Source organism: Corvus kubaryi, unplaced genomic scaffold, assembly GCF_017639235.1.
Source record: "Corvus kubaryi isolate FWS band 111438036 unplaced genomic scaffold, C.kubaryi_AGA036_p1.0 133, whole genome shotgun sequence".
Taxonomy (NCBI): Eukaryota; Metazoa; Chordata; class Aves; order Passeriformes; family Corvidae; genus Corvus; species Corvus kubaryi.
This window is the reverse complement of record NW_024580667.1, coordinates 24870605-24929561: the sequence shown is the minus strand read 5'-3', so window position 1 is coordinate 24929561 and position 58957 is coordinate 24870605. Positions and strand designations below refer to the sequence as shown.

Below are 58957 nucleotides of genomic sequence, written 5' to 3'. Positions count from 1 at the left end.
AACTCTGTTTAATTTCAGAGTTAAGCAAACAGGCAGATTATTTTTTTCTCTAAGTCGTGCTTCCAAGGCTGAAAGACTCATTTGTGATTCAAGTTGCGAAGATCTCTTAATGATTTTATTTGACTAAGGCAAAATGAGAAAGGAAAACGATATTTAGAAAATTTCATTAGAAAAACATTTGCTTATTTGTTTCTCTAACAGCCAGATTTCTGGGTGATCTCTGCCTTATTTCATCAGGGATAGCTGGTTGCATCAGGTGTGCTGATGGAGCTGATATCGATGGGCTGAGTGCACAAAGCATACACATTACCCTCTGGAAGACTCGTACCTCAGACCAGGAATGTGCAAAACAGCTGCCCCATGAAGATACTGCAAAGTATGGAAAAAAAAACTCGGCAGGGGGCAGAACAGCTCAGAGCAGCTATGGAGAGTCAGGGGCAACTGAACTTCCAAAGCACAAGGCCAACCCTGCCAGGTGCTGAAGTCGGTCAAAGCCCTAGGAGAGGAGCCACCTCAGGTGGTGAATTGCTGTTCAGTGTGGAAGCTGTGGCACTGACTGGTGCAGTGATGGTGTCTAGTGCTTCAACAGTTTGGGGTATCACCCTTCATTCATGAAGGATGGGGTTCCAGATCTCCCCCACCTGGCAGCTGGGCTGCTGTCAGGTTGGCAGGACAAGTTTGGGAAGGGTTTCACGACAGGAAGGAGGAACTGCTGGCTGGAACTCTCACACTGTGCGTGGGCAGAGGATGTACCCTTTCCCTACAGCAGTGCAGCTGATTTTATTTGCCAGTAAAAAGGGGACACTGGCTGTGTTTCATGATCCACTGTGAGCTTATTTTTATGTTAAGGAACTTCTCATTTAATATAGCATGTTATGTTAGCATAAAGTTTATCAGATGTTTAACATCAAAAGTCAAGACTTCATCCACTGCCTGAATTTGGCATAAATCTGATTGGTTTCTTTTGTAGAAAGCCAATTTAGGAATCAATTATATATTGTGATGGCTATGAAAACAGCTCTTCTTTGGTCATTGTAGTAGATTGCAGCTTGTAGTCTGACATCACTTAACTGCATAGCAAATTGTTTGAAAATGAAAACTCCGATTAGGACACTTACAAAATTTCTGTTTCAAAATGACTACTTAACAACCATTAAAGCGTCTTTATAGAAATGTCACTACCCTCGTTACATCTGTACCTTTGGTTAGTTTCTTTCCCCCTTTCTAATTTTCTCCCAGCATCTTGCAGCTTGCCTATTATTTGGATGTATAATTAGAAATCTATTATTATGTTTTATGGAGATGTAAAGAGTAGGAAGAAAGCTGCATAACTACATTTTACATACAGCATGCAAATTATCCACCTTGTGTATTTTGGCTCTGAATGTTCCGCAGATGTAGTTTCATTTCTCTTGGATCTCTGTTTACCCATTTTTATTGCTAGTCATCAAGTATAGAAGCAGAAAAATCAAAATAGGAAGGGAGGAGGGACCTTCCCAAAGAAGCAGCTTCGCATGCCCCCATCACAGAGCAGTATGAAAATTAATGTGCTTCACCTACACAGTTCTGTGCATGGCCATTATTTATAATAGCTGGTCATGGAAATGGTAGGGGTAATCAACATCTCATGAGGAAATGGTCACTGCCAAAGCTGAATAGCTGGGAAAGTGCTTTGAAGGATACAGTTTAAAATGTTCAATCCAGATGCTATGTGTACTGAGAAAGGACACAGGACAGGGCTTTGGATGTACCCCACAGCTCAGGATGTGCAACACCTCTTTCCTCAGCCTGGCTCTTCCAGGTGACAGTTGTTGTGGACTTGCCTAAGGATAATATCGCAGTGTGTGCTACACTCAGGACCTGATCTGAAGTCAGTGGAAACCTTTACATCAGGTTCTTATGTTTTTAAGGATTTAAGATCCCTCTGGTGAACTCCTGTCAATGCCTATGGCACAGTGTGGTTTATGGGCTGCACTCCTTCAGATTTTCCAGTTCACTGGAGAGTGAATGAGGTGGAGGTTTGTCCTTTCTCCTTCTGCATCCCAAGCCAAGAGGCTCCTCTGTGCTCTGCAGCTGTTGATCAGAAAAGTCTGGCGAGGCTCTGAAAGCTGGCAAAGCCTCTGAAGCTGTGACCACCCATTTGGATGTGGCATCGAGTACTGAATGCCTTGAGAGAGCTGCAAGCTTTGCTGTGCATTTTGGGGTCCCTTGCTGGATCCCTAACAGTGTTTCCTCAGGTGGGAGGATGCCTCTAAGGCAGGGAGGCTTCAGTGCAATGGCTTTAAAGCAAAGATTACTTTAAACTGGCATTGGACATTGGGTCTGATACCAGTGCATGAATGTGGCTCCTGGAGAGGGTATAAAAACACAGGATCTTTCTTTTTGGGGGGAAGGAGGAGGATGCCAGTGTTTGAGAAGGAGCCCCCTTCACGAGAGAAGGAGCCTCCTTAATGAGGGTCTGTCAGAGACCTGTGATGTGTGAATTAAGATTACACATAGCCTTGGTGTTGTATGTTTTAGTGGCTCAGTGTAACTTTTGAATATTAAATTAAAAAAAAAAGGGGGCAAAGTGCACCTAGTAGGTATGCAGTTTAAGAAATATATTTTGTTTTATTGAATATCATCTAGTTCATTTAGTCACTGGCTGGACAAAATGAGATATAACATCTTTACAATATACAGATTTTTCCCTCTTTTGAATAGCTGCTGGTGTTGCTTAGCTTTTAATTTGATATAACTGGCAAAATAATACATTGCCCAAGAGTATCAATCTCTTTAGTCGCAGTAAAAGCAGGAAAGAGATTGTGGCCAGCCAGATATTAACACCTAATAATAAAGTAGTGTTTGATCAGTGTATTATATGCATGTATACACAAACACGTTTGCATCCAGGTGTTACACACTTACATGTATTAGAACTAGGGAAGATACGTAATTCTTTCTGATTTAAATAAATAATTCATTGAGCTAATTTGGTAACTGTGCTGTAGTTATGACTTAGCTATAAAGACTGGAACAATTCAGAATAAAGTTGCAGTTAGGAAGCTCTCATGATGCTGGGTGAGCACATAGTTCAGCTCCTGCTCCTTTCCAGAGCTGCTATGTGACTGTACAGAAATAGCTTACTGCCTGGCCATGATCTGCAGGAATCTGGTAATACTCGAACAGAGGCAATGGCACAGGAGGTCTGTTTAGCTCATTACAGTATCCAAGCTTGCAGAAGAGAATCCAGATATGAGCATGCTAATGTCAGTCCCCTGGCTCTGTCTGTCCATCCTCATGGCTGCTCGCAGGCAGCCTGCAGCTTCTGCTGCAGCCCTCGTGCTGTGGCCTGAGCTAAGTCCTTGTGTCTGATGGCACCAGAGGTGCTGCTCTCAGAGAAGAGCAGCGCTACCTCCTTCCCTGCTCCAAGTCTGCCACAAGACCCCCGAGGGCTCAGTTCAACAGGCTTTTGGGACTTATTGAACCTAATATGGCTACACAGCTGTTAGCAGGTGCTCAAAACTGGCCTATGGCTTTTTGGAGCTGTAGATGAAACAGAATTGTGTTTCTAGGATGAGAGACTGAGCTACAGAAAGGAGGAAAGGTGGGGGCAGGAGGGCAGGTCAGACCTTTTGTTTCTGCTGCCATTAGCAATACTGGAGATGCCATAAATGACCACTGCTTTGGGGTGGCAGTGTATCATCCCTCAGAACTGAATTATATCATTTCTCTGTGTTTTCACCTCCTCCTTGATGTCAGCACTGGTGCCCGAGCTGGCTCTCGTGTGCATGAAAGAGGCACTGACCCTGCGGCCAGTTTGTAGCAGCGAGAAGTTTCCTCCCACAGGTAAGGCTGTGCCTAAGCCTCGGCTGTCCTCAGTCAGGAAAGATCAGCTTTGGCCAGCTGGAGGTCTGACACAGTTATTCCCAGGCATGACCAGAGAGCAACTGGGCTGCATTTGTGCAAACTTACATATGTTTTTTATTTTAGGGTTTCTGTAACATCCTTACTTGCAGGAGAGGGTAGGAGTGCAAGACATTGGGGCTGTTGCTTGCAGGGTCAGTGAAGTGATGAACCAGGTATGGACCAGGAAATCTCTAGCTCAATTCTGTCTCATTTATGGGTTGTGCCTTGCAGGTCCAACAGCTGTAGAAACTTTTTTAAATCACTAGTTTAAGAAGATATATCTCTGGATACACCCAGGGAGGAGATCTGTTGAGGAAGCAGGTGCCAGTTTTCCATAGTTACTTTTAAGAGCCAAATTGTGCCTTAGTGCTGATTTTTAGTTTTAAGGCAATATTGAGAATTTAAACACCCTTCTTTCTTTTTTATTATTTTTTATTTGATCCAGCTGGAGCTCATACTTCCTCTTTAACTTTTTCTTTTATTATTTAAAATCCTTAATTATCTGAGACAAAATTGGTAAGAAAATCTGCAGAATCTAGGGATTCCACAGAGCTCTCTCTATAAACACTCAGGCTATTCACTGTTGCCAAATAGACATGTGCCAACTCTGAAACACCCACCCACTCCCTCCTTCTGCCGCAGCAAACTAATAAGCACATTGATTACATTCATTTAAGGAAAAACACTGCTCTTTTAAACTTTACATCCCGCGTGCTTTAGATTTCTGATTACGAGAGATATCCTGTTTATCACACATCATGTGGTGAAAAAGCTACTTGACACACCTCAACGCATTAGATATTTTAAAAGAATATTTTATAGTGTACTAGCAAGTGGTAGTAGGAGATAATTATCATTTCCTGCAAGCTCTTGTACTATTTGCAAGATGAACGAGAGGTCTCTCAAATGTGATTTTTGTAAAGGTCCCTTAAATGCCTTCAATCCCCCCAAACAAAAATGTTCACATGCAGTTTCTCTCTTCCTTTCCTCTCCTCTCCCCCTTTTCCCCCTCCCCAAATCTGGAAAAACTTTTTACAATTATATCAGGCATCCACTCAATGCCTATTTTGCTTCTCTGTAGGAATCAGACATGAATAATAGTTATGTATAGGTTCATATGTATACATTTATATAAAAAAGCAAATACAAAATCATATGTATGTGTTGTACATGTACTGATAAAATACATAGTGCATATTTTGCTGAAGTTGAAACCCAGCTTTTTGAGATTTGAGGACTAGCAGGAATGTCCCAAGGTAGATGAAAATCCGTTCCGAAAGTCCCGGGCAGCTCTATGTAGTTATGTACATAGACAAGCTTGCTTTCCTCCAGTGGACCCTTGTGGGAGTCCCCCAGCAAGCCCCAGGGCCCTGGAACTGGCCAGCAGTGCTCCCTGGGTATGGCCCTGGCCAGGTTTCCTGAAAGTGCCAGTGCAGGGAAGGGAGACAAGTCCTCATTGGAGCAGCTGATGCTGGTTACCACGTCTGAGCAGCTCAGAAATGAGCAACAAACTCATTGCAAAGCTGTGGAAAACCTTGCTTGGAATCCTCCTCTGGGCCTGTTTGAGTTTACTGTGGTGAATTTTTGTCATGAGTGAGAGATTTGGCCACTTAAAGAAACACTGTCAAGGGTACTGGCAAAAGCAGGTTTAATATGAATTTGTGAAAATACAGAGTTTGATGGAAAGGTTCACTCTATTACTTGCTAAATAACTTAAAGCATTGATAGGATGATAAAGTTAGAAACAATTTGGAATAATTTACATGAAAGCTAGGAATGCAAAAGGGCTAAGAGTGCCAGGGATACGGATGCAAAGGTAAGGATGCAAAAGGGGTTAGCAGCACTTAATCACTGAGTACTTGAACATTTACAAAGCGATTCAATGCAGTTTGCTACAAATATAACAATGCCTTAACTATAGATCTGAGATAGTACCATTTATACCATAATCAGTTCACACATACACAGGGTGTTGGTTTATTAAATAGGGAAAATACCCAGACCCTAAGTAAGAACCAGAATTCTGATTCATTCTCCTCACTTGAAATACCCTGAATGAGGAGGGTCAGTGATAGGGCACCAGCCACACTAGCTGACCAGCAACATCCCACAGCGGTGGGACAGTGCTCTGCCGTGATAATGCTGTGTTCAATTTCCCAGCCTCAGTGTTTCACACCCTTGAAGCTCCTGACCAGGCTGGCAGTGCCCCCATGAGAGCTTGCAAGGGATTAATGATGCAGAGGAATGGGGTCTGTAGATTCCCTGGCATCCAACCCTGTAGTACCTCTCCAAGCAAGAACCATCTTGTGCTGGCTCTGACAGTACAGCTTTGCTTTTCTTTCTCCAGAAAGGAGAGGTTATCTGCAGGTAGTAGAGAAATCTGTTGGGATCCAATTTTTCTTTGCTACTGAACTTCAGTATTTGTGATTCTGAATTCAATGCCAGGTGCTATGGTAATAGGGAACAGAGACTTGTGCATTTGTAAAACCAGTGAACATAACCCAAATAACCACTGCATGAGGCAATGTGAGTTTTTAAAATTCACTGTGCTCATTTGTAACCTCGAGTAAAACATTTGTCTCAGGTCCTGTTTCCAGACCACACAATGGCTATGACTGGAGTTGGATTGATGTTTCCACAGCTTCTCATTATCAAGCTGGGGCCTGCTCATACTTCTCAGTGTAAGCATGTATCCTCAGTTACAATTTCATTTTTCTAGTTACCTTTAACCCTGTATATTATTGTCCAAATCCATAAATATTTCTAAAAAATGTACCTTTTCCTGTTTGCCTACACAGTACTAATGTAGATTGAATCTTTCAGTCAAACCCAGGTACTGTTTGGTTTTGGTTTTTTTTTTCATTCCATATGTGTGCAATCTCCATATCTATTCTAGTAGACTTTTAAAGGCGTCATTTACTAAGAATTCTTCCTAATATTTTGACTGCTAACCACGGATTTTTTCCCCTTAGAATAGCTTTTCTAATGGAACAATTCAGAAAAAGCGCTATCATCATATCACAGTACATATCACATAATGTACTGTGACAAGAACTGTTCAGCTTTATGTTTTGGCATTCAGTGTATTCTCAGTTTTTCACTGTCTGGCAAGATATTATAGAGAAGTAGTTGAGAAAAACCTTTGTAGTAACAAATACAGGACAAATTATAGCAGGTCTCTTGCTGTTTTTCAATTGTTTTGAACGTGCATGTTTCTGTCTGACCTCTTCCAGCAGAAGGACAAGACACCAGCTGAAAACTTCTATGGCTTGTAACTGCAAATTTTCTGTAGACTTTCCAAGATTCAGTGGAGCTTGTTTCTGTCCTTGGAAAGAAGGGAGCAAGTAACTCACACAGAAACCCTAAATATACAGAAATCATGGCTCACAGTAGAGGGATTTAGTGGTAAAACTTAGTTCACTTCCAGGAACTTAACTGAGTTGTTTGAATAAGAATTACTTTGTTATGGGTTTGGATATATGTCACAAAAAAGGAAAGTTGAAGAATCCTCCGTATTTTCAAGTCCTGATGAGAAGCCTTCTATAGAGGGATCAGTAGAAATTGTAAAAACATTTCTCTGACTCTAAAGTCTTGGAAATAATTGAAAATATAAATTTATGCTGTAGAAGCTTGTTCCTCTTGCTACATATTTTTGTCACTGTTCCTGTTGAGACTCTGCTGTAGTGATGCTTACAGGGAGGATTCCCAGGAGGCCTGAAACCTTTCAGATCTTATTGCTTATATGTTTTCTTTTCTTGACAGAACAATATGAAATATCTGACCTTGCCCAGAGCAATATCATTAAAGCTAAACAAGATGACACTTGTACTGTGTCTTGGTCAGGAGCTGTCTAAAGCATTTTCTGAGTTCTTGTGGAACAAGAAGGAAAATTTCAGGCAGTTGAAACACATGTGATGACAGACAACTAATATTTCTTATTTTAACACAAGTTATACTACTAGTAGTAGTAGTAGTACTACTACTACTACAACTACTAAAAATAATGAAATATATATTAATACACATGTTTAAAACAAAGAAATGGGGTGTTTTATAGCCCAGAAGCTCATCTTGAAATTTTTTTATCATGCAGTAAATGAAATTCAGACCTAGGTATTTTGAAGAACTTTCGTTTGAGGACCTACTAATGCGCTTTGGGCTAACATCAGGTGATCAGCAGAGCTCTGTCAGGATGGGTTTTTTTACCTCATATCAAGCATAGGAGAACATATGGAGCCCTGCTGACACTATCTATGAACTGGCAACTGCACGTCAGTCAAGGTGACTGGGGAGCCAGGAAGGGCTAAGGAAGTGAAAGCCGGTGGGTCAGGGGTACACAGCAATTTTCTGCATTGAACACAAGAGGACAAAAATTAATTTTTGACACACAGTAAATCTAGTCTTCCTTTTTCCCTTCACTTGGGGAAGAACTCAAAACACTTTATGTATAGGTCCCATTCAGGCAGCCTTTGTGTCCTTAACTGGGAAAATATTTTAAAGTCGTCATTCTCTTCCCCTTTTGTTCCCCAGCTTCAGGGGAAGTCAGTGCTTCAGGGACACATCATACCACTGATGCTTGTGCCATCCAGTGACCTGGGGAATGGCAGCTGCCAGTTTAAGTAGTGATATGATGTAGCCTGTTGGTGAAGCCCTGGGGAGAGTACGGGCAATGCCCTGCTTTGGGCAGAGCTTTCCTTGCTTGCCCAGAGGCTACATGGAGCTCCTTTTTTTCAGTTCTCCTTTGTGCTTGCACAGGATCAGTAGCACTGAGGAGGATGAATAACCTCATAAAGAGGATTATTCTCCTGTCTGGATCACCTTTTCCCCTGCTATACTGGCTGTTGTGTACTTTTTCCCCATACCAGAGTTTTACTAGGCTGGAGTGCCATTCACAGCACACTTCCCATCCTGGAGATTGTAGTCGACACAGATGGCTCTTTGTGGCTGAGTATATGTGAGAGCTAAATTGAATGTGAGCTCTTGTCTAATATTTAACAAAGCACATATTGAGTTAATGACTAATGTGTCATTATTGCAGGAAGCTTTTAGTTCCAAAAGGTTAAGTGGTTCATTTGAATATTGCCCAAGTATCTTTGCCCTGTCAGGGTGTTTTTTCCCCTAAAGTTAATTTGCTATTGTCGTGATCATGTCTGACAAGTGGTGGGTAAAAGCAAAGGCAGGTTATGGGGGTCTGTTTCCACGACATTATTTTACTGGTTGGATTTATTTAGCTGAGCATCTCATTTGCATGGGCCCTTATTCAGGGATGAAAAGCCAGCTTTGAGCATAGGGCATCTTCCTCTGGGAATTATTTGCATCAGAGGCAAAGGACTTGGGGAGGAGTGATAGAAGAGCAGGCAAAGTTAATGGATCTAGAAGAGGTTACCAGAGCTACAAGAAGAGACTTACTGTGCACTCATAGGTAGAGGAGTAGGCTTAGGAATTATTTTTAAATAAAAAATTGTTGTGGTTGTGTACTAGTAAAGCACCATAGAAACAAGTTCCTGCTACACTGATATTAATCATATGAACTGTTTATGACATATGGTCATGAAAATGCAAAAAATACTTCTCCATGTTGCTTTGCTTATGTTAAGCTCTCCATTATTTGAATGAATTTTTCAGTGAAGAGCAGATTCCTCTTAAATTGATTCAGCACACATTTTTGTGTTAGTTTGTTGAGAAGGGGAGCACACATCAAACCACTCTGTCCTACTTTGCTGCTTCCCAGCACAGGACCAGTGTGTGAATCTGTCCTCCGAACCTTTCAGGAAAACCCCAGCTCTTGCAGTTAATCAGCTGTTTTTCACCATGGTCACTGTAGGGACTTTGCCACCCTACAGGAGAGTGGAGCCCCAAAGGATCACCTTTGGCTTTGTAACACTGGCGTTTTTAGCATAGCTGCTTCACAGGTCTGTATGCTGCAGCTGTGTTTTGAATAGATTATGGAGATTTTTTTTTCTGAATCTTCAATTCAAAATATTTTTAAGCTATTAATTAATGATAACCTCCTATGGCTCCACCTCTCTGGAAAGGAAAGCCCCCTTAATACAGCATTGCTAACACAGAAGAAAAAACAATCTTGCTTTCAAGGTTGTGAGAGTTATTTTTTTTTATTAGTTCATTTATTAGAGCTTCTACATCAACTCCTTAAATTAGGCAGCTTCTTTGTTCTAAATCATCTAAACATTTTTTTTCTGAATCATTTTTCTAAAGCCATCTGAATTAAGATGGCTGTTTAATTAAGACTTCCTTGCAACTGAACATGAAATGTGGATAAATTGAGGTACCTCCTGGTAAGATAGAAATGAAGCTTCTTTTCAGCTGTCAATTCAATAATAAGATCTGCCTTAAGCATTGGTAGGGAGAATATCCAGGAGCTAGACTGAGAACAAATATGTCTGTGTGCTAGTAGAGGGATCTAAATTAGCAGTCATCAATTAATTTGACACATTTGCAGGCTTCTCAGTACAAACACCAAAAAACTTGGAGTTTAAAGTATCTTTTTAAAAGTATCTTTAAAACTTTTAAACAGACTTCTGTGGGCCTTTGAGTAGCCTGGTAGGTGTTCTTGCAGTGGAGTGGTTCTTCTGTCCCAGAGCATGTCTCTGCAGTGTTCGAATTAAGGGACAACTACTAAATTCCTTCTTCCTCAAGAAACAAACCCGTTTTCTCTTTGTTTACTTTATAGTCTAAGCTGAAAATGTTTCTTCAAATGGTTCTCAATGGCTTCCTGTGCATATTTTCAGCCCAATAACTAGCATGAAAATCAGCATCACGTTTTTCTTGTTTCAAGAGTCCAGAGAATTTGACGTAAAAAAAAATTTATTCTGTATTGCTTCAAGTACTTGAAGGAACTATTTTCTGCAGGAATAAAAACCTTGCCAAAGTGTGTTTTTGTGCCAAAGACCTTCACTTTCCAAGTCCAGATCTTTACCTCCCTTAGAGCAAAATCTCCATGACGGTTATCAAAGCACTGTAAAATCATGTCGCTTTTCCATGTAAGCAAGCTTTGCTAAACCAGGTTTCTCTGTGCATCTCAGCATCACAATTCTATGAAAGGATCAGCCTTCTTACTGAGTTTGAACCAAAATTAGATATGAGGAAGTATTTTTGTAAATGTGTTCTAATTCATTCTCTAAGACCTAGTGAGCAGTTATGGGACTGACCTGATTTCAGTCCTTGCTCAATATCATCCTTTTTTTCTTTTTGGTACCATTTTTTCCTGCCCTTTTGCATCAATAGATCCCTGCCTGTGGTGGTATCTCATCCCTTTTGATATCCAAAAGCGAAACCCATGATCTGCAAACCTCCTCAGAGCAAGTGTTTTGCAGTGGGTTGGGCAAAGCACCTGAACACAAAGCAAAGTGAGAGTCCCAGCCATTCCACACCCTGGGCCAAGACATGGAGTTATTCAAATGTCCAGGGAACAAATGCTCCTTCACAGCCTCAGGACCACTTCAGGAGAGGCACCAGGGAAGGGTGACCAAAAGGTATACTCACACTAGAACACACAACTCCTCTGCTTCAGAGCAGAGTAAGATGAAGAGGCTCATTTCAGTAAAGTGCTTCAACAGATGCACAGCCTTGGAGGTCATCACTCAGGGATGCGGCAATGTGGGTACCAGGGCAGCAGCTGTTCCCAGATGTGGGAAGGGAGGTGTGGGGGAGCTTCTCTTTTGTGCCCATCCCTGCCTGTGCTGTGGGGCCAGACAATGCTGTGCTGAGGCATGAAGCAGTGTGGAGTCTGTTTTACTTCACAGATCTGAAAATGTTTGCTCATTGGCACCGTTCTGCACAAGGTGTCAGGGGTCATTAATGGGTTTTACACACCTAAACCCCAAATGTATCCAAAGGAAATGCAGCAAACCGCTACGCTCAGTGAAAAGACAACACCCTTCTTTTTCATGCATGTCAGTGACCTGAAAGTTGTTTTTACAAGAAGGAAGCTGAAAAAGGTGAGTGGCAAAGTGAAGCTGCCATGTCCGTGGTTAAAGGCTGGCTAACACTCCTTTGCCTACAACTTTCTCCATTGCATCACGCTTGGTTTTCCACTGGCACCTGTCCAGCCGCAGCCTGCTGAGTTTTGCCTCTTACCATATGCTTCTCCCCTGTACGCGCAGCGTTTCCCACAGGAGCCGCTTCTCGTGGCTGCTCCTAATTACTGCGTTTCTTCCCTGCCAGCAGGCGATGGCCCCGGCTGCTGCAGGCCAAGGTGCCTCCCGGCGCTCCCGGAGCGGGGCTGGCTGCGCCCGCTGCTGCCGGGCACCGCCCCCGCTGCTCCGAGCCCGACCTGCATCCTGCTCGCTCCGTCGCTTCGGCAGATGTGCATGATTAATGGATTGTTTACCTTTTACTGCCTGATTATTATTTTTCTGCCTCTAACCTTTTCATTTTTACAAATATATTTTGACTTTGAAATTCTGGGGATTCCGCTTATAACCTTTATGTTTATTGGTGAAGTAGCTATTATTAGACTGTTTTTCCCCTTCTTTCTAATTCTGGAGTTTAATTATATTTTTCCTTCTGCCTTTTAGTACAGGTGCTGTAATTAAATGGCATTAAATCTGTTTCACAATCATTAAGTAGGCTTGTTATTGTCCTTTTTGTATATATTTTAAAGTTGTAAATAAGCCACCTTTCTATTGAATCTGTTTGGTATAACTTTGCCATTTCACTGACATAGTGACACTACGGTTGTACAAAAAAATGTCATGAGACAGGTAGAGTCCCTGTCCCTTCCCAGCCACCAGCACAGAGAGGTCAGAGTGACAAGAGGGCCACTGTGTTTGAGAGTACAGCCCAAGACTTGCACGTGGGATGAGCCAAGGGGAAGAGAAGAGACAAAAAGGGGAGAGATTTCACTTGGCTCTTAGGACCACCATTCTCAATGCCCCAGTGGCAGATGTGGGTGCCGCCAGCCAGGAAGGGAGTCCTAAAAGCTGAGTGGGCACTGAGGGAATCTTATTTGTCCTCTGCCTTTTCTTTTATTTCTCTTGTTCTGTTGTGGCTGTTCTCCTGCATTCTCTCTGTAAAAAAAACAACCTGAATTGTGCTAAACCTTAAATAATAAATGTAACTACTTAAAGCACTGACACTGGTCAGGTACAAATTTGTTTTTAAACTCAGGCTTGTAAGCTCAGGGCACTTGGACAAGACCCCTGACATTTTCTGTGGGCATAGGGTTTTTTTCAGAGTTTCTAAAGTACTGTTGATGGGAGAATGTAGTGTGACCTTTTTTTAAACACTATTTAAAGGGTGAAACACTAGATATATTGATGCAGTGTGCATAATTTAAGAAAGAGTGAATTAATCAGCTTTATGTGTTGGCTGTGCAAGAATGGAACTTGCATTATTACAGACCACACACTTTAATATATGGTACTGGAAGACAGCAAATGGAATAGAAATGTCCCAAAAGTGACTAGGGCAAGGAGCAGGGAGGAAGAAGAGGTGCTTCCTGGTAGCGTAATTCCACAGTGTTAGAGCTCTTTTCCAGCTAAGGCTGGAAATTTATTCTCCATGATTACATGAGAGGAGAAATGTACTCATCTTTTGGGGCACATACTCAGGTTTTAAAATTTTCTGGTAAGAATCCACATAGAGTGACAAGCATGACCTGAATAAACATCACCTCTGCATAGTATTTACCTCCTTATGCCATGAAAGATAAAGCTGCCAGTCTTTTTTATTGTGTGGATTTGTTCGGTGACCTTCACTGGTGCCACCAGCACATGTTGCTCCTGAGGCCAGGTTGGGTAATTTGGTGGAAGAAACAGCTCAAGTGCAAGAGTGGTTGTCTGGGGCATCACCAAGTTGGCTGAATGCTGTGAGTCAATCTTTCTCTCTTTTATATAATATTGTCATTGCTCTGCTGTAGGGTGTGTGAGACTGAAGCTGGTACCCCTCTTTGATGCATCTCTTTGTCACTGCACTTTAGGAAGAGCAGTGTAGGTACTGAACAGGTCTCCTCTTGGGTGCCCAGCCTCCCACCTGCTGCTGGGCTTGGCTCAAAGAAAGTCTCTGTCAAAAAGGCCAAGTGAAGGACAGCCTTGGCACCAGCAGGTTTTGCTGCACAGCTGAGCATGTGGTACATTTGCCTCTGACTTTTGTGCTCCACAGTGCTGGAGCTGCTTCTCTCTCTCCACAACATGGGGCATCTGCAGGGAGCAGAGTTATACTGGAGAGGACTGGTTATACTGGAGAGGACTGGCTATACTGGCAAGGACGGGTTACACTGGTGAGAACACACATGTTCTGGTGCTGCCTGCTTTCTTTACATTGTGGTTATATCACCTGCTGGAAAGTACAGTCAGCAAGAGCACAGTTTGAGAACCACCACTGTCACTTCACAAGTAAGGCATGACAATATTCCAGGAGAAATGAGGTCATTTTCTACCTGGGTACAGCTTTCTTCCCCTTAAATGTTACAAAGAACAGGAAAAAAGCTCTTTGTATGTCAGAGCATTCCCAGTGCTCTGACAGCAGGAGGACAGTTGTGTAAAACTGCAGCAGGTAATGATGCATAAAATAAGCATATCAAAGCTGCTAGGTTTTCTATGATTTTCATTGCTGGGACTACCAGAACAAGGCATTCTATGAGTTTTCTGGGATGGGTCTGACCCGATGCTGCAGGTAGCATACTACACTTAGGTGCTGGGTTATACAGCACTCAAGTATCTAGATAAGACATGATGGATAAATATGGATAGGGCTTATCTTTTCCTTCATGTCCCCCAGCTTACCCCCACCAGAGATACTTGCTATTTATTGTATGATGCAAGTCAACAGGCAGCAGGGCTGTGTCCTTGGCTTCCTCAGATCTCTGAAGAGCTGGACAGAATGTGACAGACCTGCTTACAAATGCCTTCAGACTCCTTTTGGTATTAAAACACTAAGTCGATGCATTAGATATTGCTTCCTTAGTAAAATCGTTAAAGACAACATTTCACCATAGAGACTTCATTAAAGTAGTGGGTGTATGAAAACATTTAAACACAAAAAGATATTGCTACCAAGTAAAGAGACCATGAATTGTTGTGTTAGAGCACAGCTTTGCTTTTATTTAATGCAACATTGTTTAATGAAGTCAGGAATCTCTGTTTAGTTTTACTTCATTTTTATCTTCTAGCATTTTACTAAAGTTTAATGTCAAACTGCATGAAGTTGATAGAAGACCGGAGGGAAAAAGTCATCAAACCCAGGCAAGGGAGCCCCTGAGGCAGGGCCCAGCCTGCACTGGTCCAAAAGCCACAGAGCTCTGCAGCCAGGAAGACATAGAAGAACAAGGTGTGGCCAAGTAAGGAAGGTGGCCAGGGACCAACAGAAGCCTGGGGACAGAGCAGACTGGCAGCCCCTGAGAGCTGGAGGAGCATGGTTCATTCCCAAGGGGGTGAGAAGTGGGTGAGTGGACTGAGCTCTGCAACTTAGGAAGTCATTGAAGTTTGTTCTGCTTTGACAGAAGTGAAAACCTGACTTGACAAGACGCAAGGTGGGGAATTTGCTTGCAAACCTCTAAAACTTTCTCCCTACTCAACTCCTGAGCTTTTTCCACTTTAAAATTGTTCTGGCTCATGATTTCATGAGGCCTGACTTTTGCATTCAGAGCCCTCTTGGTACTTTTAAGGGCACTTGTGTTGGAAAAAAGGCCCTGTCGTCTTTTTGGCTGCTTTCAAATTTTGTCATGGCATGGCTTCAATTAAGAAAATCTTCCCCTTTTCCCTTCCACAGGGAGGAAAGTTATCAGCACAAGTGATTATTTGTATGAAACCCTACACACTCTTGTGATTTGATATCAGGCAGATAGGAAAACTGAAAGTGTAGGGTATTGAGGCATTGATAATTAACAGCAGCTTAACAAGAGACTCCTCCCTCCTCTGGGACTGAGATTTCTTTGGTTTGTAGTTTTTAGTTTTGACCATCTGTGCTGGTTTTGGATGTGATAGAGTTAATTTTCTTCACAGTGGCTGGTATGGGGCTGTGGTTTGGATTTGTGCTGAACACAGGGTTGATAATACAGAGATGTTTTTGTTATTAGTGAGCAGGGCTTACACAGGGCTGTGTGGGGCTTGGCTGCTGGCTGGGGTTAAACCATGACACCAGCACAGTTGTATGGCCATTCACATTATAGAGTGAGCAACTGTGAGGAGAGGTACTGCTGACACACTGACTGGAGTATCTGGAGGGGATGTACTGAGTGGCTGCTATCCAGAACAAGAGACTTCAGGAAGGTTTTGAAGCAGGAACACTAAAACTTCTGCTTGACAAATCAGCATGTCACAAAAGGCCATAGAGATGCTTTGAAATGAGATATGACAAGCTAAAACCTAAAGATGGATCAAAAACGTACAGAAATGAAAACCTCCTTTCGCTTCGCAAATATAAATCCCCAGTGAATGACATCTTTTAAAAAAGCAGATACAAATCCATCCTGTACTCCTCCCTCCCCATCTTCAACTGCTTGTGATTCAAGTAGAAAAACCCCTACTTCTGTCACACTGAGATCTTTCTGGCATGGCACTGCAGAGTAACCTTGTATGTTAGAGGGACTAAAGGGATTGAAACATCTTTGCATGCTGTCTGTGACCTTCAAACAGATATCAAGAACTTGCATTTTATTTGAATATACTTCTCCAGGTTAGAGAGGCACCAAGTGCATAATCTTGAATCTGTCACCAGTAACTTGCTAATTTTTAGAAATTCCCTGTTTATTTAGTCATTCTGTAATATTTGAAAAAAAATAAAAACCAAAACAACAAAAACCCAAACCACAAAACAAACTGAACTATTTATTCAAGACAAATGTACCTTTTAGCCTTTTACCTTTCTTTACCAGAGAGTATTTTGGATGTTTAAGCAATATATTCCTCTGGCAAAGACATGACAAGAAGACACTTGGACCCTTCCCAATTTGGTTTCAAGCTTGTCAGCACTGGTCTAAAACAAGAGAAATAACCCGATACAGGGTGACCCTGCATCAAATTGGGCTTGGACAACACCACCTCTGAAGAACCCAGCCAGCCTAGATTTTTCTAGGATTTTAACATGCATTGGGATGATCAGACCCCGCTCAATGCAAATACCACGTTGACAAAGGTGGTTACGGCACAATATCTTCAGGGGGTTATTGGCAATTATAGGCACTGGTAATGATGTTCATGACTGCTATTGGATTTTTAGGCACTATAATCAGCCTTGTTATCTACTGAAAACCTGCCATGTGTTCAGCCGTCAGCTTTCTGCTGGCAGCCCTGGCCTCTGACCCTATGCTGTCCTGCAGCTACAGTTGTTGCAGTGAACTGGACCTTTGGGACTCATTTCTGCCTAAACTCAGCTGTACTCTATTGATTACTTGTCTTGGAAGGAGTTGCCATCTGGATGATTTGCATGGACCATCTTCTAACCACTGTCTAGAGGCAAAACTAGCTGAAATCCCACTGTACTGGAGTCACAACTGGGTTTTGGGCTTTTTTTAATGCTTTCTGCATTACCTTTCGATGGATGGATGGATGGATGGATGGATGGATGGATGGATGGATGGATGGGGAAAAGCAAACCGGGCCTCTCCAGGGTGTATTTCCTGCTGGCTGAGCTAATAAAGTCATGCTTGTAGCATTAGTTTTTCATTCCTTTCAGCATCATGCTGCACTAAGCATCTGCATCCCAAACACCCTCTGTAAGCGCATCCTGAGGACCCACCAATGTTCCCGCAGCCTTCGCTTCAGCCAAAGGAACAAACTTCACCTCATAGGCTGTAGAAACCTTGTCAAGTGACCACAGACCTAACTTCACAACAAGAGCCCTTCCCTGTAGCTCCCACTGTGTTGGATTTTTGCCCCTCTGGATCCCCAGTTATGCTGTGCACACAACCCGTCCTCAGCATCCAGGAGATGCCTGCAGCACTGCCAGTGCCTGCACTGCCTGGCAGAGTGGGGCTGGAGAGCAGCTGAATTAGGTCACACCTGCATGTCCTAAGCACTCCTTTAGCACTTCTCCTTTGCATTCCTCTCTCCCTCCCCTTGGAGATCACACGGGTTTCCTTGGCTTACCACAAACTCTTTACCAGCCCTTACCACCCTTCCTTTCCTGGGGTTTCCTTACCAGCAGGTCCTAGAGTGCCACTGTGGTGGCTCCTGCCCCTCTTGCTGGAACAGGGGAGCACTTGGTCCTTTGGCCCTGAAGCCAGGGCCATCAGTCCTGAGTGGTGAGGAGGAAGATAAGGAACACTGCTGCCTTCTGCAGGGTATGTAAGCACCAGCCTCACTTCCACATGTCAGGGATCTGACTCCTCTGTCAGCCACCCTGATGAATCCTCTATTTATCAGTAGATAATCTTTTCCCTTCACTTGGACATTCACATTCCAGGGTTTATTTATCTATGAATCCATGACAAATGTAATTAAAAGATTTTTTTTTATTAAAAATCAATATATTTATACATTTGTACATTCCACATACTGCTGTGTATGTTCACCAATATAACCACTAAGTCCAAAAGCCTTAACAGTACAGACTTCCATCTGAACAAATTTACTGCAGGGGAACTTCAGTTTTGAAATCAATCATACATTACAGAATGTTATTAACTTTTCTTCTTTTCCCTTAAAAAGTAGCAGCACATTTAATTACCAGTGTTCACAAGGCATAAGCCCCAAAGTGTTGTACAGCAAAATTAATTAGCAAATACAGGCAATAGGAAGAGAGCTCACAATGAAAACGTATTAGTTGCTGCCTGTTATGAACAGCAGGATGTTAATAAAACACTTAGAGCCACACTGAATAAGACTGCAGCAAACCGAGAAGAGTTATAAAATCAAAAATTCCTTCTTGATAGAACTGTATAAAACAAAATATTTTTAATAGGATTCAGGATAGGAGTCCTGTGAAGAACAGATGTTGTTATAAAGACTCAGCAGTCAGGATAATGCTTGTGTGTTTAAACATGTAATAAAGTTCTCAGAAAACATACACATATTCCATCCCTACCACCACCTTTCCACAGCTCACATTAGTAGGGCTTCATGTGGCTGAGTAATAAAGCGACGTTTTACTGAAAACAGATGTGGTCCCGAGTCCCTCAGACCTCTCAAGATTTGTACCCATGTCAGTTAAGTGCTAGAAGAGTGACATTAATCAGGTAACAAGGGCTGGAAATTTTCTGGAGATTGGGAGCAAGGGAACAAAGAGAGAAGTTCTCATTGTACGCTGGAATCTTGTGCACACCTGAGCCACCTCAGTACGGGCTGCCTGAACAAGTCAGTTCATAGGTACCTGTGGTGTGCTCTGTGTAACAAATCCCAAATGCTTATTTCCCCCTGGCTTAGACAATATTACAAGGATACTGATCTCAATGTGACAGTGTATCCGTTTAAATAAAAAACAGGAAGATGTAGCCGAATCCTTTCTCAGGAATATACAGCCATGAATCTTATTTTGAGCTGAGTGCCAGATTCTGAGCAATTTTTTTATTAGGGTTTTTCCTCTTTTTGACTTAAAGAGGCAAAACCTGCATATGATGATGTACACACGTCATAGGGAATTTTTATGTGAGGAAGCGTGGAGATATGAAAGTGTAGAAGAAGGTTCAACAAGTGCTTTTTGTATGTACCATCATATGTTACAGTGGATTACTAAAAAAAAAAAAAGTCAGAGCTGCAGTATTTCGATGACTGGAGGCTACATGTTAAACAAATGTGTTTTGGTATCTGCAGAGACATCAGTGTAAGAGACTAATCTCATTTATTATGTCCTGAATCACAGACACGGTGTCACATTAAAAAATAATCTGCACTTCTGTTTTGGTTTTCACACATACAAAGCTGGAGGAGACTCATTGGAAAAAGTGAGAGAGATGAATTACAAATAATTTAGCAACAGCTAAATTAAGGAGAAATATTCTGGCAGAATCTCCAGTCTCCAAGGGCAGGTCTAAGACACCACATTCCCTAACTGGAGACAAAAAGATCACATCAAGCTTAAACTTCCAGAAAGCATTTTATTTCCAAACTAGAAGAATGCTCAAAGAAATATTCCTCTTTCCTGCCTCTCCTCCTTCACAAATGCAGTCATGCAATTAATAACCAAATCTGGTTCCTTCCCTGTTCATTCCCTCCGTGCTGCTGCAGCCATACCAGAACTTACCACAGTAGCAATGCTGGCCCAGGATTGCAGGGACATAAACCAAGAATGATCAAACTGACAGTGCCAAAACAAAAGAAGGAATGAGCTCAGGTTCCCCAGAATGAAGCTCTCTTACCCAAGAGGTGTTCAGTTGTCCCACCTAAGGAAATCTGAATGCAGACCTTTCATAAATTTCCTGGTGACAAAGCACAGACCACCACACAACCACTCTGATGTGGGCCGACATCTCCTCTGGTCGAGAATTATCCCAGTTGCTCACATACTGGACACACACGGGAAGAGCATCGTCCACCTGCCACCTCCCTGCTGAGCTCTTGCTCTGCCTCAGCCTCACACTGGTTTCCTTTGCTTTTTCCTTTAATTACCATGGGATTTCCATATAAATTATTCAAATGAGTTCTAGTATAAAACTTAACAAAGCAACATATGAATACAATACCAATTTTTCCAGTCCACGCTTTGGGGGGACTGGGCTTAAAAGAACTAGATGCCCCCAACTTAAATATTAATCACACTTTCGATAGCAAAAATGCTACCTTGCATTATTCTGATTTCTGTATTTGTTCCATACATACAATTATTGGTTTTGCTGCATTTTAGCCAAAGTCCATATCTGCAAAAAGATATTGACTATTAATAAGGAATTGTTTAATCTTTTATGGGCATATCTTTTCATGCAATAGCAACTGAGAACTTTCCTGAGGTCTGGAATGATATGATCTTTATTCCATTGCAGCAGTAGTTCAACACTACTAAGTGGCTAGAATTACTCTAAATCATGGAGAGGGGTCTTTGTTTTAGTACCTCCTTACTAAATAGAAAAAAAAGAGAATACTGAGGATGCTGGCAGCAAAAGAAATTATTTCTTATGAAATGCAAGCTAGTGTACACGAAAGGTTTATAGGGTCTTTTTAAAAATTACTTCCACTCTTATCAGCAAGTATTTTGAGGACAGGGGACTACAGATTTTTCTACATCATCACTGTCAGTTGTATACACGATGTTCAAAACCCATGACTACAAGACAGTGAATCTGCTTATACCAGTGTCACAGCAGAATCACTCATGCCAGAATTGAGTCAGAAATGCCCACACTTGACTTCTTTCTAAGTGTCTCTCACTAAACTTGGCTTACACGTCTTAGTACAAAGCACTACAAAATTCCTTAGTCAGGCTTTTAAAAATAAAAAAAATTCAACACAACAGTTATACCTTCCTAATTTCAAAATCAGGAAAAAGAAAGACGCAAAGGTCTTTTGCTTTAAAGCAAAGTACTCCCCACCTTGAGTACAGCTCTGCAACCCACAATACAAGAAGGATGTTGAGCTGTTGGAATGAGTTGAGAGTAAGGCCACAATGATGATCACAGGGCTGGAGCACCTCTCCTATGACGACAGGCTGAGAGAGCTGGGGCTGTTCAGCCTGGAGAGAAGGCTCTGGGAAGACCTTACAGCACCTTCCAGAACCTGAAGAGTGCCAGCAAGGGAGCTGGAGAGGGACTTTGTACAGATGCATGCAGTGATAGGGCAAAGGGGAATGGCATTAAGCTGAAGGAGGGCAGGTTTAGATCAGCTATCAGGAAGAAATTCTTTACTGTGAGGGTGGTGAGGCACAGGCACAGGTTGCTCAGGGAAGTTGTGGACACCCCATCCCAAAGTGTTCAAGGCCAGGTTGGATGAGGCTTTGAAGAACCTGGTCTAGTGGAAGGTGCCTATGGAAGGGGGGGTTGGAATAGATGATCCTTAAGGTCCCTTTCATCCCAAACCATTGTATGTTTCTGTGAAAAAGAGATGGATTTCTTTTTCCCCTGGATGAGGTCTGGTTGCCCCCCTCCTTGGAGGCAGCACTGCACTTAGAAGGCAGCTTTCTAAGCCAGCCTTTCTGTACAAGGAGGCTGCATATGGACAACACTGAGCACCATGTGGGGTGTCCTGTGTGGGGCCAGGAGCTGGACTCAATGATCCTGATGCATTCCTTCCAACTCAGCTTATTCTGTGAATCTGGAAAGGATGATGCAGACACTCTATTCTGCTGAAAGCCTCCACTGATTCGGAATTCTGAAATGGGGAACAGCGGTACTAACTCAACTGCATGCTGGTCAGTAAGCCTGGTATTTATTAGAGCTTTACAGAATTAAAAGAAATGCTTTCACTTTGCAATACTTAACTTTTATTTAAAGTTGTCATTTTTTTAACCTCTCTTGGGGGAAGCTGTATCTTTTAAATTAACTGTTTTAAAATAGTTAAATAGCAACGTGAACACATATGAGGGCAGTTAAGTAAGGGGTTTGTGTTATTTGAAAAACTTTAGTTTACAGAGTATTTAGTAGACTGTAACAAATCCAGTATCCCTGTAGTGCATTTTTGTAGATTTCTTACAATTTTATACCTTCTTTCTGTAGTTTTGATTGCACAAAGTCATCCATAAGCACTAAAACCTATTTTTGTGGAGTTCCAACCTGCCTAAGTTATGTTATAGCAAACACTTAGCACATAATCTGTACACTTATGTATCAGCTACATCTTAATCCTCCAAAGAAATGCTAGAATGATAAGATCAATTTATTCAACTGTATGTACAGCATATTTGCATATTAATAAATAAATCAATATTAAAGTTAGGATCTCTTCCCCCATATAAAAGTGACTACAGTCTGACCAGACAATCTTTCTTTTTTTTTTTTCTTCCAAGCTCACCTGTGTGTTTGAGGCTATTGGTTTCCACTCAGTATGTTACAGTAACTGCAGGAGCAGAAACCTAACAGAGCAGTGCTTACATTTAAATTTCATATAGCAGGTGGATCGGAGGGAGGTACTAAAAAGTGCATCAAAAGCCAACATTTTGTAGAGCAAAAAAAATGAAGTTTATAATGTGATCCTGGGGAAGAGAATCCAGCCCAAAAGAAGACATGCTGCAGCAAACACTATAATCGATGCACGTTTCTGTTTTCATAGCAAGCTGCACGATGCTGATCTTGTCCCACCACTCTTCAAGAATTCCAACTCTTATAGATGCCATCTTCCCCTCCACAAATTTACCAACACCACAGTCAGTGCAAAGTGACAATTCTTAAAATAACTGTTTGCCTTCACTCTGTAACATTCATCCTCACTGTGAAGAAAAGGCTCCTTTTCTCTTAAGTGTTTATTCCTATTCACAGAAGAGCCCATATTTGCACCTCTCCATGTCTGGTAGTGAATTTTCTTTTCTATCTACATTCATTAGAAATCAAAAGGGTAAGTAGCAGTATTTCATATTTACTGAAGTCTTCCCATTAACCCAAAAACTAGCTGTCCATCTTGATTTATACTTAAAGTAGCTGCACTTTTGTCTTTCCAGACCACTTTCAATGGGGTATAAGTCATGGGAACTGTGGGAATATTTCAAGTCTGATTGCTGGAGCTGGGAGAGTGATGAGTCACATTGGAATTGAGATGTCTGTTTGCAGCACAGTGTGTGTGGGCCATACTCCCATTCGGGTATCTTACAAACACAGGCTCGCAGAAAGGATTTTGGCACACCTGACACACCTTCTTGTCTGAAAGAAGAATTGGGGATCCTTTTTGTTTAACCTAAAGAAAGGGGGAAAAAAATCCAAATGTGAATCTAACCAGAAAGGAAGGGAAATGATGGAGCATAATTGCCACTGTACCAAATAGATAAAACAAAAACAATTTTAAGAATCTGCTGTGAACTCTAAGCAATATTGCCCTAGCTAGGAATAGAAGACAGCTTCACAACTGAATTTACCATTAACAAAATCTACTAACAAGCTTCAATTAATACTAAGTGCTGGATAATTTTTTTAAACAAATTTTGACAGGTGACATTGTAAAAAAACTGAATTGGAAATTCTGACACTCCCTCCTAGTGAACAAAATGCTAACTCACATTTGTTAAAGTTTCTGCAAGAACTTTGTTAATCTGCAAATCCCAGATTCACTTCATATTCAGCCCAGAAGCTCACCAAGGTTATTCCTATTTCAAGGCCCCCACTTTCCCTTTTGTTTTACAGAGAAAACATACAATTAATTTTGAATCTAGTAGTCATGGCAAAAAAACCCTAATAAATGCCAAAGACATGAAGACAACTTTTGTACTAATTCTTCAAACTTCTTTTGATGACTGTATATCAAAGGACTTCACTGTAAAGCTTCAAAATGCTTTTATTTTAAAACACCCCAGTAACCTACCTTCTCGTGCTTGTAGATTAAGTTTTCAGCTTGTGCTAACCCAAGTGCCACCTGAGTCATTCTTTTTGTGTGAATGCTTTGTCTCACTGCTCCAGCCAGGAATGGGGAGAGGAGCTGCACTGACCAGCTGTCAGGCACCACCTGCAGAACTAGACCTGCATCAAATTCCGCAGCATGGTTATTCAAGAGATCCACAGCAGCCATGACAAGTGCACAATCTGAAGTGCCTGGAGTTAAATACACTGACAGCAGCATATGGAAAAGCCTCTGTCTGTACTGCACATCTCTCTTCTCAGAGTTCCATATACAGTATTCTTCAGCAGCACAGAAGTCCTTCAACTCATGGACAAGGATATGCAAAGCCTTCTCGTGTTCTTCTAATTTCCCATATAAAATTGCACTTTCCATATGAAGGTCTGTGCCCTGGATTTTTTCTGTTAAATGAGAAACAAGGCAATATTTGCTCAGTGGAGTAGACAACTGCTCCCTCTCCCAGTCAGTGCAACTGTAGAGAAGACAGATGCTTGTAAGTACAGGAATGTCCAGATGTATGGAAACACATAAAATCAGAGCACCACAAAATATGGGACAAAGAAATTACTAAATAATAATGATGAACCAGTGTCACTGACATCTTTTAAATTCTAGCAGACACTGCTACCATGTATAATGAGCTGTGAGATGAAGCTGCAATATTTTTAATCTCTGCTTCTCCCAATATAGGAGGTCACAGAATAAACTCCATAAAAGACAATAAAAATCAAATAGTACATCTCTTTAAGAAAAGGGCACTACGAACCCTTAACCCAGTTTAAAGTTTAAGTGTCAGCAACAGGCAGATAGAGTGGCAAGTTTATCTGACATTTCAAAATTAAATAGAAAATCATCTAATTATTGTAAAGGTGATAAAGATTTGGCATAGGCCTATGTAAAATGCATGGAAATACCATGTTTTTCTCACCAAAATGTTTTGTTTATCAGGGAAGAACACACTAGCTTGCACTGATCTCACTTTTATGTAATGTAAGAATTGTCAGGTAAGAAATCCTTTGTTTTGGAGTACATGGATTTCAAGAGGGTAGTCCATTTTGTAACTCTTGCCCTGAAGAATTTGCTTAAAAACTAACTAAAAGATGAAAAAGAACAAGAGTTTCAATGACTGTGCCTCAGTGACTTGTACATTATACATCATATAACATCTTGCTGCCTGGAAAGGCAAGGAAACATTAAGTATTGGTAAATTATTTTGGTCTCTACTCAACTATTTTGATTTCCACATACACTGGATTTTTTTCCACTGAATTTCAAAAAATCATTTCACATCTTTCAATTCAATAACAAGTCACTTCCCTTTCATCCACTATTCCATCATTCTTCAGCCATAATCCTCCATACCAGAGAGGATTTAATTTAAACACCTGGCTTGCTTAATTGCACTGTATGTTTGCATTCCAGTGGATAAAACACTAAAAATTAACCAAGATAAGCATTGACCAAGGAAAATATTTAGCTGAACTGTTGTTTGCCTTATACCAACAGTAATATGTATGTCACACTTCTCACTTAAGAAGATGCTCATATTTTTATTTAACATGAACCCCAGAGTGAGTTTCAGGGTTATGGATAACAAACAAGTCCTTGGCAATTAGATTCCTCAAAGTTTCACTTCCATTCACTAGAAACAGGCTGCTAAATAAATAGACTTGTAGGTCTTTCATTTGCAAAAGGTTGTTACAAGTTACATGCTCATCATTAAACAGAAGGTGACCATTAAGGAAATTATATTTGTTCTGGCCAACTGGTATTCTGTCTCTGGTGCAGTGGCAAACACACCAGTGGAGCTATGGAGACCAAGGACAACACCAACAGATATTCTTTCTAAATTAACCTGTGTCTGTTAGAAATACAGCCTATCAAACACACATAGAAACCCTAGATCTTTTAGTTTTCTATGCTTGCAAGGACTATTATTTTGTGTCCAGCTGGAAATGACATACAGCATTTACAACAGACAACATGCAACCTACCTAAAATAAAACGAATTCTATAAAGATCAGATTTCTGAAGCAGACTGCGAAGTTTCAACAGCAGTTCAGTTGTTTCTGTACAATTATCTGTGGTCACAGATTTTAGCTGAAGTATTGCCTCCAAGTACAAGACAGCTAGATGAGTATGGTACTTTTCTTTCTACAGACGAATAGAACAATGTTAGCTCAGTTTGCAAAGACGATCTCTTGTCCCCAGCAATAACACTGATGAATATTTACTTAATTACATAGAAATGTGGTTTAAGTTATTTAATTTGAATTAATCACAAAGTATTTTGTCCCTACAGATAGATAACTTATTTCAGAGCAGCCTCACAAACTACATTGTAAATATGGGATCCCTCATATTCAGGTACGTTCTTTGACCTTTTCTATTTCTGCAATAAAATCTGACAAAGCCACCAGAGGTAGAAAAGCACTCTGAAGGCACAGTGCTTTCTTTTGTTATCCACTATCAAATATTCATCAAAACAAGCTAATGATTTGACTGTTTTAAACATTCTCACTAAAACATTCACAATAATCTAGTAATTTTTAAAGACCAAATTGATTTATAACCCAGCCTTTACTAGCAGATAGATCTAATTGTAAAATATTTTCACAAATATTCTACAAGGCGCTGTGTTTAACTCAAAAAGTTTGTTGGGAAATATCCACAACATCAGAGACTAATACATTCATCAGTCATGGTATAACACACTTGCAATACCAATAAGGGGAAACCACTGATCCGATATGTATTTGAAGAATGTGAATTAGTGCACTGACCATCAGTTCTGCAGAGTTCTTTCACTGTTCATTTCCTTGCTTTATTTCCAGGTTAAAAAACTTCTGTGCTTAAAATGTCTCATAACCAAATACATAATTTGGCTGCTTTTGTATTGAGCTAAAACCCCCAGAGGTGTAATACACTGTCACTTAGGACTTGTGAATGCATCTTTTGGGCATTCAACATCAAGAGTGGTTTGGAATTCTAGTGAAGAGTGCATGGTTTGATTTGATTGCTAATTGTTCAAATCTCTCCAGAAAGACAGAATAAAACATTCTCACTTGTAAAACACTGAACTAGCAATTTTAATATATTGCTGCCACAGTGCAATAGGATCAGCAGCTGCTCAACCTTTTGTTGATCATTTCCCATGATCTTACCAGAAGGAGGTTTGAGCCCCATCAGTGAAAGAGAAAATTATGCAATAACCATATGTAAAAAACCCCCTACGTCTGAGGGAACACAAGCAACTGTCTTGCTATCACAAGCATTGAAAAATTCAAAATAATGAAGGTATCCATGCCTCACCTTCTAGTTTAATCTTAAAAACACTCCTAGCCTACTCTGAGTACTTTTGAAAGACTTCATATTATGCCTATTTCTTCCAGACATTGCCTATTTTCAGGCTTGTTGATTATAATCTGCATTCTGAATCCTATGCCTACTTTTAGCATTCTCACAGAACTCACCTCTATTTTTCTTTCCAGTACTAGATGTTCTAGATATTTGACACGTGCTTTAGGATATTTGTTAAGGCAACTGACTATATCATCTGGATTAATGTTGTTTTTCTCCTGTTCTTCCAAAGGTCTTTTAGTGAAAATCTGTACGCCAACCTAGAAAGAGTTAATTGCATTTAGGAACTCAATGGCAACCATTTTATTAAATAAATATTTAAAATGAAAAAGGAATAGCATTTGTTAATACATTGTTCAGGAAGATAAACAAAACCCTGCCCAACACCAGAGAATTACACTACTCTCTGCTTATCATGGTCTCACTCACTCCTATCTGCACTACCTCAATTTGTAGACTATACATTGTCCAGCTGATAAACTTTGGCTTGGGCACAACTTCCACAAAAAATATCGAATGGATCTGCACAACAGAGAGACCAGAATGTTCTAAGCCTCTTCACATGTGATGACATAGACGGAGCAAGAGACTTTTGTAATTAAACCAAACCAAAAGCTTAGAAACCTGCCACTGCTCAAAGTAACTAAGCTTAAAATTAATAAAAATCAGGCAGCAACAAGTTCCAACAGCACAGACTGTCTGATACAGCATCAAACATCCCACTTAACAGCACACATGCTGACGGATGTTACAATTATTTTGTTTTTTAATTTTGGCAGATTAATTTAATTCTTTTAGCAATGAAGTTTCGTCTTGAATGGGGGCTATTTAGTCCATGTCCTGGTGTACACAGATACCACCCATCCCCTTTAAAATAAGAAGCAGCAGCAACAGCTAACCTGTCAGGTGATTTATTTATTTATTTAAAGATTTGAAAATTATCTCAATAATGAATATCTCAATATGAAGAAAAAAGATGACATGCTGTATTTTTCCTACCCTAAACTTTGATTTCAGAATAAAAAGAGGCAATTTTCACTAGCACTTGCTAATAGAGGGACTTGGAAGAATTGAGAAACCTGCAAGTTTTCTTCTGCTGATCACTGTTTGACTGGCATTAAGTATGCTGCAAAAGGTCCAATCAGCTATCAAGAAAAACCAATATTAAGGGAAAGCCAAACACCACTGCAGGGAAATACTGATGTTCTGTGAAAAGTGTATCACTCACAAACCTCTTCATTTTTTTGTAGAATCCATTCAGAGTACTTCCACACTAGGTCCTGGTCCGAGCAGAATGTAAGGAAGTCTACTATGTACTCATAGAGATCTGAATGTGTAGAATCTTGAATATCTCCATCAACTATTTTCACCCATAACTGCAACAAAAACACACAGATTAAAGTGATTAAAACATGTACTAGCTCTTCCACCTCAAAATTTATGTGAGCTACTGAAAGACTTAGTATAAGACTTGTGGAATTAGAAAGAGTTGACAGGAACGCAAATTGCAAGGAACATCGCTGGTCACTCGCTTTTGCCATCACACCCTTTTGCACCTGCCATATTCACCCAATTCAGACCCCATATCATGTGGGCTCTCATTGTGAGAGCGACTAAAGGAGGTACACTAATCACAAAGAAAGATTTTATCAAAAGTTCTTTTCTCCAATGCATAGTATACTTTTCATGTGTTCTGTGTGTGCAAGATTAAAAGCAAATTATACAAGCAATTTGGAAGAAAAACTGGTTTCTGCTTTTCTTTCATTTTGACTGAAGAACTGCAAGTTCCATGTGATATTGTTTTTATGTACATTATAATTGGAATTAAAATGTGCCACACCTAGCTGACCAGTTTAGCAATAAACCTTGTTTTTTCCAGCATCAAGATTCTTCCAAGATTTCTTACACATGACAAATGTACATACTGTTTTTGTTGCCCTTACTGGTTTTCTGCCCAGGTCATTATTACTATTTATATAACTGACCTGAATGCATCTGATGGGGTTACTGTGATTAATGTGTTCAAGAAGCCACACAATAAGGCAAACTTAAAATACTGGATATGGTCTGCGACACATACTATGCACTCATCAAGAATATACTGATTTCTCCAGATGAAGTTTTGCAGACAGGAACAACAGAATTATTTAGTCTGCAGTGTACAGGCCACTGCTAGTATTAGTGACATCAGTTGGAAGATCCCCAAAGGGATTACTAATCCATCTAAAACCCATAGATCTTGCAGAATGTGTTCACTCTTCATCACCAGATAAGGGAGTAAACTCTCAGTCGCTGTCAGTGTCTGCCATTAGGTTACAATGCTGTTTTGCTGTGTGTATACAGATCAGTCAGCACAGGGCATGCTCCTGGAGTCCCATAAATATCTTTTAAAGTGAGTGCTTGATTATTTTAGCACTTCTGTCCATCTTTTAGGAGTATAAACATATGTTCTGGTATGTACAGTTTTGCTTTAAAAATATGATACAAGCATCTAAATAACTGCCAACTTCAGTAAGCTCTTCAGACTTTTCACATTTCGCATATTATTTTATTCAAGGAAGTCTTAACATAAGTTTCAAGTTATATTATATTTCTCATATACACACACACATATATACATACACATCACAACTTTTCAAACAGATAAACTAAGACCTCAAATTTTTTTATCTCAGACCTAAAACAGTATTTTGGAATGGTTTACAGATGATACTAAAAGCTTTATTCTAACCTGCAGTGCTGCAGCATCCTGACCATTGTAGTGATACAGGAGACCAAGTGCAAAATACCTGTAAAGAAAGAAAAAATTAATATTAAAATTGCTAGAACTTTCCCACTAATTTCATTATGGACTGATTAGCACAGAGTACAACAAATAATGGCTTACAATGACATGTACATGGCCATGTCTGTACTTGAACAAGTCTCTGTAGGCTGTTTTTATGAATCAAAGGAGAGAAGTTCTGCCCTAAAAGTGTGTCTCCGTCACTCCTGTAACTAGAACCTGTCTTGGGGACTAGAGCCAACTTACACTAAGTATGTGCCCAATTAGAGATATTTCCCACACCATTCTGTCAATTTTATGTACAGACTTAACACCCACCTCCAAGCAACTATTGCTCCAATAGTTCATCAGCTGTCATTAAATCAAATTTTATTATGTGTTTATTTAAAACTCTGTTTTACTATCAGAAACTTTTTTCTTTACTGTGTCAGGGAGTCAAGTCAGGCAAAGAAGAGCTTTGTATGGTGCTGTTACAGAGTGGGCTTTGTGTACTCTAGGAAAAATACAGCCAAATTCTGTAATGGCTGTCCTCACAGAACAATGTTCTAACATTCATTCAATTCAAAAGTTTGCCATGCAAACCACACTTACCGAAAGGTTTTAACAAAACACCTAAAATAAATGAAATTACCCTAAATATAACCACAATGAAAGACTCTGCCTCACCACTATAGCTGCTACTACTGCACCAGACAGTTTAAAGCTAAAGAAAGGAAAACCAAGATAGACATACTACCTAAGGCTGGAGTTTGTATTTTACACATTTACTACCTAATGTTTCCTGCTTAATGAGAGTCAATTCTCTGCCCACTGGCATTTCTGGTTTGAAGTAATTTGCAGTCATCTTAAGGAACCTCTTTTTGGTCAATCAGTGGAACACAAAGTTTGCAATTCAGAACTAAGAGCTCCTTCCTTGAATAAGCAACTACAATTTCAAAGCCACTAACTGGTTAATAGCTTTTACCCAAGGTAGTGCACGCTTTAAGGCATCTTTGCATTCTGTGTACAACTGTTGCAGCCATTCAACTCCCCCATTATCACAAGGGCAAACAATTAACTTTTCCCTCCCAAGCTTGTACCAATTCTTTATTTTTGTACTGGATACAGAAACTTCCATGGAGAACTCTGCGTTTCATTTACCAGGATAAGACAGAATGCATTTCCTTTACCTCAGACTGTCAATTAATAGCTTTTCACCAATATTTTTAAATGCTAACAATGTTAATTCAGACTGAGTCGTCTTTTGGACAAGTGTAAGCACAGAAACTACAAGTACTCAAACACATTGTTCTAGAAGCCAAGAGCATCTAAGACAATTTTTCCTCTGGTCCAGAAGGCGCGATAATGAAAAAATCCACTCACTTTTTGTGTTTTTCCAGCCAAGCAGCACTATCTGTTAGAAGACAGAAGTTCTCTGAAACTAGGAGATCCAGCAGGCTTTCATGATTTGCCTCTGCATACAGCTTGAGTAAAGCTGTGTCGATATCCTCCTTGTAGCCATTTGCAACCTCAGTGCTGCGGACTTCATTCAAATAACTCATGAGGAATCGTTTGCATTTTGTCATCTTCTCCTGGTCCCCTTGGGTCAGCTGGTTCAGGTCCGCGTACTCGTGCAGAGGGGGATGAGACCGGATAAATGAAGAGGAAGTAGGCAACAGGAAGGGGTAGAGAGAGATCAGCTCCCGGACATCAAGCTGGCCGCTTCTGCAATTACAGTGTCAAACTAGATGAAGCAAAAAGAAAGAAAAAGTATACATAGGCACAAAAAAAAAAATGTGTGCTCACATATGCTTAGAGTCAGGACACTAACATGTAGTCAGTTTCTGGAGTATTTTTTGCTGTATCTTTATTTATTTGTTTATCATTGTTCTTACTCCTCTAGACATTGGCCAGCCTCCAAATTCTCAGAGCTTTCAGCCTTTTGCTTTTGACCTTCCACGGCTCCTCTCTAGCATCTACAAAAATCAGCTGAACAGCCCTATAGCAGTCCTAGGACTGTCCTAGACTTCATCCATACATTGTGGGAGCTAGTCTTCTGATGGCAGCAAAAAAAATATAAATGGAGAAAGTGAACCCTTTCAGACAAGCCACAAAAGACTGTCAGTGTAATTCTGAAGAAAACAGCAACTTCCTGTACAAAACTGAAGCTTTCAGAACATGTGTTTGGATAATGAAAACATCTCCCCAGCCCTGAAATGCACCAGATTCCTCATTTGGCTCTCTTCCTACAGAGGTTCTGTAAACAAAGCACAGATACCGATTATGCATCCGTTTAATCAATAAGTCTGTTGTACAGGCAGAGGCCTTGGGTGCACATCTATGGAGGCTCCTCTGGAGTGGCTTTTCCACTTCAGGTGTGAAGGACACCCTATACTTTTATTCTGCAGCAAGTTGTAACATAGATACACCACAAAAAACATTTTTCTTTCAGCCTAGACTGAAATTCCTCAGGCTTTTAAAGAATGCTTGTTTTGACAGAGTAATTTTTTTTTTTTTTTTACACATGGTAAATAATCCCTAATTTTCACAGCTAGAGTGAACCCTCTTTCCAGGCCTTACTTTAGAAGAACAGCAAGACATCAGAATTTATATTTTATAGTATTTTATTTCACTGTCAAAGTTTTTATTCAGAATTCACCTTTAAAAATTAATGTTCCTGAAATGCAGGAAATACTGTCGCTGAAAAAAAAAAAAAAAATCAACATTAACTTGACATTAATCTTTCTCTAAAAGAAACCCTGTTTAGTTATTTTGTTGCAAATAACTTTTTAAAAATAATTTTTATCTATCTGGTGATCAGCAAACTCAAAGACTTTCTCTTCACAACTTTGATTGGAATGAATTCCAGGAAGAAATAAATGAAAACGCAGAAGTAGAAAAGCAGCAGATTTCTACAGGCAATAAAGTGTGAAAGATCATCATGAACAGGCTCATCCCTTCACTATGGGCATGCCCTGCATCGTTCACTTCTTGCTAGAGACACAATTCCAAAACAATCCAGGAAATATGAACTAGTAGGAACCATCACCATGACAATCCCTATTTAGAACTTTTCTTTCAAGTTAATATAGTCCTTTGGCTCCAAAAATCTATACCAGAAGAAGGAAATTCTGGGAGACAGCAGCAACAGCAAATTTAAAAGCAGCATCCTCTCCTCCAGAACCTAGTGACTGCAAAGCACAGGAGTAGCAACATAGCCAATAAAGAACCACAACAGACAAAAATGGGAAGCCTTCCCATGAGGAGAGGTTTGAACAGCAGGTTTTCCCAATTCATACACAGGAATCCTACTGCCTAAAACCTACCTCCACAGCAGAAAGGCCTACCTCTTACCAAGGGTAAAGCATTCAGGTCTACTTCACAGATTTCTGCAGTTCAAATTTCTTTTAATCCCTCTTTTGGGATTTGGCTTTGAAATTCTTAGATCTACATTATGGTAAGAGGCAGAATAACCAAGCAAGTTCTGTCAGTGTCATGACCTGATGGTTTCAAGAATATTTGAGTTTTCAGTATGAACTTAATACAGTAACTTAACTGCAGTTTTAGCTACTGCAACTACTCTGAAATTTCAAGTCCTGAGGACCACCAGATTAAATATGAGACACATCACACTAGAAAATTAACCCTATTTGAAGAAAGAAGAGATTTTTTTCTCCCTCCAATCCAAATGAATCTTCTCTGATTTGTTTTAGAACAAAAGCTAACCCGTAACTTGAATAACATCCACAGGCTGCTCAAAATTTGTGCAGAAACAAGGAGTCTTAATAAATCTGGAGAAATTCAGTTACAAACATTGGTTCCCTTGCTGGTTATGCTGTCAAGTATTTGGAGATGGCCTAAGATTGAGTTGGAGACTATGACCATGGAGATGGATGAAGTTAAAAAATGCTGTATTTAATATGCCACTTTTAATACATTTTAAAACATTTTCTAACTTCTACAGTAGCTTCTGAGTCCTTTCATCTTACCATTCAAGTTTTCCTAGATGATGTAGTAGTCAGCTACTTTACCTCTGACTTCACAGATTCTGGCCTCAATGATAATCTGTTTCCAAAAGGAGAATGAGCTTTCAACCTGGGCTAGCCTAAAGCCAGGGCTGTGAATCATCTGTGGTTTTCTCAGCAGGTCTAACTCGAGCTCAGCTGTACAATTTTGTTCCCCTCACAGCAGTGGTAAGCAGCAATCAAGCAGCCTCCTAAAAGCACCACATCATCCACAAGCTTCTTCAGAAAAATACTAGATACTAAACAATGACCCCACCTGCACGAATGGCTAACATTCAACTCAAGACTTACGGCTCCTGGGATTTGTGGATGTCTTGTGGACCTTTTCATCACATCTGGACAAGACCCTTTTAGAGCAGCTACAAAGGATCTCATCTCTTTTGAAAAACATGTCTGAGCCTTCAGCTTCTTGCACCTCAGGCTCAGCAAAATACAAACAGGAACTTATCTCACAGTAGAAAACAAACTCCTAAGTTGAGACATCAGTGTTGTGAGGCAACTTCCCTTTGAGCAATTCTGCATTAGTTCTCTTTGGGCTTCATATATATAGACAATGCAACTGGCAGAATCTACAAGTTTTCAGGAAATTTAGGTCTAAATTCAGAACCCCATATCTACAGATATCAGAGATGCCAAAGAAGCCGACAGTGTTAGCTGTTTTGCCTAAATTGATTGTATTGGAAGCTTATATTCTTGAATCACATTTAAGATGCAAATTCCACATCATTCCTACTTCCTATTTCTCCAGGTGTAAGTACCAGCAATTTTTTAACCTCTTCAGTGTAGGAGAGACCTATACCTAAAGTCTCTCTATAGGCTTTCCAAGGTGAGAAATACTGTGTAAAGAGTTAACATTTTTATTTGTTAAAAAGAGCAAAGTTCAGAAAAGTTCCAGTATCCAGTGTGTCAGAAGGCAAGCAATATCTAACCAGTAAACACCGAAGAGAACTGGTTTCCCTGTGACAACTGCCAAACATCTCAGTAAGGCACGTAAAATTCAGCAAATGGCCTCCTAAAAAGCACTGTTTGGTATAGCTCTAATGATAGCAATGTGAAATAGTATAAATCACAACTACATAACACAATCACAATTTTGTTACTGCTAATAACAGATTTTTTCAGACCAAAGAAGCCCTACTGTTACTTCTCACTCAGTTTTAAGGTTAATGGATCTAGCTGAAGAAATTTATCCTCCTTTTGTTGAACTATTCGAGTTTCAATAAAGCTACCACTTTCTTCCTTTTTGTCAACCTTCTTCAGTATTCAGAAGCATCGGCATTAACCACAAGGAACTTGGCAAATTATTCCTCTTAAAAGTTCCGGTCTTTAAGAACGATGAATTCAAGCATAAGATATAACAGTTTCTTGACAAGGTTATCCAAGATGGGTAATAATGCAAGAAAATGAAGACCTTTAGTATAATTCCCCCTGCTAACCTGTAACTGTCAGATATTTTCCAAGTAGTGAGATAATCTCACCTCATATTTAGACAGAAGCAGGCCAACATACCACACCAAGAACTCTGAGGTACTGCTGCTACCCTGTTTCACTGCTTAAATCTGTCTTTTCTCAGGTACCGAATTTCCCTTTGACATTAAGACTGAAGTTATTTCTAAGACAAGGTTGAAACATCTGCAGAGCAACACACCGGGATGGGAGGAAGTGCTTTCACAGACTGCCACTCCCTTTCCCATTTTTCCTCTGAGCATCAGTAAGTTTAAAATGAACAAGATTGATTGAGACTGTCTCAGGGCACACGGCACACCCAGCTATTACTCTAGCTCGGTGTGCCCACCAGGGCTAAACATCAAGGAACATGAGCTCCATAACAAGTTTTTTCAGAGTCACCAAAATACTCTGCTTAGCTGATGTATGGCTGGACAGAAGAAAAGCACAGAAACTTATTCTGGCTTTCTTCCCTGAGCAGACACCAGCAATTCACAAACCGTTGCTCTGCTTTGGAGTTGCAGCTTTTAGAGGAAGGGAACACCCTGGGATGCTGATTCAGCTACAAAATTTGTGGCTGGACAGCACATTTTCTCATGAAGCACATTTGTTTCTACAGAGGAGCTCCCACAATCCTATTCATTAAAGCTTGTTTGTCAGATGGACTGATAGTGGGATGGGGGATGCGTAACAAATCTGGGCTCCTTCCACCTGTGGTAGACCTCCCCACAGGATACATTTCTCTCTTTTCACTGTTCTTAAAATAGTCTTAACTATGTACAGCTTGTACTTCTGCTTCAGATACACAACCCAGGGGTCAGATACACAAGTGTCTGAAAGTTCATAAGGGTGGAGAAAGACTGCAAGTTGCTCACTAATGACAAAAATTACTAGGTGATAAAAAAACTGGTTGTGGCCAGAACAAATTGTCATTAAATGCTGTTCAGGCCTTTCCTGTCATTCCTTCATCTTTCCTCAGTGTACACTGCTCATCTAAGCCCAGTGTCTCCCATTATGAGCAGGAGGAAAAATGGCAAAGTCCCTCACGAGTAGCAACATTCCTCAAAGCTTTACTTTCCTCAACGCATTTCCATAAACCCAAGGACAACTTTTTTCCTACACTGTAAATATGCTTGCGATATACTGAAAATCGTCTAACCTTAATCCTATTCCATAGACTCTAAACTGATTTAAAGTGAATTTCAGCAGATAACAAGGAGAGTTATTTTATGTGGTCAGCATGCATTCCACTAACTACAGAGAGTGCCACATCACAGAATGAGACATGGCTAGCAGAAATGAAATTATCAGGTAGAATAAAGATAACGAGCAGCATTTTCTGAATGAAAGTGGAATATCAAGGTCAATTTATAAACAAGTGACTGCTGAAATGGCTAAATCGGCAAGGTTAGTACGGACTTCAAGAACAAATCTGTCTTCTGGAAAAGGTCTAGCAGAACAAGTGTTAAAGCAAATTCAATATCAGCATCCTCATAAAAATTAGTGCAATTGTGTCAATAATACTTAAATTGTAACTAATAGGTAAATTATACCTTTAGTTAAAAGTATTAAAAAAGAAAAAAGGAACAAAGCAATATTCATGCTGTAAATCACAGCACAGACTCAATAATAAAGCCTTGACCTTCATGGGATAAATTTAAAAAATTGCCATACATACAACACTCAAACTCTTAATGCTACTATATGTTAGCATCTCCAAAAAAAAAACCAAACCAGTTGCATTAACTCGTCAGCTCTAAAGTTGTTTCAATGCTATTCTGTTCTTAACCCCAACAAAACCATTTTATCACAGTGAACTCACATCGACATCAAAAAACATTCAAGCAACTAAGTTTTTCAAACCAAGAACACTAACTCCTTATTTAAAGAAGGTAAATTATTAAATTTCTTGTCACACAATTACCTGAAGAGTTCTTTTGCTTCAAGGAACTGAAGCTGTGCAAACTGTATAAAACCTGCTTGCTGCAGGATTCGTTTGTACATTACCTATAAAAAAGAAGGAGGGGGAGAAAAATATTTATTATACTTGTATTTATGCAGTGCTAGTTACTACTGCAATAGCTGCCTGCCAAAAAACACCAAACACACGATCTTCAACCACACCTGACAAGTCACAAGCAAAATAAACCTTGATCCTCTACATTTTAATTTATGTACCTGAATATATTGAGTCTGCTGCCCAGACTCAGTTTCTTACACAAATGTGTGTGAACACAACACTGCTCACGAATACTTAGTAAAAGCAAAGTCAACAAACAGCAAGTTTAAGTTTTCTTGTTCAAATAATGACTTATCTGACATCATGCTGACTTGCCTCAAGTTTTTTCTTGGGTTATTTGCAAACATAAAAGCCAATGGTTATCTTTGAAGTTCCCCACGATTCAGTAAGTGCAAGAAATGAAGATGGTCCCACTTGACCACACACAGCCACTTCCTTCCTGTCTCATCTCTCTGGTGCAGCAACCTTGCTGGCAATTTTCATAATCTCATCTCCAGCTGATGGCCATATTTCTGACTTTCTGCCAGTTTTGTTATTTTGATTTTTTTTTTAAATAAAAAATTCTTTCAAAGCAGTTCAACCTATCCAGTATGTAGTACATTATGCAATGTACCATAAAAATATGGTTAAAAAACAAGTAAACCATATGGAAAGTTATTTGTTACGAAGCTTTATTGTTAATGTCACACCTAGACAGAAAATGTTTAAATGAAGCTCAGTAGAAGGAGAACACAAAAACTACTTTAAATGATAGGTAGTTATTAAATCTGAATGGTCAACCAATTACAAGATTAAACGAAATCCTTGTGCTCAGAGTATTTCCAACAGGAAAAGAGAAGTACTGAAAGCCAGGAACCTAAACTGTGCTCTGCAGAGCATTCCCATTTATGACAATGCTGGTATTTTGGCAAATACACCCAGCTACCTTCACATGTCCTCAGTTTGTCTCTTCAACTTGCTCATGAATACACAGCTTTCTAATGTTTCACACTGTACATGAAAGCTGTTACTAATATTAGACTTTAAAAAACGATTTTCAATAAAAATATCCAGAGAAACGACAATACAATAGGAACATATTCCAGACAGGAATTGCTGAAGAGCACTAAGCCTCAAGTACAGTGGACTGACACTCTAATTGATGATTTTTCACCTTGATTAAAGGTTATAGATTTGCCAACAGAAAAGCTTGGCTTCAGTCCATTTAGTCTGTGAATGCTTTACTAATGGTTTGTCTTAAGGGAATACTTAATCTCTGTTGTTAGCAAGTCTCTAAAACGCTTTGTAAGTTTGTGGGACTTTTCTTGCGTCCCCAGTGCACAGGAGAAAAGGGTAACAGAGAAATGTTACCAGGCACACTTTTTCAGACAAATACAACAATATAAAATTAAATTAACAATACTTCATGGGATCTTTATATTAACTAATGCTTTACATTCAAGTGTAATAATTAAAAATAGAGTTAACTAAAGCTAATAGAGAATTTAGTTACAGTTACAAAGTAAAACTTCTTTAGGGGATTAACTCACAAAATAGCCAAAATATTTTTGATTTCTGACAGTGTTATTACATCAATACACAGTAATGTGTGAACTGATGAATACCCACTTGGTCATCTTCCTAAGGACACTGCTGAAGGATTTCAATCTGCAAATATTTGCATCTCGTGGCAGCAGAAAAATGTTAAAATCCAGCCTGACTTTCCAGGGAAAGACTTCTCACCCTGCTGACTAGTATCAAAAGTAGATAGGCTGGATTCCCACCCTCCCCCCCCCCCAACCTGTTTTCAATTTTTGCAACGGAGTGATCACTAAAATTTACATATTTAGTCAATTATGATATTGTAATAAAATTTGAAATAATCTCACTGAAAGCATTGCTTTAATTGCAGAGCTTAGTCTGTACAGCATTTTTTTAACAAAAACTTGAAAAGAGCTCATTGATAGTGTAACTATAGGCTGAAGGAACCAGTTTTAAATTTGAACTGGTAAAGTAGTATTCACTGTCATTTAAATGTTGACATATCTTCAATTTTCCTTTAAAGACATGAAACAAAAAGTTGTGGAATATCTACAGACAGACACTTTCAGAACTTTTTAAAAATGTAATGATGAGATAAGCAGTATCCAGGTAGATTTTTAGCTGACAGTATAAATACTAGATATTAAGATGCCCTGGGGTAAAGATTATGGAAGAAAACAGACCAGACTGTGGAAAATCCAGTATTCCCCTTCTGACAGTTTTTTAAGAATGGGCTAGACCTACATGTCAAACACACACAGTTAACTTCTGTTTATGACAGAAAAAACACCTTCTGTTCTTCCAGATCCGTTTGTCAGATCTGGAACAGGCTTCTTTTCAAAAGGTTCTAAGCCACACCCAGTCAAAATTCAACACGTTGTTTAGTCCTTTATAATTTCTGAAGAACCACCATAGGACTTGCAATTCTTTAGGCAAATTCTGCACTGTTGACTGAATTCACAGGAAAAAAACAGTAGCTACAAAAACATGACAAAAGTTTTGTATTAATTCACATCTGAAAAAGCAACAGGAAAAAGAAAGGTGACTACTGAAGCTGTGATTGCTGTAGTGAAGCCTTAATTCTCTCAACTACTAAAAAAGTCTTTTCTAAAATAGTCAGAATTACCAACTATATTGTCCAAAAGAATTTTTCTAGAATGCCACTTTGTCTTTTGGTCAGATTTGGGTGCAGTTAATATGTTTTTTGAAACTAAAAAGAATTAGGAAGAAAAAAAAAAAAGAAAAGAGAGATACCTATGCAAGATGTGTGTCAATCTAACCAAGGTCTTCACTACCATCAACCATGATTTCTGCAAACGTCAGCTGTCCTGAAAAATTAATAAGTAGTATTCAGTCATTTCATGGTGGCATGGTAGAAAGGCCTTTGTATTCTTCTATCAAAAATGATATCCAGCAGAGCCATCTCCTTGGAACACTTTTGCTTAGCATTTTTCACCTAGCAGGAATTCCTGATGCTCAAAAACAAAGAAATTTTCCTCTGATATGGCGGAGCTAAATTTGCAGTCTGCAGGGACCACAAGTTAAATAACAGGTTAGAACTACTATGGCATGACCTGCTACTTTCCAATAACTAAATATTGACTGTACAAATAATTCTGAGAGTACAGTACTTCACTGCTGCTATTCCACCATCATTCTGCATTACCAGCATATATTTATATATATTTATGCTGATATACAGAGGGAGAGCATGCACCCATGTATGCATGCAATGACAAAGTTTTGAACTGTAGGGGGAAAAAAAAAAACCCATGTCCTCAAGATCTGCCCTGCAGCACCCTGAGTTCAAGTCACTCATTAGATGGCATCAGCCATTGCAAACTGCAGAATTAAAGCATCATGTGACAAAGGGAACACTACACTTCATGAAACAGACAATAATAATCACTATTACGTATGGATAGATTATAGTGCCTGGATCAAGTGCCTTAATGCCAACCCTATGCACTCCTTCCTACTGCTTGTACAAAATGGCAAAATAAGGCCTTTAAAGAGTCAGCGGCTCAGGATTCAGTAATGCTTGCAAAATAGATACCTGAAGATACCTATTAGAAGATACCTATTATCTAATAGAATCTATTATCTGAGGATAGCTCTCAGAAAGGAGTTAGAAATGAGTGACTGTGTGATTAAAGTATGCCAAAGAAATGTTTCAAAGACATATGTAAGGCATTTAATTTGTTGAGCTCCATCAGATTTGTATTACGTAAGACTACAGTAAAGAAAGTCTGACATGCCTGTAACAAACCTGTAACGACAACACCAGGTACCAGCGTCACCACAGAAAACATGTTACATTTCCAGCTACAGATAGGCTCTGAAAAACTGGAGTAATGTCTCAACAACTAAGCCAAGTTGAGCCATTTTAATACCAGTCAGTGGGAGACTCCATCAATTCAAGTTGGTTAATATCAGTTTGCAAATACACTCCAGAAACAGAACAGGCTATTTTGCTCGCAAGTACAATGTTTTCTGGTTTTCAGCTGTAGCATTGACTTAAAGCAACTGAACACCCTTAAAAGCACACTAAGTTAGAAAGAGTTTACAATATTCTAGGAAACAGAATAATTTCAGGAAGACCAACACTGCGCACTTAAGACGTTTGTGAAAAGAAAGTAACTTATTTTAGAGACTGAAAAATTCTAAACGCAAGAAAACTAAGATGGAATGAGATTCTACATCATGTATTTTAGATAATGAATTGTGGTTCATCCTGTGGCAAAACACAGAAAGTCATCTCCCACACTAAACCCACGTAAACTGTAAAGAAATAATTGGAAAATTATAGTTCATCACACATAGAAGACATTGCTTAGATTATGCATCCTGCCCCCACAGCAAGAGTTTTGTTTGCTTCTTTAAACAGATTGGAAGGGAAAAGTTGGAAGTGAAGATGCAAAGCAAAACATGCCGGAAACTGAACTCTATATTTTTTTAAGTACTTTTCAGCTTCAAGTACTTTCAGGTAGTTGGACTTTCACAAAACAATGGGAAGACTTTTCTCAAAAACTTTTTTGGTTCCAGCAATCACCTAGCTGCTCATTTAAGAGAAGAGTTACGGATCAAAATGAAAGCTGATACAAGTTTCATTTAATTTAATGATTGCCTTTCAAGTGCCTTGACTGAAACTGAAATGAAAAGGAATTAGAACCTTCTTGAAATTTAAAAAAAAAAAAAAAAAATCCTGACAGTCTGAATAACTTTGAACCATTGCAATCCTGTAACTTCCACATGTTCCAAACTTTACACCTTTCTAAACAAACCAGAAGTAACACAACTGTTTTAATGGCAAAAAAATGCTCCAAAGTATATTAAAAAAAAAAAAAAAAAAAACACAGATTTTTCTGCAGGTCACAGATCAAATTTTTCTTTTACAATAGCAAAGAAACCAAGCCAAATATTTATTCACCTACTCTATGAGGAGAGATGTCATGCTGCTTTTTACAATTCTCTAAATAGGAGCAAATACAGTAGAACATGTATTGCAATATAAATCACAGGTAGAAGGGAGTGAGTACAAATCCCTAATCAACACTCTAATCAGAGAGTTTGTAAGACACTTTGCCACACAAAAACCTTTGAGTTACACAGCAGTACAAGTGCTACTTGTAAGAGCTTGGAAGTAGGATTTATTTGCTTAAGATTTCCCATCACTTAACTTTGAAGGTAGGTGCTACTGTGGAGTTTAGAATATGATGAGAATCTTCAATAAAAAATGACACAATTCTAATTTGAAATAAAGTATACATTTTTAAACAGCAATAGCAAATAATAACAATCTAGTACTAAGGAAGAATCCCACCGGATTTTCTCTCACTAGGTTTTTTTGTTTTGCTCTGTTTTCAATTCTCTCAAGTCACACACTTGAAAAAATTCAACAAAACCCCAGAAGAACAACAGCATTCAACCCTGCCAATGTCACAGCCTCTACAAGTACAAAGCAATTTAGCAGAATACCTATTTCCTCAGGCTGAAATCATAACAGGTATTACAACTTCTCTACAATGTAAATCCCTCCCCCACCCTCTCCAATCACTTGACCAATGGAATACATGACACCACTGTGAAATTTACATTTTCATGAAAATTAAAGGAAGGACAGACCTGAAATTTCTCTTTTGGAATATTCCTTCGAGCTCCTTTTGCTAGAACAAGGGCTTCTTCCACTCTGTGGCTAGCTAGAAGATCCTGAATCTGTTTTTCCAAAGGTAGTGGAACCAAGATATACACACCCTTGTTAGTAGCAACAATCACCTTTCCTGGACAGAACAAACAGATATATTCAATTTACAGCCTCTACAGAAAAAAAAAAAAAAAAATCAGAAACAGGCTTTAAGATACACAATTTAAGATACAAGAACCTAAACAGTGTTAAAGTCCCAAAAGTGACCTTTGCTGCTTACCACATTTACTACATAGTACAGTTTGCCTATAAATTCCAGCTCAGAAATACAGAGATAATGGTAAATTTATTTAGTTACAGCAGATTTTGTTCTACTCTAAGAGAAATTGGCTAGAATCACTCATGATGAACTAAGCTGGTAAGGTCACTGAAATTAACGCCAGATTCCAGAGAGTAGGAACTTTTAACTAACAGGTACTTCCCCAGGCTTACATTTGAAAATTTTAAGCTGTACACCAAATCTAGCAAGTAATATACAGTTCACAGTGCTAGAGTTTGTAGCTTTTCTGGAAAAAAAAATGTAGTAGCATAGTATATTCCACACTTAAGAGTTCTCAATTGAAGAACGGATCAATAGAAATTTTTGTACTTTTTTGTTTAATAATTCTATGTGAAAGATCCAATTTTAAACCTCTTACACAGATATTTTAGAATTTATTATTCTTTTGTATTCCTTTTTAATAAGTTAGAAATTTGTCAAGATAGTCAATGGACAAATACCTGTAGGTCACAATTATTGAGTTGTAGCATTAAATTAACATTGCTCCTTTGAAAGAAACAATCAAGTTACAAGATAAAGCTCTAACTCCATAGACTCCTACCCAACAATTAACTTGACAATTACAGCACATTTAATGAGCATACATTTTGTTAGAAGTGTGGAATTTTGGATTACTGAAGTCTGCAAGGAACGTAACCAGGAAAGCATTTGCAATAAAAGTTTCAACAGTAAACATACTTGTTAGATACTTTGTTTAAAAAACAAACCCAAGTGACTGCAGCTGTTGTTCCAGAATTACTGATGCGACAAAGTGTCCTTTTTAATACCTTCAAAGTCCTGTAGAATGTGACCTTCTTTAAAAGGCAGGGTTTGCTTTTGCTGCTGGTCCAGCATGCTGTGTACCGTAATGAACTCATCATCGAGAGCAACCACGTAAGGAAAGCACAAAGCTGCCCCAATCACATTCTCTGACCAGTGCACTGGGGCACGCTGCGAAATCCCATCTACAGTAGCAAACATGCCTACAAAAAGGGAAAAACAAAGCCTGAGGCTCATGCTAGTTGAAGACTGTTGTTTTCCCAACAGAAAGCATGGGTACCAAGGTGCAGCAACGGAAAGTCTCAGAGCAGATGCAGTATCAGGCAGCATGATAACAACACATCACACCTCCCTGGACCTGAACTGATATGTTGGTTAATTCAGTTCAATTTTTTTTTTCATCCTCTGTCAGCACAGGAACAGACAATGCCAAAAACTGAGGAGAGATGAATACTGAAACAAACTAGCAAGAATTATTCAAGTTTAGTAAGTTTAAGAGCTTTCTTATAGGAATTATGCAATGTAGTTCGAATTCATTTCAGAACAGTAACGCTTATTGAGATCCAGCTTCCAAACAATCTTGCCTTAGCAGGAGCTGTAGACCTGCACCACCTAACCAATCAGCAGTGCAGATGTGTTTGTTCTTGTAGTGTCAAGTGTCTAAAGAGCATTTTAGTGGACACAATTGTTTACCACACTTCTTCACTTTTGCTACAGCCAACATTTTCCGAGAACAAGGGCCCATCTCCTTGGGATGAGTCACTTCCTGTGAAGCATCTGTGTTTTCAATCATTTGAAAAAATGCAGAGGCTGTGTATAAAGCAGCACAGAGTAAAGACTTTCTATTATCCCAGTGATAACTCCTATGCTGTCTTCAGAATAACCAGATTAAAACTTCAGTTAATTTGCAGGGTGGTTTTTTGTCACTACCTTTCTTCATATCTATTCTGTCCTCCATTCTTCTCCTACCTTAATAGACTTTTAAATTGCTTTGGGACCACATGCCACTGGTTCTATTCATGCTACTTGATACTTCCCAATTCTGAGACATTAACTGAAGAAAAATTTCAGTTACAATTTTCAGGCCTAGTTCAGTAATCATTTACCAGCTGAGCCATACTGAAGCACAGTGTAAACTTCTGTTCAAAATATGAATTCACACCTCTTAAAACAAGTATTCTCATGCCATTAAAAAGACATGCCCATGAAAATTGATCTTTGGCAGCAGTGAGCCACTTGACAGCTGGCAGAATAAGTCTGAGCTCTAAAGAACAGAAGAGATTAAAAGATTATGTTATTCAATTTACAAAATCTCTTCCAAACAGAGGATAATGAGGCAAGGCAAGCTGAGTACAAGGACCTCCTTGGAATGAAAAAAAAAAATTAAAAAAAAAGGAAAAACAGAGAAAACAAAACAGAAGGTTGTAGATTTGTACAGAACTACAGTGTAGACACTAAGCTTCTGGATCCCTTACAGCAGCTTTCAAATGATCAGACCTTTCCCCTTGACTAAGGGTTCTTTTTCACTACAATGATCAGCTTTTCAACCAGAGCACCTTACAGAAAATACTTTCTGGGTCATAATACATAATTCCTAATTTACTCTCTAGATCTTGATATTCTTATGACTCAGAAGTAAAATTTTATGTTAGGCAAAATGTACTGTCCAGTTTTAATGGCTTTCAGTTGTTATTCCACGATATAATCCCATTTCAAAACGTGGGAGAAAACCTGTACTAAATACATACTAATCAGGAGTAAACTTAGGGCTTATTCTATTTGAAAGACTAATTCTTAGGCTTTTCTATTTTTATGATGTTCTAACACAAATAATTATAAACCCCATACTTTTTTAAAATGAAAAAGCTCTTTTTTAAGTAATTTTAAAAATCCTTATGGAAGTGAAAGGGTATGCATTCAAGTCAATGTCTCTCTACATCCCTCTGCATTCAATAGCTAGGGCTTCTGTGGCAGAATGATGCATTTTCTGTCTTCATCCAGCTTTCACCTAAGGATAACAATAAACATAACTACAATCAGAAACCACAATCTTTTTATAGTACAGGAATGCATTTGATGAAACTTGAGATGAGGCCAGAAATCAATTCCGTATTAAAAATTGCGAAGGCTACACAAGGATTACAAGTTACCCAAAACAAAGCTACACTGCTTTCAGCACCAAGAGATACAGAAATGTTTTGTATCATCTGCAAACTTGTTGAAAGTGTGCTCTTCCCTACCAGCCAGGTTGTTGAAATTATGTTAATATTGACCGCGCATTGGCCCCCTAGGGTACAAGACTAGTGACTGGTCTCCAGCTGCACTCTGACTCCACTCTGTACCGCTGACTATGAATCTTCCAGCCAAGCTTTCAATCCACCTCAACTGTTTCTCCAGCTCATTCTTCATCCATTTGTCTACAAAGGATGTCATGGCAGAGAGCATCAAAGCCTTGCTAACTTCACAGGATCACTGCTGTCCCCTCATTTGCCAAGCCAGCATGTGATCACAGAAGATGCTCAGTCTGGTCAGGCCATTTCCCCTTTTTAAATCTACATGGATTACTTCAAATCACATTCTTGCCTTTTGTATATTTGGAAATAGCTTCCAGCATTTTCCCAAATCACCTTCCTGAGGATTAGGGTACAGCTGGCTGTAATTCCCTAAAAACATCTGTTTTCTTCCAGTCCTGAGGAACATCCTCTGATCTTCACAACCTTTCAAATATAATAAAGATTGGCCTCACAATGACATTGACCACCATCCTCAAGCATTCATGGGAACATCCCATCAGGTCCCATGGATTTGTCTGTCCAGTTTATTTAAATGTTCCATAACATGATCCTTCTCTGCCAAGGGCAGCTTTTTGTTGCTCCAGATTTTCCCACTGTTCCTAAGGGCTGATGATTCCTGAAAGAAGGTCATACCAGTAGAGTGACGTAAAGAAGGCATTAAGCACCTCAGCCTTTTCCATGCCCTTTGGCATCAGGTCCTCTGCCCCACTTACCAGTGGGCTTCCATTAGACTTCCTGTGCTGCTTATATGCTTGAAGCTCTTTTTGTTGCCCTTCATGGTGCTCAGCAGAGCCAATGCCAGATGGACATTGGCCTCTGCCCTGGTTTTGGATAGAGTTCATTTTCTTCTTAGCAGCTGGTGTTTTGGATTCAGTATGAGAACAATGTCGATAACGCACTAATGTTCAACAGAGCACACCCCTCCATCAGCTCCTCTGCCACCATCAATGCACTCCAGAAAACTCGTGGACTGCTTGTCTTTGCTGTGCGGCCCCTTTAGCAGGTACTGGAGTGGTTCAAGTTTACCTTAAAAATCAGGGCCTGCAAACATAGATCTCTTCCCATTACCCAAAGGTCTTACCTACACCTTCTTCCTGATGAAGTGGTCCATTCCAGGCACTCACCACAATGTCAACTATGTTAGTTTGCTCTCTAACCCAAATCCATAAACTCTCATCTGCCTCCTCCTTTGTTCCAAGGCACCCCACCACATCTTCCTACTGCTCCCATGTAAAGGGTAACCCCCATTTCAGCTCTTAACACGTACCTGTGCTGATTTCCCAGAAAAAGTGAGAGTTTCCACTACCATGATGTTTTGTAAAGACTTCTTTCTCTGCATATGCCTGAAACAGAACTTCTTCACCTCTGTTTACCGCTCATGAAGTCCCTAATCACACCATCTTGCACTGATTTGCTTGCTAACACAGTCTACCACCATCATGCCTAATCTAAATCCAACTCACCATGTTGCTCAAACAAGTCGGCAAAAACGCTTTTGCCTCACTTGACCTGGGGGATCCCATCTCTTCCTTAAAGAGGGATCCATAGTCCTAAAAGACAAACCCCATTACCACAAGTTGTACAATTGGTTGGTGATCTGCACAATCCACATACTCCTCCTCAAGATGCTCTTCCCTACCAGCTGGCTGGATGAGAAAACCCCCATCTCCAGTATGAGGGAATCGCCCACTACTATTACTTGCTAATTCCTCTGGTGCTCCTGCATTGTTCAGGCTCAGATGATTTGTTGGACAGAACTTCTGCTTTTCATCTGCTACTGTAAGCACTGAGCATATTATATAGATGTAGATCAGCAAGCAGAGAAGGAGAATTCTTCCAATTATGAGAAGTCATGAGTTTCCAGTGTCAGCCATCACAGAACAGCAGAGACAGCCTGTCCTTCCTCTCTGTACAGATGGAGGTTGAAGGCTCATGCCTGGGTCCTGGAGAAGACTCAATTTCCTGTTTGCCATCTCTGGTGTCATGTATTCTGCTGACCTCCTACTGCATCTCGTTTACTTGGCAACAGAAATCCTCAATCAAGTACACATCTCCCATGGGCAAGGACAACATTTTTCCTTGGTCCAGTCTCAGGAAGAGGTAGGAGGCGCTCTGTTCAGCTCAAGGTGTGAGGAGCTGCACCCTCCATTGGGAGCTCAGCCTGAGCCAACACCTCTGACCTTTTGGGGCAGTTGCTCCAGCTGGTGCTGAGAAGCATATCCTGTGCCAATATCAAGACACGTCTGCTGTAATTTTAAACACTTAAAGCCTCTCTAGAGCACGAAATCTGATTTAAAACATGCAACAAGAGCTTCACCAACTCGAAAACTGAATTTTGGTATGCAGTTTCATACATATCAGATAGAATTGATTTTCAATTGTAAATTAACTAATTACTGGACAGAATGAAGAAGCACCAAAAATGAAGCTCCTCCTCCTTTTGAAAGAACAAGCTAAATACTAACTGCAAGTAAAGACAACAAAGTACCAAATGTCTAAGGATTTGCTATGAACAATTCTAACAATCAGTTTAAAATCCAGAGTCCAGAGAAAGAAAAAGGTTACATACACAAACTCAGAGATGTTTTACTTTATCATTTTGAGCACTTGCTTTCTGCCAATCTAAATTCCAATCTTAATTCAAAAGCAAATTAATATAAATAAATGTCACTTCAAACACTCTAAAGCCAAATATATTAATGCAGAATATATCCACCTCTGTAAAAGAGGCTGAACTTAGCATAGATGCTCTACCAAGTGCCAAACCAGCATGCCCTAATCAATGAGGCATATGAAAGCAAATCAAAATCAGAACTGAAGATTTACATCAAGCCTTTTCAAGTCCATTCACTTTACAGCAGAGGCCCACCTGAGATATCAAGATGCACAACGCTTATCTATTATAAAGGTGCCCAACCATGTTCATAACTTCAAAGAGACAAGTGTTAAAGACACTAGGAATTCTACCAAGGAGGAACAGTAAGATGGATAATACTTAGTCAAAACATCAGTGGGAAGGCAATAGAGAACAGGAGACAAAAAAAGATTAATTAAGCAAGAAAAAACTATACTATTGACAGCAAACACCCTATAAGGTCTCTGAGGCAGTACAAGAAAGAGTTTGCCTGGATCATGAAGAAAAGAGTAGTTTATAGCATGTTTACAGCAGCAGAAGTGCACTTGCTTAAGATCTCCCGTACCAGACATTCTAACCCCAGGACGTTCTACTTACACAAGGATGTTGGACTTTATAAGTAACCTTTTTTTCATGTATCTCTGTTACAGGACACCAGACAAAAGCAAAAGTCAAACTAAATAAAATTCTGATTTCTAGCTAAATACAATTATGCTTCTGAAATTATATTCTTAAAGGAAAAAAAAAAAAGGAAAGAAAAGAGAAATTACTTAAACAGAATTGGTTTGACATATCTAAACAATTTTTAAAAATGAAAATAAGAATGGAATCTTCTTATAAAATCAGCTAATTCACAAATTTTAACTTCCCTAGCACTGCTAAAAAGTTGATGTCCACAAATACACGTCCACATTTAAAACAACTAAGAGCTTTAATAGGACATGGACAGCCAAAATGACTTAGAAAAGTTCTGCATGCAAAAAAAAAAAAACCCCAAGTTCATCTTGGAACATCTTTAACTCACATAAACTCAAATTCTACTGAGAGTCTACTTCTTTAAAGAAAAGCTGGTGAGTTGATGTACATCTTGCATTCTGGTCACAAAGCAAAACTTCAATATAAGCAACTGATTTTCTTTGGAATTTATATTGGACACTTGATTCTCTTTGGAATTTATATTAAAAAGCCAGAACCCAAATTAAGAACCTAAATAGCTGTGAACTTTGTGTCATGCTATTCCTAATGTTTCAGGGAAAATACATAAACCACACCTCCTGAAAGGAGAGTCATATGGCAAACAGCATGAAAGCCTTCTGCCTGTGGTCTGTCAGCTCTGGGATACTGCAGCTTTTCCAAAAAAAGCTCAAGATTACCGACCTCACAGCATATTGTTGATTTAGACAGATTACAGTAGTCCCTACAGTCATCTCTTAGACAAGAGCATGATTTCACATGATCTAATTTTAGTTTTGCAATACTTAAACTATCTGTAACACAGAGCTGAGAAATACTATTAAAAAACTAAGCAAATGGGAGCATTAAAACTAGTAGTATCTAATAACATCTACAGTTAGGACAGCATTTACTATTATAGGAGTTAGGATGCAACTTGCTTCCACTAAAATTTCTTACTAAAACTGTAGTACAACATACCTACTTGTGAATCTGTTAAAAGCTATAAAATACACTTCATATTGATGCCTTTTCCTGGTCTTAAAATCAAGAGTCAAACACATTTAGAAGGGGAAAAGGGATTTTACCTTGGTATTTATTTTAGGACCCTTAGGTGCACTACGTCCAGGTCGAATGCACCCCAATGCACACTGCAATGCCCACACCCACAACAGATCTGCTACAACATTATAGGTCTTATTAATCAGCATATCTATCAAAGATTCCCCAATGAGAGGCTCGAGTGAGCCCCCCTCTCCAAGGAACCTTCCCCTGGATGGTTCTATCTTGGTTTACAGAATGTGTTCTGGAGAGGACCTTGGGGTCTGGGGCACACTGATCCCTAACTACGAAGCTTCTAAAATATTTAGTTTCTCAGCTTGACAAGTAAGTCCAAGAATGCAGGCAAAAAGCACTAAGAATACAGAAGTCATAAAAAGGTATAAAAGAAAAGGCAAAAAATCATCATGGCATCAATATGAGCTCCTCTGAATAGCAACTGAGGAAAAAATTAACTCATCTACACTAATGTAACAATTTTGTAGCAACATGGGACTCCACATACCAAGACCCACTAATCACTACAGACTGTGTATCAATCTCTGAAGTTTCACTTGGTACCCAACAATTTTTTTACTAAGGGCTGCAAGATACAATGAAATGAAGCTTTCTACACACATGATGAAAATAAAAATAATCATAGATTTTTGTGCATTAAAAAAACACTTAGTGTGTTTTTTTTATAGTTATAATAGTATTATAGAGTTATAATAGTACTAAGTACCAAAAATTTACCATCTCCCTTTTTATCTCAACATTCCAATATAGACCTGTGAAGGAAAGCATCATTATTATGCATAACACTTAATTAGTAAATCTTTGCTTCAGAAATTCAGAGAAATTAAGAGAAGTTAAAAAAAAAAAAAAGTGCAAAAAAATTAAAATCCTTAGTCTCACCTAGGCCTCCGGGGCCAGCCAACAGAAACTCTTGTCTGCCTATCCTTTTCACAATTGGCCGTTTCTCGTCACTGCAATATGGAAATAGGTCCTGGGAGACACCAGTATTATAATTCAAAATTATATATTGTGTAGTAAGGGCAAGGCATAAGTAGTAACCATCTACAGCCACAGCACAGGGTTGTTCTGGAGTAAACACTTCCTTCACTATCTGGACTCTGTCTTCAAACACCATGAACATTTGAATGGTCCGACGTTTGACTGAGATAATGCAAACTTCAACGCAGAAAGGATCCCCACTCACAGGGTTTTCATTCAGTGTGAACGTCACAGCTCCTTTGATCCTAGCACCAGTGGGGACAGGTTCCAAGTTGATCATGTTCACTAGTGTTATCGTGTTGTCACAAAGCACAAGCAGTCTGGTGAGGGCAGAGGCTGCTTTCAACTCGCTCACAGGCTTCTTCAAGCCCAGGTATTTGTGTAGTTGCTTGGTGGCAGCAAAAGTTATTTTTCCAGCTGTCGATACCTTTTCATCCAACAGAAAGTGATAGATAAAGCAGTCATTGGTTCCAATATAGAGGTTCTTCCCACAACACTCAATGCACTCGATGTTGATGTAATTTTTGTCTCCCATTAACATCTCCCGCTCAATAGCAGAAACGAGCTTGAAAGCTTTAACGCTCATTGTGTCTTCTGGGTGATCTAATTAAAGAGAAAAAAACACTACTGTTTACCTCTGCACTTAGAATCAAGTATCAGAGGTAGCAATTTAACATTCACCAATACAAAAACTTTAACAAGTGCATTTTTTAATAGCCTATACTCTATTTCCAACCCAACTACACAAGCCGGTGCAAGCACATTAATAACCACAGAAATTAATCAAATGGTATGCTTCCACTTCTAACCTATTCTGAAACAGATTCACAACAGCACCCAGCTATTCTGAAGTGATGCTTTCTCCACAAGTAACCAGCATGTTATTGGCTCTCTCAGACACTCTGGTACTACAAGGGGTTATTGCCAGTACTTAGTGACTTATAACCTGTCATGCACAGGTTTCTATCACCTATACACAAAAACAGACAAGCTTCAGGTCTTAGATTTCCTAGGAGGCTGCAAGGCATTTAGCGCTATTAGTTAACATCTCATGCTGCTTTACACTCCATTGTAGGCCTATTAATACACAGTCTTTTCACAAAATATCACAGGTGTATTCCATTTTAGCATATATTTTACATTCCTTACTCTCCAGCAATCAGAAATACATACTTTCCAAGCCAATTAAATAATAACTCATACAAGGTATCATCCAACTCATAGTAAAAGTTGTTGGTTTCGGTTGTAGCTTGTTTGGGGTTTTTTTTAAATATCTGCAGAGTGCACAGCCCATAAAGCATTCATTAAGCTCAAGATGCAGTATCACAGAAATTCAGAGTGTTTCTGTTCTCCACTATCACAGTCATTCCAAAAGTCTGTCTTTAAGTGCTAAGCAGCACATCTAATATTTATTCTACAAACTATACCTACCCTTCTGCAATCAAGCACCGTCAAGGGAGAGATGCAATTTATGAAGCAGATAATAGTGTTTTAAAAACAGTCCATGCAATGTTACTATACTCCAGATATATATAACTTCTGTTATAAGAAACCAGCAGACAACTGTGCTCAACACTCTAAAGAAGAGCAGATGAGAAAATGCTGACCTTGTAACAGTCACTTAGCCAACACAGGGGAAGACACAACACCAAACATCTGGAACATACACAACTACTTCTAGTTCACAGTACAATGGTGATATAAAACATCAAAAGAAATCTCTGTGGACCAACAGAGAAACCAACATCAACAAAACACTCCTGTGAACAAAACTGAAACTAAACACAGTCAAAACAAATTTAGTTTCCAATTATTACGTCTAACAAAACTTGTTTTTGCAAGAGAACACTAAAAACCGTAGTAAAAAAAGTTCATAATCGAGTGAGAAAAGGTAAGGTACACAACTTGCAGGTAGCCATGAAACAAAATTATATAAAACTAAGATTATGGCTAGAAGCAAACCATATTACCAAGATACAGCATTAATGCCAAATACTTCCGAGTTAGTTTTTTGGGTTTTTTTCAGAAATCAAAAAGATTTTAGTTTGGGCTTCCAGGACATTTTCAAGTTCCATCCTTACCTGGAGTGTGAATTACTGTTATGACCTTCAACAAAAAAAACTGCAACCAAACAAACCCAGGAAGCACTAGAGAAATAGCCAAAGGTAAAATGATAACACAAGTCTGGCAACACAGCCATGTATCCTCCAACATGATCAAAAGAAAAACAGCATTCTAAGTTAGAGAGATCTATCCAAATGTTGACTGCCAAAACAACCCCAACAGTTCTTAAGAGGCCACGTGTAGCCTGAAGTGATACACTACTGTCTGCAGAGGCCAGGCAGCTTTCATACCTGAAGTTGCCAAGGAGTTAATTAATGTTCCTGAAGCCCAAAGTAAGAATATTAATGTATGCCACTGAGAGAAATGCAGAATTTTGCTCCTGACCAAGATGTGTTAAAAAGTCCACACAAATTTCCTACATGAAAGTAGATGAAAAGTAAAAGTATGAAAGAACTCTTAACAGATACATGACTCCTGAACAGAAAAAACAAAAAAATCCATAGTGCTACATAAGTCTGGCAACAAAGAAATAAATACATCCATTCTAGGAAAAAAAAAAAAAGCCATCAGAAAAAGCTTTTAGGAACAAACAATGCCAGCACTCATGACCTGGCTGTAACTTCTTTTTTAGCATTTATCTTGTTCTTATTTATGAAACCTTAGGGGCCTGTGAGCACTGTAAAGGAACAGGTTCTGCAGAACATGCTGTTCCTTTGAAGTGGAAGAGGCCACCCCATAGTTACAGATAGCACTTTTTATAGTACATTTGTATGTTCAGAATTCCGGAAAACAAGACAATGGGAATGTTTTGCTGTCAAAGAAAAATAAAACAATAATCAAGTAAATTATCAGTCTAGTAGACACTGATCTGTAAGCGCAATAACAACCCCACACGCACTCATTTCCTGCAAGAAGTGGGAAGCAGCTCTCCCCCGCTCCAGTTAAGCAATAACCTTGCATTACACTGGGCTGGCCCCTGCCTTGGAGAGCAACACCCTGCCTCCCTCACCCTGCACGCACTCCTACACCCTGTGCGGGCTCTAATTAACCTGTGGACACGATTCTCCCGAGCCGAGGAGCCCCCGGGAGGACAGGGATGCGCTGCCCGTCCCCTCACACACACCGCGCGCAACCAGGCCCGCCACCGGCCGGCCCCGCCGCGCCCGCCTCCACCCGACCCGACACGGAGCCTCTCCCGCCGCCCGCCCTCCCGCAGCACCTGCCGCGCACAGCGGGAGCCGGGCCCGCCGCTCCGAGGCCTCGCGGTGCGGTGGCGGCGGCCGGGGCCGCCTCGGGGCGCGCTGGGATCCGCCGGCGGCGGGCGGGGGGGAAGCGCCGCTTCCGGTGCGGAGCCGGCCCCGCCCCGAGCCCGCGTCACCGGGACGGGGAGCGGGGGAGGCCGCGTCCGGTCACGTGCGGGAGAGGCCGCCTTCACCGGCCGGGAAGCGCCCAAAGTGCTCCTCAGGCAGCTCTACGACCTCGCATCCAAGAGACGAGACTAATATAGATATATAATATATTTACAATAGAGACATAAGAGAGTCCAAAGCCTTGGGATTGTTGGACTTAATAACAGCGATAGTCTAAGTCTCAGATCTATTGTAAAAGATTTACAATAATGCTATTTGTATATAGTATATAAGTGTCATATATTATAAGAGATTTATACCATTCCTATTATTTATATATATATATAACTCTCAAGTATTATATGTTAAAAAGATAAATTACTTGTCGGTAGAATTGCCTTGTTAAAGTTTAGAGCTTGACATGCCTCAGTGACCTAGGAGGAGGTTAACAAAGCTTAGAGAGAAGGGTGAGCTACTGATACAAAGAATGCAGACTTTATGTGCCACAAATATATTTGGCAGAATTCCCAAGATAAGGAAGAAACTAACAAAGCCTGCTCAACAACTCCACTGAAATCAGCTCCGACTGGGTAAAAGGTAATTCCAGCAAGGGGGAAAGCTATGATCACTGACTCACGGCCACTGACCCAAGAAATTCACTGGCTCAAGCAAAGAGAACGACTGAGCGTGCAGGCTAATTAGCCTGAGAAGTGAGGGGATCATTAACCAATAGAAGACTAATTAATAAAAGAACTATGTAATTTGTAGCCAGTGAACATTAATGCCTTTGTTTGCTAAAGTATATAAATAATGAGAAGCTTTGATGGTCGTCATGCTGGCTTTGTGGATTTGCTACCCAGCATGCCTTTCTGCACAGAACTCTAAATAATTCAAATATCTCAGTTCTCTGTGTGTATTGGCCTCTTGCACACTGGGTGAAAGAAGCTATTTTGGGAAAACACATACAGCTGCTGAACACATACAGCTAAAGAGGAATGTATTGGAATGATGTAAAGCATTCTTTTTCTAATTTTAATATCTCAAAAAGAAAAATAATGGGAAATGGTACCTGGTATCATTTATTTAAAATTACCCTATTGCAGTTACAAAAAAAACCCAAAAAATCTCTGCTATGAAATGCAATAGGATCACTCAACAAATGTATGAAAATAATATTGCTTATTAAAATTCTATTATTTTTACAGCGATTGGAAAAGAAACATTACATTTTTATCAGACTGTTTACGTTTCATCCCTATCAGAACTTTATTGTGAGAGGACATTCTTTGGTTAACCAAAGAGGAAGTATAATTTTGGGTACAAATGCTTACAAAGTAAATAGTAACATAAGAAAATCACAGGGTAAAAATCTTGATCAGCACAACTAATTTGGTTAGCAAGGATATGTTTCTGTGAGGACAGAACTTATGAAGTACTTTAGGAAGAGGGAGATGATCCATGTAATTTAGAAGAAAGTAATTTCATTCATTGAAATAAGCACCAAAATATAGGCTGAACACTCACCCTAGAAGCTATGTTCATTTACAAGATTACTTGAGTTCAGTTGATTTTGTGACATAATTGGCTGAAGTGAGAGATGAACGAGAAGATGAAAACAGAACTAGTCTATAGTTGTGTGCCTACTAGGCACAGAACTATAAAGTTAGGGCTTTGGGCAGTTGGCAGCGCTGGCACCCAGCCTGTGCTTCCCCTTGGATGCAGCTTCCCTGAAGAGGAAAAGCACAAGGGAACAAAGTGTATATACTGCCAGAAGACACTTTTGAGGAAGCCATATGACATAATGTTACTACTTACTTGTACACTTAAATTATTTTTAAATATTGAAAATTTGAAATTATGCCCTTTGAAGTGCTGCATCTATGTAGCTATAATGTGACTTGCATAGTCATATATCTGCAACTCCTTCCACGTGGATGTACTTTTATTGTGTTACATTGTTGCCTGTGCCTTGTAATTCTGTAAAATGCGTCAAGTACTTCAAATTATCTTGTAATTTTATGTTGTAACAACTACATGGTTATTTACTCATGTAACCATTTGTAATTCCCTATTTTTCTTTTGAACATGTGAGCGGGTGACAAACTCCAATGGGCAGGCAGTTATTGTACTTTCGAATTACAAAGCAACTTTTGTTACTGCATATCAAGTGGCGTTAACCAGTGGGTGTCGCAGCTATGGGCAGGACGGAGATCCTGTTTAATTCCGTAGCAAAGTGCCGGCATGCAGCAGCCCAAAGGCTTCATACTCTTGTGTGCTGACAGAGTGACAATAAAATAGATGTTCTCCCAGTTCAATGCTATCACCGGGGGGTTGACCTCATCTTATCAGCAACACCTAACTCCCTCAAGGGCAGAGAAGCCTTGCAGAGAAACCCAGACAAATTACAGAACTGTGCAATCACCAGCTGTATGAAGTTTAACAAGGGCAAGTGCTGGATTCTGCACCTGGGATGGGACAACCCTGGATGTACAGACTGGGGAACAAGAGGCTGGAGAGCAGTGCCATGGAAAGGGACCTGGGGATCCTGGTGGATGACAAGCTGAACATGAGTCAGCAGTGCCCTGGCAGCCAGGAGGGCCAAGCGTGTCCTGGGGGGCATCAGGCACAGCATCGCCAGCCGGGCAAGGGAGGGGATTGTCCCACTCTGCTCTGCACTGGGGCAGCCTCACCTCGAGTGCTGGGGGCAGCTTTGGGTGCCACAATACAAAGAAGACATTAAGCTACTGGAAAGCATCCAAAGTAGGGCCACGAGGGTGGTGAACGGTTTTGAGGGGAAGCCGTGTGAGGAGAACCTGAGTTCACTTGGTCTGTTCAGCCTGGAGGAGACTGAGGGGAGACCTAATCGCAGTCTACAGCTCCTCAAGGGGGGCAGCGCAGGGGCAGGCACTGATGACTTCTCTCGGGTGACCAGTGACAGGACCCAAGGGAATGGCCTGAAAGTGTCAGGGGAGGCTTAGGTTGGATATTAGAAGAACGTTCTTCACCAAAGGATGGTCAGGCACTGGAACAGCCTCCCCAGGAAAGTGGTCACAGCACCAAGTCTGGCAGATTTCAAGAGGCATTTGGAAAACGGTCTCAGACATATGGTGTACTACTTGGGGCTGTCCTGTGTAGGGCCAGGAGCTGGACTTCGATGATCCTTGCAGGTCCCTTCCAACTCAGGATATTCTGTGATTCTGTGGGATTCTCTGCATTTCTCCTGACCCGGCTGCCGCGCCGCCCCGGGCCCCGCTC

The 58957-nt window shown here is 39.8% G+C and overlaps 1 protein-coding gene across 1 annotated transcript; it reads right to left on the bottom strand.

The window, feature by feature from the left end:
* Positions 1 to 22122: 22122 nt before the first annotated feature.
* TGFBRAP1 (transforming growth factor beta receptor associated protein 1) lies at positions 22123 to 55661 on the bottom strand. The gene is made up of 12 exons (XM_042039759.1): positions 55573 to 55661; positions 52191 to 52892; positions 44642 to 44836; positions 43516 to 43670; positions 37774 to 37856; positions 31762 to 32103; positions 30346 to 30403; positions 28847 to 28990; positions 27728 to 27874; positions 26249 to 26408; positions 24222 to 24655; positions 22123 to 23600 (listed from the first exon to the last, which is right to left on the bottom strand). The coding sequence occupies exons 2-12, from the start codon at positions 52873 to 52875 to the stop codon at positions 23412 to 23414; spliced, it is 2592 nt and encodes an 863-aa protein (XP_041895693.1). The 5' UTR covers positions 52876 to 52892; positions 55573 to 55661; the 3' UTR covers positions 22123 to 23411.
* Between the last annotated feature and the right edge of the window lie 3296 nt (positions 55662 to 58957).

Coding starts and splice junctions, on each gene's coding strand:
- TGFBRAP1 (XM_042039759.1), bottom strand. CDS start 52,875: ATGAGCGTTAAAGCTTTCAAGCTCGTTTCTGCTATTGAGCGGGAGATG. Junction 44,837..52,190: donor GGCTGGCCCCGGAGGCCTAG/GTGAGACTAAGG, acceptor CCCTTTTTGTAG/GCATGTTTGCTACTGTAGAT. Junction 26,409..27,727: donor TACTGGAAAGAAAAATAGAG/GTGAGTTCTGTG, acceptor ATTCGTCTGTAG/AAAGAAAAGTACCATACTCA.